The sequence below is a fragment of the Paralichthys olivaceus genome, chromosome 12, assembly GCF_024713975.1.
Source record: "Paralichthys olivaceus isolate ysfri-2021 chromosome 12, ASM2471397v2, whole genome shotgun sequence".
NCBI classification, from domain to species: Eukaryota; Metazoa; Chordata; class Actinopteri; order Pleuronectiformes; family Paralichthyidae; genus Paralichthys; species Paralichthys olivaceus.
In genome coordinates, this window is record NC_091104.1 from 4,353,965 (window position 1) to 4,426,053 (window position 72,089).

The 72,089-nt window shown below is 45.6% G+C and overlaps 1 protein-coding gene across 2 annotated transcripts; it reads right to left on the bottom strand.

Annotated features, from left to right (window-relative positions):
* Positions 1–1,639: 1,639 nt before the first annotated feature.
* Positions 1,640–39,567, bottom strand: LOC109646653 (protein jagged-2-like). 2 transcript variants are annotated; one of them, XM_069535802.1, is made up of 26 exons: positions 39,159–39,567; positions 38,052–38,375; positions 25,867–25,924; positions 20,378–20,632; positions 20,108–20,168; positions 15,712–15,842; positions 14,999–15,118; positions 14,780–14,893; positions 14,435–14,548; positions 12,737–12,853; positions 11,873–11,919; positions 11,202–11,375; positions 10,968–11,118; positions 10,711–10,875; positions 10,282–10,395; positions 9,665–9,778; positions 9,056–9,169; positions 8,841–8,957; positions 8,712–8,739; positions 7,611–7,696; positions 6,976–7,089; positions 6,740–6,855; positions 6,196–6,459; positions 4,886–5,017; positions 2,490–2,649; positions 1,640–2,346 (listed from the first exon to the last, which is right to left on the bottom strand). In XM_069535802.1, exons 1-26 carry the CDS (start codon positions 39,225–39,227, stop codon positions 1,838–1,840), a joined length of 3,768 nt encoding a protein of 1,255 aa, XP_069391903.1. In that variant the 5' UTR covers positions 39,228–39,567; the 3' UTR covers positions 1,640–1,837. The 2 variants fall into 2 exon arrangements, with proteins under 2 accessions (XP_069391903.1, XP_069391904.1); XM_069535803.1 differs by lacking the exon at positions 12,737–12,853.
* Positions 39,568–72,089: the final 32,522 nt, after the last annotated feature.

The following is a 72,089-nucleotide window of genomic DNA, read 5'->3' on the forward strand; positions in this document are numbered from 1 at the left end:
AAGATGGGAGCGAATAAAAGGAGCTGACATGTAATTGACCATATTTATATTTTTATATATATATATATATATATATATATACGATGACTGTGTGTCCTTGGGTGTTCTTTGAAAAACACCATTAAAAGAAAATCCTGCGCTCAAAAGAAAAACGCCAAAGCATCGACGGTAAAACCAGTTTTCTCCTCAACATCCCACAATGCTTCACGTTTGCCTCCATCATTCCAGACGTCTGATTCGCCACTTGACCGAGGGAATGTAAAATGTTGACACTGTTTGAAACCAGGAAGTTAAAAGCTTTAATCGCTTTCGGGGGAAATTAAAGACGAAACAAAGGATCTGGAACCAGAAATGTGCCGCGTGGACTGATGAGTTCAGGGACACGCTGCTGCTGCTGTTGAACGCTGACAGAGAGTTTTTAAAATATTTAAATCCAAACAAACATGAAGAGTTAAGGTGTTTTTCATGAACCGTCCCCGTGTGATGACGTTCAGATGCTCTTTGGAGAGTCGCTCCTCGTGGTTTGAATCTGTGGGAGGGACCTTGATTTATATTTAGCTTCAGAAGAGTGATCTGGTTTCTCGGCCTTTAAGACTTGGATTTGTACGTGAGGTGTCAAAGGGCTTTTTAAATAAAGTGGATCAGCGGATGTCGGGGGGTGAATGTTGCCGGTGCGGTGGCACGAGGGTAAAAATCTTCAATCTGAAATGCAGAGGACTGTTGGGAGACACCGTTTGTCTCATTAACATCTGTAACAAACGATGACGACACATAAACATTGTGTTTTGAACTCTCACGTCTCAGTCTGGACACAGTCCGAACATCTGTATAAAACCTGTCTCAGTGTTGACGGACACAAACGGAATGACATCATTAAAAAAAAAAAAACAACCACAAAAAAAAAAAAATCTTATTCTTTAGAATAACTATGATACAAAGCATCAGTTAAGTTACTAAACTCAAATATACACAGCCATTTGTTCATATTTACATTTGTACATCACAAAGAAAATAAACTGTAGCATGAAGAGTTGTTACGAGGACGTCTTTCCCTTTATACGCTTTTTAAAATCTGCAGAAAGTCCACAGGAGGAGGAGGAGGAGGGAAATCAGGACCGAAGGCACTTTTCTACCAAATACTGAAAAATCATCTCGTCGACGCGCAGGAAGCAGTGACAATTACTTTGAAAGGGTAAGAACCTTTTAACACAAAATGGAAAAGATGTTTATGGATGTAAACAAAAAACTTAACAAATATCTATTTGCCAAATATCATACAGCTGATTCTCCAAAAAAACGTAAACGTATATAAAACCTTTTTTTTTTTTTTCTTTTTAAGTATTATTTGTTTTTATAAAAGACGTGAAGACAGTGTAGAAAAGGCCCGCAGGGCGGGGCTAAGGCAGACGGGAACTAAATGCACCAAACAGTAGAAACAACGTGAACAGCTGCCGGCCGATGTCGTTCAGTTAAATCTCCGCGAGAGTCGTCAAAAAAAAGAAATCATCAGGATCAGTGAAGAGAAAGTCTCGATTCCAACAGACGATTAAAGTGAAATCCAGAAAATCCAAAAGCTGTGATGTTTATTTTCCGTTTCTTTTCTTATTTTTTTTTTGGTTTTGGTTGTTTTTCTGTTGTCGTTGTCGGTTTTTGGTAAAAAAATTCGCCTCCGAGCTGCAGACGACAAAGTTAAATAATGTTTGACGAACAAAAATTCAAAATTAAAGCATCTGCAATCTTCACTTTTGGTGTTTTTAAGAGTTGAAACGTCAGAGACATCGAAGACGTCTCAGTTTGTTTCCTTGGTTTCAGGAAGGTCCCTCCTTCGCTCAAGCGCTCACACATAATGGTCACTGATGTCCTCGCTGAGCTTGGCGGCGTTAAGGTTTTTACACCGGTTGTCTTTGGGGCTGTACGCCGTCCGGTGTGGCGCCTTCACTGGTCCGCTGAGCGTCGTGCAGATGACTCCGCCCTTTCCCTTCATCCCCCTGTCCTGCGCTACGGAGCATTTCTGAGACAAACACTTGTCCCCGAGGCCCAGCGCCCTCTCCTCGTCCTCCTCCTGCTGCTCCCCCTCCTCCTCCACCTCCTCATCGCCCTCGGCCCCGTCGCACGTCCTGTCCGAGGGGCCCATCAGTTTCTTGCATTCGTACTGAATGTCTTTATCGCGGTTGTCTCTGAGGGCGTTGCTCGGCACCGGCTCCAGCTTGTTGTTGACCGTCCTGTCCTCGGTGCGGGCCGCTCTCTCGCGCTCTTTCTTCCTCTTGCGGGTCCACCAGACGCAAACCACGATGCAGAAGATCCACAGGACGCTGAAGACGACGCACAGCACCGGGACCAGGTAACCTGCAGGAGAACGTCACAGGAGGGGATGTTAAAGACTTTGAGGAGCTACGCTAACAGTTTCCACCGGCTTTCATTCTTTGTGCTAAGCTAAGACAGGTGACATTTGCAGAACGTTCCGTCCTCGTCACAAACTTGGGACTCACCAGCAGGAGGGGATTTCACCAGCGTCTCCACTTTGACCTCCACCACGGCCAACATGACGGTGCTGTTGTGGCGTTTGGACAGAGCACTGATGATGGAGCTGGCGGCCTTTTGGATCTGTCCGCGGTCGCTGTCCTTGGATCGCCCGTCCTGCTCAAAGGACTGCAGGGACAAAGAGAGAGAGAGAAGGACATGAACTGTTTGTTCATAAACCTTTAACCCAGATCACGTCTTTTGGTTCCGGACCGTGATTCCGAGGAACCTTTCACACGTGATGTTCTGGTTTTGGAACCAACAAGGTGTGAAGCTCCTTAACGACACCTGAGGTTTAACATCGGGACGATTGTCCCAGAAACAAACAGCGACACAACCATCGTAACAAGAATAAAAAACGTCCGACCCTGAACGATCACGTCACCTGGAACTTAACAGGAAACTGAAACACTCGTTAAATCCTTGAAGGGAACTTTGAATAATAATGTGAATAAAAGACGACTTGTAGGAAATGAGTGAAACACACACACACACACACACACACACACACACACACACACACACACACACACACGTGCTCGGGGCTATGAAAGAACTCAAAGAGAAGAAAAAACACATTCATGGTTGTGAATAAAGGAGATTCTCATCCTAACATCTGGCAGGCTGCGGAGCCCCCCCCCCCCCCTCGGAGACAACAGAAGGTGGAGTTAATTGCCTAATAAGGCTCTGAGGGTGAGAGCAGCGAGGTGGTGGGGGGGTCGGGGGGTGGGGGTGGGGGGGGTCGGATTAGCTGTGTGCTGTGCGGTTCAATTAGGACAAACAATGGAGAAGAGCCCAGCTGTGCTCCCGCTCGGCTGGAGACAAACACTCCTCTTTTCTCCTCCTGAGGAAATCAGCCGCTCGTTCAGCCGCCTCCCAGGATGACTGACAGATCGCACCACAGACGCGGGGCTGCGTGACGTCAGCGCTGCACTGACAGAGAGACACACACACACACACACACACACACGGGCCGCAGCCACGTTAACGTGTTTCAAGCTTTAAGACGCAGCCGTGTTTTCTTCGCCCTGTTTTACGCTTGTTCTCCGTGTGTCTGAACCTCGAACACGTGACCCATCATCTTTTCTCCTCTGATTCAGAACAACACGTTAACGTTAACTTTATCAACTTCCTGCCATTTGACGTGTTCTACACATATTCAAGTCTCTCAGGACGTCTGCGTTGAGGCGACATCGATGTCAGGGTCACACAGAGTGAGCCAGAAGATTTCCTCAGGTTTCAGAAATGATCAGTGACTACCGATCACTTACAACCTACACAACACGTCAGAAGGATTCTCTGGGAGTTAAGGATTCAGTTTATTGTTGGCTCGTGTGTTTTGGGGATTTCGGGACAGTAGGAAAAAAAATATAGACCCCCACTGGGATTTTATATTTCCAGTGTGTAACTGACTCTGCATCGAGCCTCGTCTGTTTACACGACGTTGTCCTGAACAGCTCGTCTGAACGTCGATTCCAAACTGCTCCGGCATCGTTTTCCTTCCAACCCACGAGACGCAGCCTCAACACGTCAAGCTAAAGACGGGACGACTCTCCCTCCTCCCTCATCCTCAAACACACTGAACCACTTGTTTGAGATCAGCTCCATGGTTTACAAACACACCTCAGGATTCTTTGGATGAGAATAAATCGACACTCCGCAGAGCTCGCCGAGATTATAAAGATTTCACCCACACTTGGAAACGAACACTGACGTTTCTGAGTGGGAGTGAGGTTTCTTGTGAAAGCCTTGTTGTGGGGATTGGGTGGATGTCAGGCTCGCCGCTCCTCTTCCTGTATCTGCCGCTCACGACAAGCCTGCAAACATCACAGGGACGAGATCTAATCCCCTCCATTAAGAGCTTAGAGCCCAGAAGTGACTGATTTCCCCCGAGTCTGGGTGGCCGAGAGCGAGAGAAGGAGGGAAGAGGGCGAGAGGTGAGGGAGAGTCGTAGGAGAGACGGCAACAAAGAAAAGAGTGAGGGAGAAAGAAAAACAGAAGAGAGAGGAATGAAAGCAGGGAAGAGACAGTGAGAAGGAAGAAGAAGAAACAGGAGGAGGAGGAAAAGAAGGAGAGAGAAGAGGAGGGAGAGAGGAGGCAGATCAGCAAGGTGAAACACTAAATCTCATCCAGATGTTGTTAAAAGCTTCACACGCCTCTCGCTCTTCTTTCTCTTCTACTTTTTGTTTCTTCTTTTTTTGAATAAAAGAGGAAAGAAAGAGAAATTAGGAGGTGAGATTAAAAAGTTCAAACTGAACTTTGACAAAGTGGATCCGTCCCCAAACGTGAGACCACCCGAAAGACAGCACTGTGTGTGTGTGTGTGTGTGTGTGTGTTTGTGTGTGTGTGTGTGTGGTGTAATTACCATGGCAACCTCCACGGCGTCGCTGTTGGAGTAGGACAGGTCACAGAGGATGAGCAGCGCTCGCTCCTCAGCCAACGTCTGAGTGACGGGGAGGTACCTGAGCTCGGAGCAGATGTTCTCTACAGTGGTGCCCTGCAGACACACACACACACACACACACACACACACACACACACACACACACACACACACACACACACACATTAGTATCTACACATTCTAATTCTAATCAGCCAATCAGAATGCCTCGCCCCTTTTCCGAGCTGCTCCTATGACGACAGTTTCGGTATCGGCCCCAGAGACCCGGCCACAGTTTGCCATCAGGGCCCCGAGGCTCCGGAACGATCCGCTCGATAACGTCAGGTCGACTCAGTAATTTATTTACCATAACGTTTCCTGAATTTATCTAAATTTTAACTTTTAAATCTGAGGTTTTAATCGCTGCCTTCTGTAATCTGGATACTTTATATCATATAAACCAAACGGAGAAGCTTCAGGTGCAACTTCTTTTTATTCTCATCGTTCTGCGACAAAGAGACTTGAAGTTACTACTTTTGTTTTTTACGGTCACAGAGGAAGAAGAAAACCTGAAAACCTCTCTGTCGTACTGGAGAAGCTACGAGTGACATCACAAACTGTGAGCGGAGGAAAAAGAAGCAGTGACTCTGGTTTGTGTACAGGACCTCGTGATGTTGTGTGTTTTCAGGCAGCGGGACATCTGAAATCACTTTCCTCCCACCCTGCGTTGTTAACATTCGATAATTCGAGCAATTATCAAGAGTTAACAATGCAGGGTGGGAGGAAAATGACTGCAAATGTTCTGTTATGACATGAAACATCAACAAGGACGGAGAAGACTGGCTGACGGGTCAAACAGGGTTTGCTGGTGGTTTTCAAACTTCTCTCACACCGAGAACACGCGGAGCTGATCGCTGCAGGAAAATCAGGCTGATAAAATGTCTGCAATAACACTCAACCCTCCGAATGAAGTCGGCCTTTGATATCAAATACTAAAACCACACAACTAACTATTCTGAGAATGAGCTCATTAAATTTGACGTTTAAAGCATCATTTTTTATTGCTGGAGCCGTTTCACTCTGCTTTGAAATGTTCGCTTTATTGCCCGAGGAGAAGAAAAAAAAAAAAAACCACAGAGCAACTTAACCGGAGCAGTTCAGGGCAAGTGGCAGCGGCGAGGACGATCCTGTTCTCAATGCTCGCTTAATTTTTATGGTTTATTTCGTTGCGTATAAAATTGAAAAAAAAGGCCATTTGAACATATCGAAACAGAGAAGTTCTGCTCTCTCACCTGCGGCACTTTGTCCTTCTTGAAGATGAGCGTGATGCGAGCACAGCTGTTGTCAAGGTAACCGCTGTTGGGCTCACACTGGGTGTGCAGGGGCGTGGGGGGGTCCGGCGTCGAACACACGCCCCACTGGTGGCACGGCGGCGAGAAGCACGTGAGGAACTGGTGCTCCACGCACTCGTGACCTCCGGGGCAGGAGGACGGAGGGTGCGTGTCCGCGGGGGGGAGAGCCTTCGGGAGGACGCAGGGCCGGCGGCCGCACCTCACCTGGAGGATTCAAAGATTTACTGCTTTGACTTTCTTTACATCGGATCATCGTGTTGCTGAGCACAGACCAGACGACAGGTCCCAGGTCATCACATGACGTGAGGCCACGTCCACCTTCGTAAATTGAAGTCTTAAAACGCATCGCTTGTCATGAGTCACGTGACTTGACTGCAAGGCGGTGAATACAAAGAGCAGACAATCTACTTCCTGAATTATTTCTGAATCGCAGCTAAAACACTTTTCTGGACGGGGCTCGTTTTAGTTCTGGAGCTTCACTGACCTTAGAACAGCGAACGTATCCGTTGACACACTGGCAGGCGTTGCACTCCTCCTCCCACCGGCTGCCGTGAGGAAACTGCAGCCCGGCGTGACGACACGACTTCCCGAGTCCGATGACTGGAAGGAATGAAGGAGAGGGTGAGAACACGTGCACAGCTGGAGATCCTGAAAACCATCCCCTGAGGTGAAGCCTGATGTCTGAGGAGCTTTAATATTGAACTGAGTGAAGCGGCTCACACTCTTGACAGCGAGGTCCAGCGTGTCCTGGAGGACAGACGCAGCGGAAACCGTTGATTTCATCCATGCAGGTTGAACCTTCGGCACAGGGAGATGACTGACACTCATCTATGTCTGAGAAAGACAAAGCGGAGGGACGTTCATTGAAACACCTGCAGCAGAGAACTGTTTTAACTCTGAAGGACAGTTTAGATGATTTGGACGATGGACACCTTCCTGTGCGTCGAGTCTAAAATCTTGAGCATGTCTGAATAGGAAGCATCTGGAAAAGCTTCAGTGCAGGAGAAGAAACTGATCTTTGAGCGATTTGAGTGTTATTTAAAAATCTCCAGTGAGTGACGCAATCCAGAGAATCCCTTCAGATGGACGCTCTGGTTGTGAAAGGGTTTTTTCTGGAGAGCTTTCTCTCACGAAGGCCGCGGGAGAGCGCACCGACCCGTCTGACGGAGCTCCGCTCTGACCCCGGCTCAGTGCAGAGGCGAGAGGTTAAGACCGTCTTCCTTAAAGGCTTCCTAATCTGTCGCCCTGAAACAATCGGCTCACGCTCCCCCATCGCGGCCTTTCACCTCTGACCCCTCCGGCCCATCTGACCCCACCCTCCCTCCCCCCACCCAGTTCCCAGGGGGGGGACTCACTTATGCGGCAGTCCGGTCCGGCGAATCCTGGGGCGCATTCGCAGCGAAACCAGTTCACGCCGTCGACGCAGATGCCGCCGTTGTAGCTGCGGAGAAAACACAGGGAGAAAAGCATGGAGGACGTGTTTGTGCAGAAAATCAACGATGAGCGTTATTTCATTTCTCCAGGACGTTGAACATGTACGTGTTTGTAACGTGACACGGAACTTGAATCTAACTTGTTTTGTGGTTTTCATTACAGAGACTTTACATCTACAGGACATCTGCGTTATATACGTGCGGACCTTACGTGTCTGCAATGCATTATGGATCTTTAGCAGATCTGGGTTGAGTGACAGACAAACTCTCTGTGGGACTTTTCTCCTGCAGAGACTCTGTGTGAGTGGCGGCCGACTGAAGCTGATCCCAGATCAATGTCCAGACTTTATATGTAAATCCCTCCTGACCACATACTGAGCGACCCCCTCCCCTCCCCCCCCCCCCCACACCTCCACTCTTTACAGCTCCCCCCAGGTCGAGGGCGGTGAATGGGCGAGTGGGGCGTCTCTTCTCACCCCCCCCTCCTCCCGCCTCCACCACCTCCCCCTCCTCCTCCCAAAACCAAAACCACCACTAATCCACCTGTCAGTCATTGTAGAGGAGGGTGAGGAGGACAGAATGGGGGAGGCGGGGGGAGGCTTTTGTCCAGGGCTGCCTCTCTATCTCTATCACCCAAACTCATTTCTAACCATTTGTACTTTTTAAAATTTCTTTTATTAATAAAATAATTAACAATAAGTTTTCTAAAAGTTGAGTTGTTAAATGTGTCGTTTCGTCCGATGGATAATTCATAAACACACAATTAAAAAAAAAACACTCAAAAACACAAACAGACTCAGAGTTCGACAACAAACAGACAAATTCAAGTACAAACACACAAACGTCCACAATCCAGAGCAGAAATGTGCAGATCTGCAAAATGAAAAGTCTCAAGAGTCGCTGAGAAAACCTGTAGCTGCTCTACCGCTCTATTGTCAGAAAAACTAGAGCAACAGTCGTCTGCACAACCGTCAACATCATTCACCCTCGTGGTTTCAGTGGAATCATAGCAATGACTCTTACCAGGGATGTGGATTGCAGTCGTCGACATCTGCAAGAGAGAGAAGTTTGACTGGTCAGTGTCAGACACAACAACAGATCACAGGTCGATCACTCAGCTGTGATGTGCACACGGAACAGGCTCTGACGTACTCTGAGCACAGGTGGGTCCTTTCCAGCCGTCCTTGCAAATGCACGTGAAGACGTCTCCTCCGCCGACACACGTCCCTCCATTCTCGCAGGGGCCCGAGTCACACGTGCTGTTCTTGGCTACGAAAACAAAAATAAGTCTGTTTCATGGGGATGTTCAGGGTCACATCACATCATCATCGTTATCTTGAACCATGGTGTCGTTAAGGGTGTCCGACCTGTGTTGCAGGTGCTGCCCCCCCAGCCCGAGGGGCAGCTGCACAGGAAGGAGTCCCCGTGGTCGTAGCACGTCCCTCCGTTGCTGCAGGTGGTGGAGTCGCACTGGCTCTCACCTGGACCGAGGCAGCATGGGAGACACATTTCAAACATTTGACCGGGTGCCAGCGCAAAGCAGCGATCACTTCAGCAGAGTTCAGAGAACAAGCCCGCACAGCCTCAGAGGGCATTGTGCTCCAGACGGAAGATTAAGAGGCTGACGGAGCTAGAAAAAATATAAGACCTGACATGTTGAGGACGACGGAACGTGAAGACAAAGACGCCACTCATGAGAGCTTCATCGGCTTTGTCTCATTTTAAGTTTCCTTTGATGCATTTGCTCATTGATGCCAGTGAAAATAATCTTTTACAGCATTCGTCTATTCAAACACTTGATGCCCCGAGGGTCTGTTTCTCTTCCTGTTCACTTTTAAAGACGTGGGACCGACCGGAGGGTCGTGCAGACATACGTGCATTCTGATTTAAGCATTTAACGTGTCAACATACATCAGGGCAAACATACAGAACACACAGACGTCTTTGCTTGGCCGGAAACACACGTGTTGACTTACGCGAGTGGCAAGTCTTTCCTTTCCAGTTGTCTACGCAGTTGCAGTAGAAGTCGTTGAGCAGGTCGACGCAGTGGCCTCCGTTCTGACAGGGGTTCCTGTTGCACTCATTCACATCTGGAACGATCAGACAACGAGTCGGTCCGGTGATCAGGTTATTGATTATATATTGATTGTATATTGATTATATATTGATTGTACCACCTGATAACAGAGAAATATGTTCCTCCGTGTTCTGGAAGCAGGAACGTATCTCACATTGTTCTAAATTTTTAAAATCAGTTTTTCCAGTTGTTTACTGTTATTTCTGCTTTAAATATATGAATATAATTATTCTACTACAACATAAGTGACAGTGTCTTCTTATGATCAATGTAGAAAAGTTTCAGTTCCAAAACAGTTTTATTATCCATCAGCTGGTGAAGTCACATTATTTCTTCTTTCATTTGTTTGTCTTCCAAACTCAAATTGGTAAATTCTCTGTTTTTATATTCAAGTGAGAGAAAGTCCCGCTGGTGAGAGGACGACCGCTCTACCCCCTCAGCCACAGAAACTTCCCTGAATCTTGCTGTTGTTCACACTGACCCCCTCCTCCAACACACACTCACACACACACTCACCAACATCACACAGTCTGCCCTCCCAGCCGTTGGGGCAGAAACACTGGAAGGAGTTGATCCCGTCGATGCAGGTTCCTCCATTTTTACAGGGGGACGACGCACAGTCATTAATATCTGCAGACACAAGTTGAGATTTAAATGCATTTTACTTTCCTTTTCATTTCAGAGGCAACACGTCCAACACTATTTTAAAAGTGAGTTCGTTTGTTCGAGTTGAAAACAGAAAACAACAAAGTGAACAAATGTTCTCTCTCATTTTCTCCTCTTGTGTTTTTTTTCCCCACCCGCTGTGAACTAAACTGAGACAGTGATGCTGAGTGTGTCTGGATTACTGTAAGAGTGATTCCCAGTGATGGTAACTGATGATAAATATAGTCTGTGTGTGTGACTTTGTGGCTGCGAGTGCGTGTCGAGCTAATAATGACTCACTCTCGTGGCAGTAGGTGCCAGTGAATCCGGGCTCACAGGAGCAGCTGAAGTTCCCGGCCGGCAGACTGATGCAGCGACCGTGGGGTCCGCACACATTGGACGAGATGTGCCACACCCGCTTTTGAGTGTCGTTGGTTGCCACAGCGACTGTGCAGCTGTCAATCACTTTAAGGGAGATTCAGAAAGAGAAGGGATCAGCAGGGACGTCTCCAGGTATCTTGATTCTACATCACAGGACCGTCCAGGAGCTCTGGTACCTTGACACTGGTTCGTCTTGCAGTGGTCCTTGAGCTCGGAGCAGGTTTTGCCCTCGTAGTCGTCGGGGCAGCTGCAGTAGAAGTCTCCCGTCAGACTGTGGCACTGGGCCTTGTTGTGACATGGGTTCGGGCTGCACGGCTCGTTCTGCACCTTCAGATGGAAAAATAGAAAAATTCAACAAAAGTGAAACACGCTCCTCACAGCGCACTCCGCTCGCTGGATCCGACCCCCACCTCACAGGTCGTGCCAGCGAAGCCTTGAAGGCATTCGCACATGAATCCGTCCAGCAGGGCGTGGCAGCGGCCCCCGTTTCTACACGGGCCGCTGGCGCAGCGGTTCCTCTGAACCTCACAGTGTCGGCCAATGAATCCTGGCTGGCAAAGACACTGGTAGCCTCTGGCAACGTCCTGGAACAGAGACAAGCATTTAGCAACAAGTCTGATTCAAAGTGTCAGAGCTTCTCTGAAGTGAGACAAAGTGATTTCAATCAGTCGAGAAAGTTCAGTTATCGACCGCAAATGATTCTCGTTACTATCTGCCGACAGCTGTAGGCTTCTAATGCATCATGCAGAGTTCTGATAACAGGTTGATCATCCATCAGTACTTGGACTCTGGACTGACTGGACAGAACCTTCTGTTTGACTGAACAGTTTGTTTAGTGTTAAAAACCTCTCTATGAAGCTGGAGAGAAATTCGAGCAGCAACAGCAACGACTTTGACAAAATGGAATTCTGGGAATTCACTCTTCAATGGCTGAATTTATCCAATAGAATTTGAAACGTGGGTTCATAAATCTGATTGGTTGATGTAGGTGAATATTTTTGAACTCAGACAAATCAGAAAATTCACGAATAAGAACAGGAAATAAAAACTGTTTTCAGATTTGATCATCTCAGACTCTCACCTTGCACGTCCCTCCGTTCTGACACTGTCCGTGGCAGCTGTACACATCTGAGGAGGAACCAGTCACTGATTACAATCACAAACTGGGAGGTGTAAAATAAACTGGTGCTGATAAACATGCAGCCGCTACGAGAACGTGGTTGAATAAACCAAAGCAAAGAGATTCATGCCCAGAGGAAGAAACTCGAGAAGCAGATTCAGATGCACACGAGCTGCGAAAAACGTGCGATGAAACCGAACAGGGAAATACTAACGAAGCACAAGCTAACGAGCAAAGAAGGTTTGAATCCTGGAGACCAGAGGAGTCAGTGAAGGGGAGAAATGTACAAACAGCCATTGAAGAGGTAAAACACAGGAGGAGGAAGAGATCTGAAGCTTAGCGTCTTGACTAGCTTAGCTTTTCTTCCACTAGCATCACTATTTAAGAAGTTTATGATTACGATTAAAATTAGCACCAGGCGCGACCATCAGCCTCATGGGGGCGCTGGTCAAACATGCGTCCGTGGTTGGATCAATAAATTGAAGATAGGTGAGAAGTAATATTTGATAAATGAAAAGGTCTACTATACTATACTACTAAAATGGTTTGTATTTATATAGTTATACTACTACGTCATGGTATCATCGTGTACAAGTGTAGGTAGGCAACAAATACAAGCAAGTCCAGTTGTGCACTTGTACAACTTCAGAAGATACTTCTACTACAACCACTACTACCACTACTACTACTAAAAGGAAATACAGTGAGCTACAGAAGCTAGTGGAACTGAAGCTGGCCAACAGAGAGGAAGGGGCGTCGGCTCTGACGTTGCTACAGACAGGAAAGAGGTTCAGAAGTCCAATGATTGAGTTGATTGATACTAACTGATGTCACAGTTCTTGCCCACCCATCCAGGAAAGCAGGCACAGTGATATCCACCAATCAAGTTTTTGCAAGAGTAAGCATTGAGACAAGGCTTGATCCCCGCACACTCATAAACGTCTGCAAAATGGAGACGAGAGACACAGAGAGAATGAATGAGAGCGTTTCAGAGGCCCCGTCACCAAGCGTCACGTCGCATCGCAGGAGGAGGAGCTACCGTTGGCGACTAAAGCTACTTTCACACACCGAATCCAAAACGTTGCTTCATCCACCTCTCACAGAAACGGCTTCAGGGCTTACACGAGCAATTTCGGTGCGTTGGTTCTGCCAGTGTGAGTCAGATACCGAGAGTCGGGATGAACCAGCTCTTCTTAAAAAACCTCTTACAATCTGTACGTAGGTGTGATTGTTTTTTTTCCGTGGGAGAAGACCGACTTCATTTGCTGCAAACTTTGGTTTCTAACTTTATCTTCTCCTCATTCTAACTTAAAGTTTTCACGAGTTGTTAAACTCGTTTAATTTCTTTGTGCAACAGGAATCAAAAGTGAATGAAAGTTGTGTTACAGAACATAATGTCACTAATGTGCACGTTCATCATCGTGTGTCTGCGAATGTGACTGGATTCAACGCCGGGCGACTTTAACGACTTTTATGGGCAAACGACTTGTGAAATTACAGTTCAGGATCATGTCTGAGGGTTTTATTTCTTCCACAGCTTCAATCTCCACCCTTGCTCTATCCCCTCCCACCCCCCACCCCCCCTCTCCTCCCTCCTCCCTCAGGGTTAATGTCTCTCTATTGCATTCCCCGAAGGCCGACCTGCGGCATTCCAAGTGGTCAGTTTCAGAGGCAGCGCCCGCCTCGCTGCCTTGCTCACTATAAACCGACACAGTGCATTGATACTACTCCCAGGAGGTAAGCGGCACCTGTTGGCCGGCTGAAATTAAACACCCTGAGCCCTTTCCCAAAAACCAAACCTCCCTGCCAATCGCCACCCCCCCCTCCTCCTCCTCCTCCTCCTCCTCTTCCTCGTCCCGCTCGCTCCCAGGTACCACCCCTCTCCCTGGAGGGGGAGGCTCTCTGAGAATAACAGAATCAGTAACACAAGCCGCTGCGTTTCGGTCGCTGCACGCACATGTTTACAGGTTATAAAATGTTTCCTGGCTGAAGTCAAAGAGGGTGAGGGCTCGGCTATGCCGGGGTGCCGCCTCACCGTAGTGTACATACCCCCCCCCCCCCCCAACCTCTGTCACGCCCAGTCTGGAGCCAAAGATAACCCCCCGGCAGAGTATATTTGGTCCCAAGGCTAGCAGTTGCCAGGCGGGGGGTTATTTTTAGCCTTACTCAAGTCACCTGGCTCGAGTTGTAGATGAAACACAGTGAGAATGTCCGTCGTGCATGCGTACACATAAACACCACACACACAAAAACACACTGATTTAGAATTAGTGACCGGATAAACCCACAAGTCAGAAAACACTCTGCAACTCTGCCATGACTTTGGACTCACGGCAAAAAGAGAAGGTGCAAAAACACTCCATCACAGCAACGCTTCATCCAACATGCAACTGTTTTATCATTTACAGTTATAAAATGTGTCCCTGCACAATTGACTTCATGATGTCTATCTGACGAGCCGTCGTCTCTCTTCACATAACGTTACATTAATTAACGGTTCAGTGATTCGATTTGGAGACGTACCGATCTGGCAGGTCTTTCCCGTCCACTGGGGCGGACAGAGACACTTAAAGCCGTTCTCCATGTCGATGCAGGTCCCGCCCTGAGCGCAGGGGCTGGACACGCATTCATCCGTGTCTGAAACGTAAACAAAGACCAACGTCCAACATCACAACCACATGAAACACAACTGCGAACGTCTCTGTGTCCAGTGTCTGCCTTATTGTCGGAGAGTGAGAGAGTGCGTTGGTTCAACTCTAAACCGTGCGACAGATGTTAATGAGTAATGACGTTTAATGTTGAACTCAGTGAATGTTCCTGTACAAATGGACCGACAGCACCTTTGATTTGAACTTTGGATCATCTCACCTTTGGCGCAGGTCGGCCCGGACCAGCCGGCGGGGCAGTGGCACTCAAAGCCTGATGGGACTTCATGACACGTCCCTCCGTTGGCGCAGGGGTTGGACACACAGGCGTGTTCCGCTGCAGAGAAAAGTCAAGAGAGATCTTTAAAACTCATCCGCTCGTCTTCAGGATTCAAAACGCGCCGCGGCACCGAAACCTGGGACTTTGAACGCTCACGCTCACCGATCTCGCAGTTCTTGCCAGAGTATCCGTCTGGACAGGCGCAGTTGTACTCGTCTGGCTCTGTGTTCATGCACGTGCCTCCGTTCTTGCAGGGCCGGTTGGTGCCGCAGTAGTTCAGATCTGCACAGAAACACACGTTGTGCAACACATGATGCATAAATGAATGAAAACATCGGATAGAAGCTTTCCTCCCTCGTGATTCTGCAGCTCTGTGCTGTTTGACGTCTGTAACAGCTCCTCACAATGACTTGTTGTTACAGGAATTTTTTTTTTCCCTCCAAAACATCTGATTGTGGGTTAGATGGAAACACAATGTAAAAATATATTTACAGCAAATGTAATTTTCCTGCTTCTTGACCAATCACTCTGTGTCCTCGCGTGACTGATGTGGACCGAACTGTCCCACTGGCAAATGTTTCCTGGTTTATGTCGAGTGCTTTTAAAATCGTACTGTAAACGAGCAGAGTTTTGAATGTGGTTTGGTTCCAGGCACCGACTGGATTCAGATTCTTTCGTACAGCAAGAAAAGCAAATGAGTTATAAAAAAAAAGATAGTGACGATTAAGTCTCCATCGCTTTCTGAGGCTTCCAGTGTGACTCTGAACCGAACCAGTATCAAGGCAGAACAACTACGTCGTGATTTATGTTACATCCTCAAACAAATACAAATTCACGACAACACGAGATGAGATTATTCACATAGAGTGTCCGACCTTTGTCACAGAGCAGACCTCCCCAGTTCTTCTCACAGGTGCACTGCCAGGGCTCGGTGCAGGTCCCGTGGACACAGCCGGGGTACGGCAGACACTCGTCACAGAACGGACCCTGCCAGCCGTAGTTACACCTGCGACACAGAGAGGAGAGGGGGGGGGGGGGGGGTTATTTGAGAGGAGAGAGTCAACACCTCAGGGTTCGGAGGCTTGTACCAGCACCGATGATCAAACCCAGAGTTCAGAGGGTGGCGTCAGTGGATGAGCAGATTGTTCTGTAAAATAATAAACCTCATATTTCCCAAGCACACAGACAATGTGTTCTCATTTACAGCTGCAGCCTGAGGGAACGTCATGGAACACAGATCCACTCGATAACTTCACAACGTGTGAAAACACAGAGGAGAGCGTTTGACGTGCCCCTGGTAAACATGACGGACGGTGCAGGCGCCGGAAAAAACAGGAAACACTTTTAAACCACGTCGGTTCAACGGAAAAGAATTTCAGACACGATGAGCAGAAAACACAGGAGAGCTGACTGAGTTTCACTAAATGTCACAACAGTCATTTGTTGGACTAAATGTCTTCATCAAGGTGAACGATCGCTGAAGCTGCTAATTTTAGTGCGCACGGTGCCAGCACACATTCCTGCGTGTGTGTGTGTGTGTGTGTGTGTGTGTGTGTGTGTCCTGTTGTGTTCCTTTCAGTACGTTTATGAATCCATCATCTATTCCTGTCCTCAATGGATTCCTTAGAATTTAAGAACAACAAGTTGAAATCAGTTTCTAAATAATTAGGTCACGAGAAACAAGCAAATCATTCTCATGGAAACTGAAATGATCTTATTGGTGGTGAATTATTTTATCGTTTAATTTCTCAATCTTGTTTATTTCCTGATCAATGTTCCAGAGAATAGATTTTGGATTTAAAAGAGTCACGGAGCGAAGTTTCAGATTTTACATTTGATGATCAAACGCTGACTCGTTCGACCCGTTTTAGAAAAGAGGACGTTCATTCAGGACTCGAGGGTAAAAGAAAAGCTGTTTTTGTGGCCGTTCCATTTCTTCTGGTGTCGTGTGTTGTGCGTCTTCTCCCTGCCCTCTTCCTGTGTCGTGAGCTCGAGGTCAGACTTGGAATGAGCGGCGGGTTTGTGGAACGAGGGTTAGTCGTCTCGAAGGGGAGGCCAGCGCAGGGTTAGCTAATCTGTTGGTTTATGGCAGCACTCTGTTATTCCAAGGCCAGCGGTAACCTTGCCCCACCTGTCCTGTCATTTCTCTGTCGGGGGTTATTTTAGGATGCAACCCCCCCCCCCCCAACCCCCACCCCCTCACCCCGGCTCACAAACACTTCAAAATGGATGCCGACCAAACACCGTAGCAGCAGTGATACAGCGCTCTGCAGCGAGCGCTAATGTGCTGTAATGTGCTGCAGTGCACTGGGACCGGAGGCTCCGGGACTCTGGGGCCGGGCCCTGAACCTCAGTCCTTATTTGGAACTGAACGATGTGTCTGAGGCGCAGAGGACAGCAAACTGTCAAATACCAGCTTGTTGGCAGAAAGCGATCAGACCCAGGATCTGGTTGAACCGTTGTCTGATCGCGTCCAGATTTCAATCAGCGTTCCACCGGTTTTTAGATGTTTGAGTTTAAACGACGTCTAACGGAGTCAGAGCTGCTGTTGACGGAAACATCTGCCCACATGCAGATGTTTCACATTCTATCTTCACCACCTTATATTAGCGGAGCAGCCGAGGATGAATGGACCGTCCGCCTTACTTCAGGTCAAGTTGAACTTCTGACCTGACGATGGTCGTAAATATCTAAAGTCAAGGATTATGAAAAGTCCTGAACGTTTCTTCTTCAGGTTCTTTAAATATCTGCAGCAGCAGCAAAGCAATGAAACGGTTTTTATATTTTAGATGATTTTAATAAACGAGAACCTCTCACTGATTTCTGATGTTTTGGTTTTCATCATTTCTCAGTTTTAACTGTTCACACGACTGTGACAACTTCAATCCGCTCTCACTTAGAAAGTGGAGCTACAGTTACAGTGTGTGTGTGTGTGTGTGTGTGTGTGTGTTGCGTACTACACAGCTGTATATATGTGGTGTTGTCCGGCGCTGCGGTCGGCGGCGGTGCCCTGCACACTGTCAGCTTTGCAGCAGCGGTGGCGGCGTGGACAGTCTGTCTGGCTGCAGTGTGGGAGAGCAGGGGAATGGTTTCGGGCAGCCACAGGCCAAGGGTGGCATTACCCACAAACCCCGTCGCCGGGCTACTGCCGTTCCATCAATGGAAGGGGGCCGCGGGGGCCGGCCAGAGCTTAAAAATATCCCGCCTCACCCACAACACCCCCCCCTGTCCCACTGTGGCCCCTCAGACAAACCACACCCAGAAGACGGGACGGTGAGCAGGGGCTGAGGTAGAGGGGGCTGTTACTGTGAGTGTGTGTGTGTGTGTGTGTGTGTGTGACTGGTCAGGCTGAATTATTTACAGGCGAGCCTTGCGCCCAAATCCAGCGGACAGACTTAGCCCGCTGTTGCCTAGCTACATGTTTAGTAGTGTCACATGAGGAAGCGTAGGTTGTGAATGCGCTGTGTGTAAGAAACAAGATACCAAACACACATTTCTTCTGCCCGGCTCAGACGCTTTTCTTTTCCTTTTCTCCTCCGTTTCTGTCTCTCAGAGTTTTAACCCCTCGGTTTCTCTCTCTCTCTCTCTCTCTCTCTTTGCTTTTCCCCAGTGGATTTCTCTCCGTCACTCGTTCTAACATCAGGCTGCTTCGTTTTTTAAAATCTGATTCCAACAGAAACACCTCGAAGCTGAACGTAACTTCCACTCTCGAGCTTCTTCTGGAGGTTTCACACGCTACACCACAGACAATCTGTTGTCACATGCTCCGGCCCCATATTTACAGCTAAGCCGTCTCCATGACAACAGAGCAAACTCCATCCACTCACGAAAAATAAAACTATAAAAAATAATAATTTCAAATTACAAAAAAAATAATTCAGAGGGCATCCGCGCTTCATTTAACGATCGAACCTTTAAAGAAAAATGGATTACAACCTAGTTTGTAGTTTAGCTTCGGTTGTTTGTTTGGAGGTAAAAACCAAAGTGAGCGCGGCACCTGAGCCCCGAGCTTCACGTCACAACTCGACCAGAACATCGAGCTCTCGTTTCTTTTCCCGCTGGATCATTTTGTTCTCTTGTTCCTGATGTTGTTTCATTGTGTGAAGTGTTTTAACAATGTTCTCTGTCCGTGTCTCCTTTTTTATCCTCTGCATCTTTTGCTGATAATTTTAATGTGACAGATTTGATTAATGTGGACTGTAAATAAAACCGAGTTTTTCTTTTCTTCACCACTATGTGTGTGTGTGTGTGTGTGTGTGTGTGTGTTCCTGATTGCAATGAAGCTCAGAATCACATGTTGAGGCACATTCCAGGGTGTTCCTCTCTCTTTCAATCCTCCGGCCATTTCCAATGTGAAGTGTCAGCTTAAAGTCGGTTCTTAACTAAATCAAACCTGCCTCGGTATAAAACCCTCATCACCTCCATCTCCGTCCCCCCCCCCCCCCGACACATTTTACATCACGCGTGTTCCACTGTGTCTGAACATACATGTTCACTTCCACATGGAGTCACATCGAAACTTCCCTGTTGAGGTTCAGATCGAATCTGGATTCTTCAAATGTGTTTTTTTTTTTAAATCTGCAGTTCTCACAGAAATCTCAGCGAGGATGGTTTTGTGTTTCTGTCACTTCTTGAAAATAGAAAACATCCTGAGAGGCCGACAGGAAGGAGGAGAATTTCATCTTCTGATCAAGGAGCTGCGAGATGATCCCACTTGATCCTGTTGGATTCTATTGTTATGTCACATTCACTCACTGAAAAAGCTTTTTGTGTTTCCTCGTGTGTTTAACAGACAAAATAAATCAACTTCTCTTGTTGTGCTAAATAAAACCATGAAGTTGAGTGGCAGCCATAACAAGGCCCAGGATAGGAAGAGGTGATGTGGGCTGCAGACATGAGAGGGTGAGGGTGAGGGTGAGGGTGGGGGGGCACAGGACGAGGGAGGAAACATAACAAAAAAAAAAAAACAGGCCTGTCTCCCTCTGAGTGTCTGTGTGCGGGCAGACGCAGGACGGCTTTAGTACAGGAAGCAGAACAATGGGATCAGAGCAGAGGGATGGAGATAGAGGGATGGGGGGGGGGGGGGGGGGGGGGGGGGGTTGGACTGCTTGGTATGTTATCAACAACCCCCCCTCCCCCCTCAGCCTCTCATCAGTGCTGTGTCACCACCGTTTTCCTCATTAGGCTCGGTCCAAACAAGATCACGCTCTGCATCAGTCGGCAGCTGCACGGTGACGCGGAGGAAAACCAAAGGACAAAAACACGACTTACTTGCATTCCCCCGGGACGCTGCACGTCCCGTGCAGGACGCTGCATCCTTGTTTGCAGATGGCTATGGGGGAAGAGAGGGAAAGTGACACATTAGGATCAGTCCTCGTCCAAAATAGAATATTTCAAACTGAGGCCTCTGGATTGGTTTATGAAACTCAGAGGCTCTTCTCAGTCTGTTGGAATCTGTAAAAACTAAAATATCTGCTGATTAATCCTCTCTCGTGTCGGACATGTGGATCACGTTGTTTCCAGTACGATCGACATCCTCACCTGTCTTGCAGTCGGGCCCGGTCCAACCCTCCATGCAGCCTCGGTTTCCCTGCTGATCGCACACGTAGTGGCCAAAGTAGTCATCGCGGGGACGACACACTTTGTTGCACTTGCTGCCGTAGTAGTGCTCGTCGCAGCGCACTCGGATGGTGTACTCCAGTCTGGCGATCAGGCTCTTGTACTCCACCGTCTGCTTCTCCTCTCCAGGGTTGATGGTTCCTTTGTGGATGCTGCGCTCGATCAGCAGCTCCTCATCTGGACAAGTGGAAAAAAAACATGTCGGACAATTAAAAAACACACGGAAGGAAAACTGTTACGTTCTGCACTGATTGATTTGTGCTAAAAACTGAGGAGGATATTGTCGGGTAAGAATTTAAAATGATGTGCAATACTTTTCCAGCGCTACAGAAAAAAACTTTCAACATTCAACAGGTCAAGTATTTTGGGTCGGTTTGCAACCGGCGTCAAAATCACAAAACTTCTGAATGACATTCCAGGGACGGTTCCTGTTGTGGGACTTGACCCAACAACCCGGTGTTCAGTGGGATTCTAGAATCCAAGAGGCTTCGAGGAACGTCTGTTGTTAACACAGATCAGAGAGAAGGCGAAACCTCAGGTCAAACATTCCTCCGTTCAAGAATGAGGAAGACCAAAGAGGGAAAGAACGGGAAAATGAAGGAAGCACAAACGGAGAGGGCGTCGGAGCGAGGTCTGCGAGGGCTTGATAACCAAAATGCTTTTTCAGTTTTCCTGCTTGGTGAAATGCTTTTCTGTTCCCCCGCTCCCCCGCTCAGGATATCCAGCCCCGACTTCATCGGAGCCAGGCCGGAAATAATAAGAGATGGGGAACAGACGAGGAAGGGCGACATAGGAAAGGCCCTTTAGCTCGTTCTCAAGGAATAGAGGCTCAGCGGCCTGGCGGGGGGGTCACTGCTGCAACCCGAGCTGAAGCTGAGCTGGACGACACAGCTGGAAGCAACGATGCTGTCATCGTCATCTTCAGTGGACTGAGGGAAGAGTTACTGGTTCAGGCGGAATAATAAATAAAGTGATTAACTGGATTCAATGTGTTTTCGGGTTTGATTTAACATTTATATTTTGCTGTGTTTATTTGAATACAGTTTGCCAAAGTGTTTATTGTCTTCGGTTCATTAACTGTGGATGTTAACATTCTATTGTGCTGGAGTTCGAAAACCCTCCATCTCCGAGCGTCTCACAGCGAGTCAACACACTGCCACAGATTTCAGTCCCACACCCACCACCTGAAACACCCAGGCTCTCACTCACTGCTGTTCATCTCCAGCAATTAGATATAAAAATAAAGACCAATCGTGAGCTCCCTCAGAGCTGGAGGAGCTAAGAGAGGCCGCTGTTACCAGGGAGAGCAGCAGGGAGAGGGCCGCGGAGAGAGCGCATTCAAAAACAAGGGCCTTCAGATCTGAGCAGAGAATCAGGACGACAGCAACGAGCTACGAGTGACCGGTTTGTTTTCCAAGCTGCCCGTCACCGGAGTGTCAGACGGTGGCGCTTTGACCTTCGACCTCTTTGCAGCTCCTCACTTGTAACAGCGGTGATCTCTGAACTGAAGTCGAGACTCTGTTCACACCGGCAGCTCAAATTTATCTAGTCATCTTCCGTCGTCTAGAAACATGTGAGATAACACGACAGACATCACGTGCACTCATCCACAGACATGCTGCAAAAAATACAACATGGGAACATTAGCTTGAATATGTATTGTGTCGCCTAATGAGTATAAATACACGTGTTCTAGAAAAGAGATAAAAGAAATTAAAATATCAAATATTTAAGACCTTCAAACTAAAACAGCTTCCAAGGCCCAACATTCCCTTTAACTTCAATACAGCTGCTCCACATTTCACACAATCCCAGATCCTTGAACACGCCTCATACTGGGATCCATGCCAGAGTTTAATGAGTTCTTTTTTGGCTCCTGTCCCATCATTCCACTAATGTTTCGAGGAAATCTGTTCTGTAGTTTTTACGTTATCTTGCTAAAAAAACCAACTAACACACGGACAGGGCCGCGAATATACCGTCTTTGGTGGAAGGTAATAAAAGAAGCGAACACTCGGCTCGAAGCTCTGCACCGTTTTCTTGAGAAAGTAAAAGTTTCTTTGCTTCTTATCTCTTCGATGTTTTTAAGATTCCTCAGATTTATCCTGTGTTTACATCGTGGATGCTGAAACACCTGGAAGGAGACGCGGTGCGGAAGCATCAGCCTCAACACAACAGCTGGTTGTCAAGGTGTTCCTTTGTTTTGGAGAGCATCTTCCTCCAGGTGATGCAACAAGACACCTAAGACGGCGTCATAAAGAAAAATGGACGGCAACAGAAACTGCACTTAATCACTTTCAGACGCCGTCATTACAACTCTTCACTTTCCAATTCTGCAGAGGTTGTTATCGCTGGTCTGGGACATGAATCAGTAACAGACACAAGTTCTGGGCTCTTTGTAAAAACTATGATAACATTTCAGGAGTGATACCAAAAAAAATACTTTGATAAAAGATTTTACAGATTTGTTAAAAAACACCATCCAAGACCAACAAATGTGTCGTCCGTCTCTCAACGTGTCCTGACATCACCACCCTCTCCTTGGCTCTCAGCTCCGAACCCATCGGCTCCTGCTGAAGATGTAAAACCTCGAGAAAACCTCCAGAATGATTCTAGATACAAGTTATCATCAGAAGAACAGCTGGACGCTGTCGTTCTTGTCAAACGTTCCTCGAACAGCAGAAGAGAGGATTCGTTTCAGAGGCGGATTCTTCCACATGTGTTGCTCCGGTGCGTTTCGTGGACGGCAGGATGTCACGTGTGTTGTTGAGACGCAGTAAACGACAGCGCGGTGCGTTCAAGGAACACGTCGCCCAGTGTGACGGTGTGGCTCAGAGGAAGAAAAGATGCATCAGGCTTCGATAATTACTTGATAACAGGAAACATGGATTGTTGTTTGTTGACTACAGTAAAAACGACCTTTCTTTAGGTCCGGCGTCGGTATTCCTCTTCCCTCCACTCGAGCCAACAATCCACCAGCGCACGGCGTCAACAACAGCTCTGCCCTCTGTTCTCCTGCCATTTGTGTTTTGCTTTGAGAGAGGCGAGGGCTTCCTGAGGTGTAAACAGCCTCCACAGAGCCTCGTCTTTCCTGAGGCCTCTCCAACCTGCCACCCAGACCCGAGTCCACGCAGCTGCAGCAGCAGCACACGCTGCAACACACGGCAGGAAACTCCACGTTTCATCCATTTCACCGACAAATGGACAAAACGCACAAACCGAGAAAATAATTCTTTGTCGCAGAAATAAAACCTTTCACCCCGTAAACGACTTTCAACAATGAATCACCCAGTATGTTCTGTGGGTGTTGTAGAAAATATTAAAGGAGACGATAAGAGATACCAGAGGAACCTTTTAAGGAGCGTGTGATACTCGCTGCTTTTGTAATCCAGATGTCCAACATGACTGAATTTACTGTAGGCCTACTTTAGATCGAATGTGCACTGTGCAGCTGTATTATGTAGGAAAACAAAGAGCAGTGTAATCGGGATTTATGTTGGCAGACAATCACACGACTCAGATTTGGCTCTCAGGCAATAAAACACTTGATTGGGACGAGCACAGATTCTGATTCCTGTGAAAATCTGGTCCGACGCACACTCGCTCCTTCTCTCTCTCTCTCTCTCTTGTCATGCTGCAGCATCACTAATGCTCGCCTCACCTGCTCGAACGCCCACAGATGGATACAACAGGTCCGTGCCTGCTCTCTGACAAGTATCGAAGGTAATTGCCCAAAAATGCAGGAAATCCCAAACGGAGGCAGAAACCGACGAGTGAAAGTAGAAGCATCGAGAAGTAGATTAAAAAAAACTCGCCACACACGGAGCACACGTGTCCAGGGCGACCCATGACGCAGCCTTCTGTCTCAACTCTGCGTTCATTTTTATTTGCGCCTGTCTTCTGAATCCAGAAAATGAAATGAAACTTTCAATGCAACCATTAAACAACCAAATGTACAGGTGGACAAGCGGGACTGAGGTGCTGCAGCACCAGAACGAGCTGTCGCTGTGTTCCAGCATAATGAGGCAGCGTCCAGTAGCCAGGCAGCTGCTGGGATGCTAATGAGGAGAGGACAGGGGGGAGAAAAAAGAGGGAGAACCAAAAAAAAAAGAGAGAGAGAGAGAGAGCTGTGGCCCCCAATTAATGGATTAACAAGGTAATGTGCTCACAGGTTTGATACAGAGAGCGAGGGAGTGACCCCGAGAGGCAGCAGAGAACCAACTTCCTGTCAGTCACAAGTCCGATCTGAGGGGGGGGGGGGGGGTCTCACAGCTGATTCTTTTTGGTGGCTCTATTTTTTTTTTTTGCACGAGGCAATAATCACAATTAGATGGACGGTGCCAGACACTTTCTTTTACGACTGAAAGCAAAAGTGTAGAAGTAGATTAGTTTTGTTCTTTAGCTGCCCGAGGGTTTGAAGTCATACGTTTTCAAACTTAACGTGACCGTACAGTAACGAGAGAACATTTACAGTAAATATAATGAATAAGTCAAAGACGTTTGATGAAGAGATTCCCAAACAGGATAAAGCTGCAGATAAGAACCTCTAAACCTCAAGTCAAGCAGCTCGTTACAGATCAGACGAGCACACGCCAACACCGACATGTTGCCACACAGTTCCACGGTGCAGCGATCGGATGTGTCTGAACACATCGATCCTGAGCAGCTACTCACAGAATGTGAAGAGAAAGATCCACAGAAGAGGGATTACTTCCTTCATAGGCTTAGTTTATCGTTTATCAGCAGAAACTCGATCCACAAAAGGTCGTCTGCTCCGTTCAGATTACAAGTACAAATACACACAAACCAAAGTACTCGGCAGTGACTGGTTCTGTTCACGGTGGGAGATCATAACGGACAATACTCGTGGACATACTCACAATGACAAACCTGCTCATCATCACTGAACGATCAGATAAAGACTGAACTGGACTCATGAGACACAGAAAAGATTTCACTCATTAAGTAAAGTCTGGACATTTCAAATGTTTGTTGCTCCGGACATTTTCCAGAAATATTCCCACCAGCCCCTCAGTAAAACGTCCCGACACATGGAAGAACACAAATATCTCAGGACGTGGAAGACGAAGACGTCAACTTTGAACGACAATTGCTTTGGACAGCTGCTCTACAGGCTCCACCCCTCGCCTGAATGTTCCTGTTGTTGTGAACGAGTCGCACCCGGACAATCTCCCGCTCCAGAAAATGTCCCAGACCCAATCGTTCGCACGTTTTCTGGAGTTTGTCTCCGAAAACAACTTGACATTGAAGAGATTAGTTTAGTTCTTGTGTTACGGGGGAGGGGGGGGGGGCAAAAGAAATGGAGAGAGGAGGTAGAAGATAAGAGAACTGAAAGGTTTTATTTCCCATGATGCCGTGTGTGTGAAGCAGCACGGAGGGTTGAGTCTTACCATTGCTGTGTGTGCCGTTGTCCCTGTCCCACGCCTCCACTAGCACAGTGTACGCTCGCTGTAAAGGAGAGAGGAGGAGGGCAGAGGTTATCAGAGGGCACACTAATACAGAAACACACACACACACACACACACACACACTTGCTGAAACTCTGATACGCTCACTTCAAGACGTGCACGTGATGTGGAGTTTACACAGAAACTCAGATATGAATCACCGTCACTCATAAACAGACCAAGAGAACTTTGACACACACACACACACACACAAACACACACACACAGACACACACACACACATTTGGCATAAAAGGAGAATAACGGTGGGAAAATCAGCCGCGTTCCCACACTGCTGTCACTGATTAGCTGCAGGCGAGTTAATAGGTGCAGTTTTGTCAGAACAAAACACCAACGTGCATTTTCCACACAACTTCACTGTGATAATCTGCTTTACGAAGATTAACACGGAACCTCGGCTTCTCTTTGCCCCTCGTCTCCATTCCAGAGGACGAGACGTTTCCTCGGCTCCAGTTTGCTCGAGGTGCTACGGATGTGTAGACATCTTCATTTTATACGGTCTCCTCTCTAACGACGGCTCTTTTTAAATCACTTAGCTAATCAAAGATGAAATTACACTTTAATGAGATCTTGTGTTAAACTCTCGGAGCAGTTACACTTGTTTGTTTCTGAATGACTGTTTCCTCCAGTGTGTCGTGAAGGATTTTGTTGTGAATTTGAAAGTTGTGCAAAGTTAAAGACGTCTTTGATAAAAGGAGAAAATCAAAGCCCCACACTGGCCACTAGTCTGACACGCCCCTTAACAAAGCAGGTAAAGCGAGAGCGGAGGCCGACATCTCCTACATGAGCTGGGAGCTTACTTAAAATAAGTGTTTGGGACAGAGGCTGAAAAGAGGAGCTGCAGCGGTTTGAGGGAAGTGATGTGTTTTCTGAGGATCAGAGCATGAAAACATTTCTGCAGTAACAACACAAATTAAAATGATCAACCTGACCATGAACACAACATGTCTCCTTTAAGATGAACGGCCCTTCCCTCTCTTCTTAAGGCCCTCACACACCGGGGGCGAGATGAATAAACAAAAGCCACTGATATGAAACACAGCAGCTCATTCTTCAGGCAGAATTCATGACTTCAGGATCACGCAGTGAAGAAGATCTCGACCTTTCCCTCACATGATGAAAGAAGAAGAGATTTTACAGTTTCACTGCCTCACGATGGCGACGATGACCACGCCGGCGTCTGTCAGTGTCTTGGAGAAGTCGACCTCCTCTGCGGAGCATTTGCCTGCTATGATTCAGCATCGTGTGAATGTGTGAAAGCGCAGCATGCCTGCACACTATGTCCTACTTTCCCCGGCCGACCGACTCCGCCATCCCACAACAACAGACTCAAACTCTGGATTGTTTCAGGTGCAGGGCTGTTTCCCCCCCCCCCCTCTTTTTTTAAAAAACTTTTCACGCGCATCAGCAAACAAACCACGATGGCGCTCGCTGTCTGTCAACTGCATGGGGCCGGACGAGCAGCTGCGAGTTCCCATGACCTGGGTCTGACTCAGAGCGACCGAGGGCCGCAGGGAAGATTACAGGGGACGTGACACAGGGAGAGATTAGAGACAGAGACACGACAGAAACATGAAACAAAAAGGTAGAGAGCTGAAGTGCTTTATGGGACTTTAAAGTTAATTTTATGGTGCTTTAAATTTGAGGGGGGGGGGTAGTTCCCAGTGTGCAGGACAGAGAAAAAAGGCTGTGTTGCTACAAGTAGGAGGTTGATTCATGTGCATTCACAACAAGCAGCTCTGGAGGTGTTCACATCAGCACTGACTTCTTTAAAATGTGGTTCTCACAAAAAACCGGGTTCTGCTCCGAGGTGGACGACAAGCTCAATCTTTCAGAGACCATCACGAATGAAGGTCAAGACCTGTGGCACGTTTGACGGATATTAAGGAACATCAGAGTCCCAGAATGATTTATACTTCATCATAACTGAAGATAAGGTGAAGTAGAAAAATCCTGGAAACAAAAACGTTATCGAACAACCAGACAGAGACAGTTGGTTTCCGCAGGGAACTCATGTGTGAGAGTTTTACTACAGCGTGTTAATGTTTGTATCGTTGAAATTACAAAAGCATTTTATTACGTGTCGTGAGAGTTAGTATTAATGAACGAGTTGAGAATCTACTTCCTGTTTAAAACGACGCGCACGTGACCAGTGCACGTGAACGGTCGTGTGATATTCTTTCAGAATATGGAGCTAAAATCATTTTAGTTCTGTGGATGTAGCCTGAGAGAGTTGCTCTGTGAGTTTCAAACATTTGTCATTTTCATATTTAATATTTTTCACATACAGACACTCGTCTGTGATAAGAGACTGATAATCCATAAGCCTCCCGTTCAGACCGACGCCCCTCGACATCGGCGACAGACGACACGAGTGTGATTTATGAGCCCAGCGAGGAGCCAGAACTCCGATGAGTGAAGAGAACCGGACATCATCATCATAATCAATCTTCCTCTTTGTAATCAATTTCAAATGTCACAGCCACTGGCTCCAAGAGAGCCGGGCCCCGGGGGGGGGGGGGTGCTGTGTGTAATGAACATTTACATGTGTTTGAATGTGTGTGTGTCCTTGAAGGATGGGAGCAAAGTGTCACATCCCCGCTGTCTGCAGTGAGGCCGCCATGCGAGTCGATGTGCATTTGTGTGTGTGTTGGGAGACACTTGACACCTCCTAACCAATTTACAGGAGTCAGAGGGATTTGAGTTTTCATTAGTCGAGGAGAACCCAGCTCCTCGCCGCCTTCACCTGTTCAATGAATAAATTACTGCTTCCCGGCGACAGGAACAGCCGCCAGCTACACGCAGCTCTGCAGAGAACACGCTGCTCTGTGAATTCACTTGTTCATCCGCGATTATCAGAATTCGCTGCTACATTTGGAGGATAATCGAAAGTCACTTCAACTTTCGAGTCAAGACTTCAGACTTTAGGCGTCTGGTTCTATGGAGAAGCTCCACGACTGAGGTCGAGAGAATACGACGAATCAAACTGTTCCAATGGCACGACTATAAAAACAATGGGTTTCAGAGCGGAGCTGTGTCGCTGCTATTCTGAAAGTCTTTGTTCAGAGGCATCTTTGATTTTTAATTACAGATCAATCAATTAACAGTTCGTCACAAGTTCTCCGCTCTTAACGAGGATTCTACTCAACAGAGTCAGAAAACACCGACTGAAAAAGCCGGAACCGTTTTTGTCATCCAGCTAAAAAACAAACTTGATTTTCAAACTTTTTTATGATCAGTTTTAAAGACGTTTAATATAATTGGATTTATCGGTGCAGCATTATAAACATGCATTTACATGCATGTCTGTTATTTTTGGGACAACAAAATAAAAAAACACAGATAAATTAAACTCATCAGGTCACAAGTTTTCATTCAGCTTGAAATTGAAGAAACGAGAATCAGTAAGAAGAAGTTTCAGTGTTGGAACCAAAGACAAATAAATAAAATACCTGACACACCAACACTTTCATCTCACGACTTTTAAATGGGAAGAGAGAGTAAAATCAAGATGAGTGTTCTCGTCCTAATTGACAATTCACAGCAGCGGGGAATTGTTAATGAGGGAGAGAGAGAGAGAGAGAGAGAGAAAAAAAAAGACCCAATTAACAACTTTTCCGGAGTCGTGATGAAGACGGAAAAAAAAAAGCAGCGACAACACCTGTCACGTCACACCTGTTAGTGTATTAACATGAATAAAACATGTGGCTCGCGGCAGCGGGGAGCTGGGATGGTTAATTTAGCACGTTATTAACGGAACCAGCCCTCCTCCTCCTCCTCCTCCACCACCTCCTCTTCTCTCTAAGGAGGCCTCGTGCAGACAGCAAATCGAATCAAAGCTAATCTAATCAGGTCTTTATCCTGAGCTGCAGAATGGTGATATGACCCAGTTCACTTTTCCCACACCAAGCGCGTGAAAATCTATTTCTGCCGCCCTGGGTTACGCCGACTCCTCCAGCGTTGCAGAGGTTTTCTGTGAATTAGTCTTTCAGAGAAGATCGGTGGCGTGTGTGCTCGGTGCAGACGGGACAAGATGGAGATTCCACCTTAAATGGTCAGGCCTCCGAATTCCACGAAATACAAACTGGCAGGTTTGCTTCAAATACAACGTTGAGTTTTCTGTTGCACGCTGGACTCGTGCTCACGATTCCTTCTGGCTCTTCATCAGATAAACGTGTCCGAGACGTCAAACGAGTCCTGATGAGCTCGGAGAGTCACAGCGGTGCTCAGTGGTAAAAATCTGAGTCTATGCTGTAACAACATGTACGAATGTGTCGCAACTGCAGGTCCGGAGCCAAGATGTTGTGGAATCCACGTTTTCAATCATGCTCATCTGTGAACTTTAATCTTATGATGACGGAGAGAAGCAGAAGAGGATTATCTGTCTTTATCATGATAGATAACCGAACGGTATAATTCAGTCAGGACATCTTTCGTCAAAGAAATCTTTATTTGCATCTGCATGAATTAGATTTAGATCCTGGGACCTCTCTGCGTCACTGTGGACAGTCTAAGACAGAGACAGCAGCAGAAAGACCCCCGAGGGAAACGGAACAGAACCGACAGTGGACAATGTGGACAAGAAGCAGTGGGGGGGGCGCCTTGTCAGGGCTTCGCCAATGAATGTGTGGAAGAGAGTCAGCCGAGCCGTCAGCTGATGTGGGCTGGCTCTGAGATCAGCTGCTGAGCTGAACTCCACTTTGTGGCTGAACTAACGATGTTATCAACTACTACTAATAATATATAGTTCATGTACATGGACAGAGACAGGTCAAAGTAACGATGAGCATCGGAAACCCAGAAGCTACTGATTTGAAAAGAGGCTGTGAATGGTTTGAAGTGGCAGAAAAGACCAGAGAGAGAGAGACAGAGAGAGAGAGACAGAGAGAGAGAGACAGAGAGAGAGAGACAGAGAGTTTCAGTTTCATCATGACCGTAAAAGTCCACTGTGAGAGAATCTACTCCACAACCAGTCGGAGGCTGATTTCAAACTGAGGATCAGCTCTTCAGCAGGATTCTAACCCTCTCTCAGGGAGGGCGGTGGCTCGGGAGTCACAAGCAGCAGCAGGATGAAACATTTGAAAATGTGAAAGATAAAAATCAGATGCGGCAAAGAGTAAATAAAAAAAAGTTTGACTGGATGCAAACGTCCTGTGCAAAACCGTCCAAACAGAGATGATCTGGTTTGTTAAATGAAACTGCAGAGTGTTGTTGTGCTCCAAGAAGATTTGCAGCTTCTTGTAACTTAATCTGATTAAAAACGAATTTTTCCAACAAGTTTGTTCCACAAAGTTTAGTGGAAATCTGTTTAGTAGTTTTTGCTGATTCCTGCTGACGAATAAACTAACGAACTAACGAACTAACTCACAATCAGAGGTGAAAACTCTAATCTCTTAACAGAGCTAATGACTGTCGAGTGGTTTGCCATCCAGTACAGTTAGATCATTTGAGGGTTCCGACCACCAGACTGGGGACTGGAACCAGAGACATCGCAAACCTCCAAACACCTTGTTGACTCGCAGCAGATTCAAGACGACGAGGACGACAAACTCTTCTGGAGTCGTTACGTTCTCTTTCTCTTCTCCTCCTCTGGCAAAGACTGGACGCAGCCACGAAATCACAGCTGTGTCGACACCTGAAAACCAAATCCAGCATGTTGCACTCCAGAGTGCAGCACAAGAGCGGCCTTATGTAAACACTCCCAAATCCATTCCTGACACTTTGCCCAAAGCTGCTGCCCCCCCCCCCTCCTCCCCCTCTCCCTCCCTCTCTGTTTTTCCTCTGTTTCCATCTCTCACCCTCTTCAGGATTTCTCCTCCCTCCACTTGTCTTCAAAACTCAATATCTTGCCACAAAAGCCGACGCACAAACTCATTGTTCCTGTTGAAAGGTGCAGTGACAAAGAGATTAAGGCAGAACTCCTGTCCACAGGGCTGCTGGGAAAGTGATACTCACGCCATTGGGCAAAAAAAAAAAAAAAAGAGCAGCGACATCACTGACCCACCTGAGAATCGACGCAACAACTGAACAAGCGGCCTGCGTCCTCGAAAACAAACTATTGGCTGTGTGCAACATTAGATCCAGTTATTGTTTCATCGTCACTTTGAGAAGAAGTTTAATCCAGAACAGAAAAGACGAAGTCAAGAACACAAGAGACTGAGGGTTGGACAAAAAGACGTACGATGATTTTTCTTTTATTTCCACCGACTCAACGTTCCCTTGTGGGAGAACTTCTACATCCCAAGACAACCTCATCTGAAGAAAAGTGTTGAAAGCTCCAGAACCAGCATGTGAGCGGGACTTGAGCTGAGAGACGTTGAGCTTCAACAAGATTCTTCCAGTCAAAGCGTTTCAAACCCTCACGACACAAGTAATAGTAATAACCCTAACCCCAAAGATATATCGAGTGGACCGGACATGGCGGAGTGGTTCATGGGTCTCTACTTGAACTGTATTATTTGCTGTCAGACATTCAGGCCCCAGATGTGTTGAGAAACGCTGCTGAACCTTCACCCGATCCCTCCGGAGAGGACGGTTACATCAGGCCGCTCTGCCTCTGCGGCTGCAGCGACGTGCAGACAAAGGAGAACTTTGTAGAGATGCTCGCTGGAGAGGATTTCCACCAGATTCGAGCTGAATGATGAGTCAGGGTGTGTTCATTCATGCCGAGCCTGTTTGCAGCAGTTTGCTTGAACTCTGGGGCTTTGACTCCTTCAGTTCGGTTTATTCCTCCTCGATAAGAACGACAGTCGTTTCGGGAAAGTGAAGAAGAAAAAAAAAATCCCCTTTAAGCAGATTAAAAACAAACTGACAACATGTCGAGCGTTAAGATTTCATTTTTTAAAAGTAGAATAAAATGAGGCCGTGCTGAACATGTACGATGGGGGGAGAAAAACTTTGGATCATAAGCTGCGTCACAGTGGGAGCCCGAATGAGCCAAACTCAAAATCCAACACAACGATGGTTCCTCACAGTTTCAGACCAAAGAAAGCAAACAGTAGGTGTGATCACACCCTCAAAGCTAGCAAAACAAGCTAGCACGACCGGAGCACAGGAGCCAGAAGATTCCTAACGCACCAAATATGTAGCTACAGGCTCTTTTCTCCTGGTCGGTTCTCAGAGACGGACAGAGGAAGATGGAGAAGATAAACACGAGACAGATGAGATATTAGGAGATGAACAAACACAGAGGAACAATGAAGGGTTTGGTCATCGACAACATCCAACTCTTTTTTTCATTCCCAGCCTCTTTCATTCTTCATCTGCCTCTCGAGGTCCAGCTGAGCTCCATCAGAGCTGTGAGCAGCTATCTGAGTGTAATAACAGGCTTTAATCACCGCTGCTCGCCTCACTGCTCCTAACGCATGCATTTCACTGCCTCGCCTCGCGGCCGTCGGGACATACACGATGAACACAGTGGACTCATTACAGAACATTTTTCACTGCAGGACAGAAGCTGTATCTGGATTTAGGGGCTGTCACATTTCGAAGGCTCCCTCAAATATGTCCTTCCATTCCTGAGCAACAACCCAGGATTCATTGCCTGCCAGTGACGAGGCTAACGATGCAACGTAAGAGCGGGACAAGCTGCTGACGCAAATTAGAAGTTCTCCCTTGACCAGTGGGTCTAAATTTGGTTTGGTGGAATACACCCCTGAAGAATGCACCCACTGCATCGGCTGGCATCACGTTCATTCTCTCTCTCCTTCCAACAGCAAGTTAGGGTTCAGTGTTTTGCTCGTGGACGCTTCGGAATCGAACCACCACCATCTCCTGACCCACGGCTGTGAGCGGGTGTTTAAAGCAGAGCAACAGACGACGGGGCTCCGACTCACCATGGTTTTCACAGTCAATTGATTTTCCTCATTGTTAAAATGCAATTTTTCAAACAATAAAGCAAACGTCCACAGCGTCAGAGCTTCGTGTTGAATCTCACATGAGAATGAAAAAGCTCATTAATAACAACTGATCAAAATAACTCAACACAACAGAACCGATTACACAAACAGCCGCACACACACAGTTGATGTAAATACTGTGAACAAACAAGGTCAAAACTTTTTTAAAGGGCAGTTTTTTCTTCATCGTCGTGGTTTCGACGCAGCGTGACTGATTCAAGTGGAGCTGTTTACATAAAACCAGCAGCATCAACAATCGATCAGCCTGTCAGACGCAGCGGCTAATCACACATTTACACGCATCCGACCGGAACCAGGTCAGCTGACATGGAAGCTGTGGCAGCGTGGGAAAGACGAGGGGACCCATCCTGACCACAGTTAACCGAGCGGAGAGCTCTCGACTGCCTCGGCACAACATCACGTAACAGAGCCCTGCTGTGGTGGAGCTGCAGGCTTTCAGGTTTATTGCAGACACACGGAGCAGAGGAGCTGAAGGGGAGCGAGCTGCATATTTCACGTCCGAATGTGTTATTTTCAAAAGGAAGAACATGTTTCCGATTATTCCATCTGATTCCTCTAACAAGGTTTGATGTTCCAGGGTTGAGAAATGTTCGACGAAGAGGAAAGAAGTGGAATGAAGTCGGGTCTTGTTGCTCTGGTATCAACTCTCTGTTCTAAACAGTTTCTTCTTTCAGAGCAATTTATGTAACACTGATAAATAACCAATTATATCCAACTGACATTTCCATTCAGCTATTTAGCAACAACAGCAACGAGACGTGATATAACGAAGCACATTTATATGAACCTGTACTTTAATCAAGCACTTTGACTTCACTTCAGATATCAGCATTCAAATGCCCACATTGTTTTCTATATTTACCTCCGCCCAGGAGGGTCAATTTTGATCCCTGTCTACTCGTTTCTTCATCCACGTGGACGTCCTTCTCTTTCTCCTGTTCCCCAAAACTAATCAACTGTAAAAGCATCAACGAACTGAGAGGAGCTCCTGACGGAGGAGCAGGTGAATGACTGCGCCAAAGACGCACTCGGCAAATGAGCCAAACGGCCGGCAGCGGAGAAAACAACCCAACACGAAGACGACGTTGCACTTTGTGATTGCTCTCCGATACTCCTCCGAGTGAACTGATCTTACGCTCGGAGCGCTGTAATCATACCCACTGTTCCTAATGCTATTTGACTAAAACATTTATTCTCGGAGCAGGAGGCCGCGGAGGTCTCTGAACAACAGCTGTTCCACCTCTGTGCTCTCAGCTCTGCCAGGCCGACGAGGGAAATCTGGCAAGAGCGGGGGCCGACCCGAAAAAAAAAAAAAAAAAAACACAAGCTATGAAACTGAAGGAGTATGAACCCCTGATCCTTGATTTACTCACAGAGGGGTGAGAGGAGGACAGCAGCTCTAAAAATACCCCATAAGGAGAGGAGGAGAAGGAGAGAGGGATGAAGACACAGGAGAACGTTTGGCGGAGGAGGAGGAGAAGAAGTAAATGCTTGTTTTGTGTAAAAAAAAAAAAAAAAAAGCATCTTAAGTGTCTGCGTCCTAAAAATAAATTTTCCTCGTGACTGAAAACTCACAAGGAAGCTGAGTTTTGTTTAAAGTGGGGGCGGCTTCCTCCCTTCCTCCCTTCCTGTCTTCTCCATCCCTCCTTCGCTCGGTCCATCGGTCAATCCCTCCCCCCCCCCCCCCTCATTCCCTTTCATGAAAAAGATGTCAGTGAAGACCCAAACAGCCGGAGGGGGGGGGGTTGGCATGAAGGGGAAATGATCAGTAAAAGAGGAGGCAGAACAATGACCTTCTTCTTTTATTTTTTTCCAGCCGTTAATTCATGTCAGGACCAGTGGCCCAGATACTGAGGCCGTCCACTATAGCAGCACCAGAGGCTACAGGCCACGTACAAAACACATTCTGTCACATTCAGACCGCAATGTGTGGCGGGAGGAGGGCGACGGTTTGGAGGCGTCTGATCCGGGAAGCGAGTGAGACATCTGTCGTCATCTCAAACCGGGACTGATCAATTTATCGATCAATAGTCAAACTGAACTGGGTTAAAACAGACCAATTAGTTTGTGATGACGATGGAGCGTTAAACTTAATTCTTGATCCTGTGAACGTGTCTCTGTGACAATGAATGAGCTGCAGGTAAAGAGTAAGTCGACCTCGACCTGAGACGTTTATTCTGTTGTCAGCTGACTCAGTTATGTGTTTAGTGCCCCCTACTGGGAGCAGAAGATACGCCAGAGACACGCCGATCTTTCAAAAATGTGTCACTATCCCTTTAATGTTACCACAATGCACATGACCTGTATCGTCATGGTTACGGCGTATAAGAAAACGTAGCCAGGGTAATAAAAGATGGTGGTCATGATTGAAAGGAACAACACTTGATAGGAAACCAGAAATGAACAGCAGCCCGACATCCAATGTGTTGTCGTCACATCCGTCCTACACACGCTCCGTGGCTCCACAATATCACCTCTGTTCATCACGATGACCACTAGAGGGCGCTGACACTTGAACATAAAGTGCATCGTGACAAATTCCAAAAACCCTCAACAGCTTCCACTTAAACAGCCTCCTCAGAAGAAGCTGAACGCTGATACTCTCCTTCATTGATGTCCCTCACACACACACACCTCCTCCACCCCGCCCCCCCGGGCAGATAGTGGAAAATACTGACCCCACACACGCCGAGTTAGACAATGACCCAATAACGGACAGAGCGTGAACCTGAGAGGCGGCGAGGTAAAGGCATCCCCCGGCCCAGATTGCCCGGGGTTCTTCATTTGTTTGAGTAGTTGGTGACACCGATACCCGCCGCCTGTGTCACACACACAACTTAGTGGTAATCGTATCCGCCCGCAGGGCCCCAACTTACTACTTCCATCTTCCCCTCTGCTGACAGCTGACCATGGGGAGTGATGAATGGGGAGGTCACGTAGCCAGGCGCGCTCACAAAGCACCCGATATGTCCGATATGTATGTTCTGACATGAACACACCCACAGCGTTTCTGTTCGTTCAAGGCAAATATGACCGGAATGAGTTTTAACAGTCGAATGACTGAATGATTTTCTATCAGACTGAAGCAGAAATCGAGGGGCCAGCTACTGTTTAGCTTCATGACTATGAAAAATCTTATTGAAAATATTCGAGGAATGTGACATGAAGCAGAGAAAAACATGTCCTGAGTCTTATTTTGTTGAAAGAAGTGAAATAAGCTGCAAGTTCAACACGTCTCCAACAAAGATCAACTTATTTCAAGATTTTTCAAGAAAAATAAACCTTCAGCGTCTGAAAATATCAAACTGAGCGAAGTTGCTGCAATGGACATGAAACAATTGGTTTTAGTCTGAAAGTATTAAATAGAGTTTTTCAAGGTGAATAACTTGGTGCAGTGTAAAACCCACTGAAGTAAATGATTGTTTATCTAGAGAATCATACATTTTCTCTAGACAATGTGGCTAAAGGACTTTTCAGTCCAGCACAAACTAATGCTAACTTTATTGGCTGTAAATATACAATATGTCCCTATACTGTTTTCCAATCGCAAGGACTCTTATTTTGACAGGTCACTCAGCTGATGTGGGAATCAAACCTGTGACGTTTCCTCCACAGGACGTCACTTTGCCCATTTAACCTCGCTGATACGGATCTCTGGGTGTTACAGGCCTGTTCATAACGCGCTGCTCCTGTTTCCCACGCTGACTGGAGCAGGTTGTGATTGGTTCAGATCAGGTAATAAGTTGCCTGCCTCCTCTTCATCTTCACTCCCCCACCCTCACCCCCTCACCCCTTCAGACACTGGGCCCCTCGCCCCCTCCTCTCTCCTCTGCACAGTCTGCAAAAACAGCAGCTCGCTTAATAACTCATCACACCCAGACACAACCGCTCCAGCGCCGTGCGCAATAACCGTGCTTCACGCGCGCTCGGGGCTGTGGCGAAGAGAGGAATGTGGGAGATGTTTGAGGTCGTGGAGACGGTCGGTGAGAAAGGGGCATGAAACACGACATCACGTCATGTGACGGAATGATAAACTCCCAGCATCCTCACTGTTGCATTAATGACCCAGGATCATGAGTTCTGGTGCATCCACGTCAATGTTTGGCTAATTTTACGCAAATGTTGCGTAAAACTCGTCTTTTGAATTACAACACACAGATTTTTCTCACATTGCAAAATGACACTTACCGGCCACGCGAACTGGAAGGGGATGACGATCTTCCCGGCGTCGTTGCTCCGGCTCTGCGCGCTTTTCTGGCCGCCCTTGAACTGAAAAGTATTCCCACCGATAACTTTAGTAGTTTCCGAGCCGTAGGTGCACAGCCCGTTGGTCGTGACCTCACTTTGATATTCCTTTAAGCACACTTTGAAGTAGGTGTCGCACTCGTCCGCGCCGCAGTGGCCCTCCGCCGCGCTCTTCTCCGCGTCGCAGCAGTCGCCGTTCAGGAGCTGACCACTGGGGTTATCCACCGAAATCAGCTGCAGCTCGAAGTACCCGGTGGACTGAGACACCTGAGGAGGGACATGACAAGAGCGTGAACGGGCTGAAGAGACTCACACTCTGAACGCTGAAGGGTCAAGTGACATATGGCCATCGGGACAACAGATCTCCATTCATGGAACTGCTGCAGAATGAGGCATTTCTTCCCGAAACAAGCGGAGCACGAGCAGAGTTAAGGGCAGAGACAGTGAAGAGTCTCTGCAGCCTCACGCCGCTGTGGTGCACTTTGGCACAGCTGAGCTCCAGAGCTGGATAGCACAGACAGTTACTCCAATTCAGCTCAGTCTGCATATCAAGCTGCAGAAAAACACCTCGACTGAGAGAAACCTTCAGAGTTTGAGTTAAAATCTGATTCATATAATTATCATGTTTCAATTCTGTGACTTTTCCTAAGCAGGTGAAGCAACGTGAAGCTATTTCACCCAGTTCTTTTGCGTAATCATGGCAAAAACTGTAATTTACGCACGAACCTTGGCACGGATTCTTCGGTGATGAAACAACTTTATACCAAATCATACCCGTTGTTTCTAAATCACCCAAAAAATGGATAAGTGGATCTTCACTCAAATGTGCAGCTCACTTCACAGAAGAGCTTTTTTATTGGCCTGCAAATTAGTTTTATTTCCCAAAGGAAGCGCGTAAATCTAGTAAAGCCATGATCACATGATTCAAACCACAGAGCAGACGATTCAATTAAGGCTGGAATTTAACCCTCAGTCAAAAAAAAAAAAAAAAAAAAGACGACTTCCAGTGAGAGCAGCATCGAACCCACAGAACTCAAATCAACTTCTCACCTCAGCCCACAGCGTCAGGAGGAGACACACTAGAGAGACGCGCTGCACTTTCCCCAGATTATTCCACATGTCTCCAGCTGCTCGGTGTTGGTTACCATGAGGGAAATGCAGAAATGATCTGTCTCAATCAGTCAAAAATACTCATGAAGACGGAGAAGAAGAAGAAGAAGAAGAAGAAGGAGAAGGAGAAGAAGCGGTATCCTCCTCGCCCCGGTGTCCGAGGCGTGCACAGCGCGGCTGCTCCCCGGGATGCCAGCGGCTCTGGAGGAGGAAAAGCGCACCGCTGCTACTGTTCGGTCCGCGGACGCAGCAACGACAAGACGCGTCAACTCCACTTGGCTCCGCCGCTCGACGCACTAAAGAGAAGTGGAGCCGCGGTGCGTCTCTGCTGCCCACAGCCGGAGCTGGGTGCTCCCCGCTGATGGACGGCTCCGCGGACCAATCGGAGGCCTGCCGGGTGGAGCGTTTCACAGCCACGAGCCAATCAAAGAGAGGGGCGGGCAGAGGGCTGCTGATGGGTTTATTATTAAAGTTCTCTCAAACAGGAGCTGGTACTAATATTTCTGATCAAACAGCGTCATGATATCTCACTGGACACGTGTCTGAATTATAAATTAACTCGTGTTTTGTCGTTAGAAATGAAATGATTCGTTAGAATAAAACTAAATGTTCATGTTGAATATGAGACAATGAATAAACAGGGAGAAGATGCAGAGTAACAGGCTGCATGCGTTGAGTGTTGGTCTGTGCACAGCTCCTCACCGACCTGCAGGCGCAGGAAACATGGCTGTTAGCGCCCTCTACTGACCACAAACAGCACAGTGACGTGGATATGATCAGAGCCAGTGCCCCCCCCCCCATCTGTAATCCTGAGGTTTTACTTCATAATATAATGAATCTACAGAATCTATAGCCTATATCTGACAGAAAGGGAAAAGCCGTGTGAAGTAAAATCTGAGCATTTAAACATTAAAACACTAAAAAATAATAAAAAAGTTATTGATTTGAATGATTTCAAAGTGTTTATGGGGACAAGCAGCTGATGATGCAGTGCTGCAGCCGTAAGAATTATAAAATATGTTCTCACGTTAAATTAAAAAACAACTCAAAGTTCTATATTTTTAAGCTCCTCCCAACCTGAACTGTTTAAAACCACCTCCGTGTTCATGTGATGTCTGTTAGTTACTATATATATAAGACCAGTCCTCTCGTTTTCATATTTACTAACTTAAATTCAATTAAAAAAACTGCCGCGGAGTAATTTATCAAAAAAAAAGAAAAGGGCTGACATCTTAACTTGTTCAGCCGTCAGTTTACTTGATGGAAAGTAAAGATCATAAAACACTGCAGGTGAATCTGTGCCAACTTCACTCACCAACACCATGACTCACATTTTATAAATCAAGTGTGAACATAGCTAAGGCAGGACTAGCATGATAGCCCGCTCACATTGGCCAATTAGCGCTTCACTCAAAGCCAGATGAAAAGTGACGGGATCTTCTACGTTACTGTGCGTTATCCTGAGGGGAACGTGGAAATATCAAGTGGAATCTGTGGTAATTCATCCGAGAGTTGATGAAACGTTTCACTTTAAACCACAAACCTGAACCTCAACGTGGCAAAGTCACATAGATGGATCCTCTGGGGAACATGAATATACAGGTAATTGAGTCTGGACCAAAGCGGAGGAACGTTCTCTTGACCGAAACTGTCGACCCAATGTTACCCACGGCAACATCCATCCATCGTGAGAGGTGGGAGACACCCTGAACAAGTCGCCCCAGAAACATAAAGCTGCTTATTCAGAATAAACCTTTTCATAGTCATCCTGTACCAGTCTTATTCTTGTCAAGTGAGTAGTGGGGTTTTATTCCCGGGATGTTTGTCTCAGCTTGGACGTCACAGATGTTTCTCCGATTTCAAAGATGCATTTAAGAACAACAAGCTTTCTGTCAATCTGTTACTTCCAACACGCAGAGAAGATTTCCTGTTGCTTTCATTTGGGCAAATGTGGCGAATCCACAACGTCTCAGATGACGCACCATAATGGCGGGGAGGTGTTCTAATAAGACAGCTGTGTCTCTCCATTCAGATCGTCCTGAGGCAGCTCCCGCAGACAGTGGATCAGTTCTGCGCGCTGGGCCGTCAGCGGCTGCAGGACGGAGTCCGACAGGTGGCCTCTGACACCCAGCAGCAGATGTTTCCTCCCAGGGAAGCAGGTGCAGGCACACGCAGACACACATTTTGTCATTTGCAAATACTTGTGTACATATGATTCATTCACACGCCTGCAAACAGACACACAAACGTCTTATGTTCATCTCTTTACGACGGCTCTTATCAGCAGCGATAAGGAGGTATGTGAAGCGCAGCTCAGGGAGATAAACTCTGGAAGTAATGAGGTTAATTATCTGCATAGAATTACTGCAGGATCAACGGACACTTCACAGAGTGCAGTTAGCTCAACATGTTGAATGGCTATTCTAGAGTGTAAGCACTGAAGTATTTGAAGGTACTTTTACTTAACATGAGTACATCTGCAACATTTCAGAGGGAGGCATTTTTCTGAACTTAAATAAACAGAATAAATACTGACTGCAAACCAAGATCTGCTAATACACAGAGGATGAGATCATAAACTACAACACACTCGCTCCTTTGTTTTCCTTGTCTCCTTATTGTTTCCCTTCAAGAAAGTCTGCCGATTGAAACATGTGCTCTGTGTTGACATCCAAAAATTAATTTCATTTGAAGAGCAAGTTGGAGATGACAGGAAGCTGGCTGCGCTCTGCCACAAGGGAACCGCCACTTAAGAGGGTTTGTTAAAATCTCAGTTTCTCAAGACGTTTTGACTTTCTCTTGGAGCGTTTCCATGAAAAAGAGCAAGAAAATGACCAACTGAGTCCAATCTGACTGACCGACCGATCAACTGACCGACCGACCAACCAACTGACCAACCAACTGACCGACCAACCAACCGACTGACCAACCAACTGACCGACCGACCAACCAACTGACCAACCAACTGACCGACCAACAATCATCCCTACAACCAGAACATTTGTGTATTTGGCCAAAAACCAAAGTACCAGACAGAAGTTCTATGATTTTTGGGACTCATAGTTATGAGATAACCGGTAACTTGAATGTCATATCAGTCGACCAAATGTGCGTTGCAAAAGTTAAGCCAAATTGTTTTGATTGCCCCCTAGTGGATGCCTGCAGTACATGTCATAAATCCAGCATTCTACAAGTTAGCAGGTGGGACATGAACCAAACTAAAACAAGAAATCTGATCGAATAAAAACCGGGTGGGACGTCATGATTGACAGCTGAGTCCTGATTGGTCAGGTCGATCACTGATGCACAGACTCTGGCTCCTAAAGCATCACCAGGGAAAGATAGCATTCGTTTCATTCATCTTCATAAAAGTTCATATTCATTCGTCTTTACGAATTAAAGCAGTTGATTCTACACAGAAAAGGGGCCGGCTTCATTTTAAGAGCCTCACATGAATTCAACATCCTGAAGTTAGTTCAAGTGACTGAATATTACGCAGTTCTCTCGAGAAGGATTATCACAGCGTGCTCAGCGCATTGTGTGCAGACCTGTGCGTGTTGACTCTTGGTTTGGAAATGGAAGATTACAGCTAAAACAAAAATGTGCTTTCACATTCAAGAGATGAATGTTGGAAGGATTAAGAAATTCAGCAGGAGATAAAGTCCCATCTCACATTGCTGGGGCCTCTAATGCAGAACAAAGACTAAACAAGAGCCCTTCTGAAGTCTACACATGCTGATCCTGCAGCGCAGATATAATGCTGCTGTTTACGACCGCTGCACCACCTCATGTTGCACTGCAGCCGCCGAGCTCCACAGTTTCCTCCAAGGAAATTAAATCTTGTGTTTTTAAACTATTAACAAGGTTTATTCAGCATTAGGAAAACATCCAGACTGTTAACACACCATTTCTCCTCTTCTTTGAAACTGCTTATTTGCACAGCGAAGTGCAACATGTTCTGTTTCTATGTTCCACTGAACTACACCATGTCTGTTATTGCACGTATGTACAGCTCCACTTTACAAGCTCAGCTCAGTCTCTGCTCTGATCCCACCGATGTAGATTCCTGCACATTAATCACACCTGGTGATTAAAGTAATTGTTCCCCTGATGACTGTGTTTTCTGAAGTGAGGACATGAAATATTCAGACTTTGTCTCTGTCACTGTTAGAAGTCCTGAGTCAGCCCTGCAGGCGAGAGCAGGCAGCGTGTGTCTACCTGCACCAGAGGAATCAGTCACTTTCCTCTTTCTTTTGTTAATCCGATGACTTCACTTGGCAGCAATGTCTACTACATTTTTTATATCGCTTATTTGCAGCAGACACATGTGTTTTGAGATAGACTGAATGGCTCTTGGGACATTTTTCTCTCACATAATCAAAGAAAATGTTTTAAAAAAGTGTTTCCTTAATGACTTGAAGCACAGTCAGCATTTTGAACACGTCATGGTTTCTGAAGGTGACTTGAAGGTTCGGTTAAAGGTTCAGTGTGTAGAATTTAGTGATAAATTTAGTGAAAACTGTTTTCATTAGCGAATACTAAATGATTTGTTGTTCTGAGACACCATAATTACAACACTTTCATCTTTTAATCACAAAACTTTCTCATTATAACATAATCAATGTTGTTACCTGCACCAAGCAGGTTATGCTTTGCCCCTGCACGGTTTGTTAGTCAGCAGGATTATGCAAAAAGTGCACAATGGATTTCCATGGAACTCGGTGAAAAGACATCATGGACAAAGAAGCCAGTATATTTCATCATGGATCTGGGAAAATGGAGAATCCAGGGGTACAATGATATTTGTTTTTCTAGCTAAGAAATAATTCAATACTAATTATCGCAGGACAAAATGAAACATGAAAAATACCTCATTAAAAAAAGTCCTCTTATTAACCACCAGTGAATTTCTATGGAGACTGAACGAGCCTACAATACAAACTGTATCTGGATTTTCAATCTTCACATTTCTGCTTTTCTGTCGCCCCACTCATTTTTCTGACCTCTACCTTTTCCCTCCTCTTTCTCTGTGACTCACGAGCTACTGTTTCTCAAGGCTCATGTTGGAAATCAAAGACTAATGTGTTTTCAGAAAGGAATATGCCCACAAACACAATCGCTTTCACCTTCACCCACAGCTTCTGCACACAACGTTAAGTGCAACGGCACACAAACAGGCTGAGGGCGGAGAGAGCTGCCATAGAAACGTTTACAAGTCCCATCCTGAGGAATGCAAACAGAACTGAGTAGAGCTCTTATCTGACAAAAGAGTAAACTTTAGACAGTCTTGTTGCGGCTTGCCTGTGTGGTCCTTCCACGACAATACGGCACGCTGGAGGATCATTCTCTCCGAATGGACAATTGTCTTATTTTTCAATCCTTGTATAACCCAGCAACGTGCCAGGCGGGGGTGGTTTCTGAAAGATCACACTCACTGCCTTGCTCAGGGGCATGTGACGTTGATGATGCTCTTCAAGGAGTGGAGAGAGTTGCTCATTCATGCTCAAGTTCCCAGCAGGGATTCAAATTTGTGATGCTCAATTCCCATAGCGGCGACTCATCACAGGGTGGGGTGAGAGTCTGGGTGAGAGCAGCTCTGAGCTGTTTGGAGAAGCAGACAGGTGAGACTCAGTCTGTGCCAAGTCAGTTATCAGCCAGCGTGAGTCCAGCACATCACACTCAGATGTGGATCAGCACCTGAGCGCAAAGCTCCAGTGATCATGAATGTTGTCAAGAGTTGGAGGAAAATAAAAACAAGAAAACTCTGTCTCCTCTGCGCCAACGTGTCTTTGTCTGCAACTCATCTCATCTCTCATCGCAAGGCATGGTTGCACTTTCTTCATTCTGTGCCCACCTCAAGAAACTGGGTGCATCACAAAAATAAATGAAAATGAATCCTGGCAGGAAAAGTTCAAGAAAATGTGCAGATCAACTGACTCAGACAATCACGTTCTCACATACAGCCCCTCCAGAAAATTTCAGGAAAATTCCCAGACTCCATGCGCGAGTCATCGGGATGTGAAGATCAGGAAATTTAATGTCACACAGCTTTTTTTCTTCTTCAGGGTTTCACATGTAATGCACCCTGAGAAATGAGACGAGCAAGAAGGTCGTTGGTTCCAATCCTGATTTGAGTTTGCATGTTTTCCCTGTGTCTGTTTGGGTTTTCTCCAGGTGCTGAGGTTACGTCAACTGGACAGTTGAAATCATCCCGAGTTGTGAATGTTTGTCTCTTTATGTCAGTCCTGTAATGGCGACCTGTCCCTACCCTGACTTTCCCCCAGTGCCTGCTGGGATTGTCTCCACCACTGGAGACTCTCTCGGTGGGTAAAAGATGTGGAAACAAACTGGATTAAAGTTTGAATCATTTCAACGTCGAGCAGAAATCACATTGTGTGTTTGGAGCTCAAGGTGGTGCATCTGTGATGTTCACGGCCATTATTGTCTTTGTAATAAATAATACTTTCCGCATTCTCTATTGTCATGAGAGAATATTTCACGCCATCTTGAGTTACAAACTAATTTTGTCATAAGCAGCAAGAATGAGGATGAGGCTGTCAGATGAATCATCTTTGAGCATCTGACCTGCATGAGGATGAGATGAAGATGCCTCTCACCTCTGAAGACTCTCCCAACTTCAGAGGAAAATACTCACCTGACAGCTCGCTGACATTCTGGAACCCACTCTCCACCTCCGCACATACCGACCACAAAATATGCTTACCTCCAATTTATGAGAAGTGTTGCAACAGGCTTTGAAAATGAAGAATTATTCACCAGCACATACCTGCCCTCCCCCACAAAATGTCACTGTTTCATTCTTACGCAGTCGGTGGAGAAAAATACTTATTGTGCAATAAACACAATGATCTCTGACCTTTCAATTACTTGTGGGCTCCAGGTTCATATCAAGCATTTGATAAGATCGCAGGTTAAAGTTGATTTAAATATTATTTTATTTAAGTTTTTTGTTTGGTCCAATGACATTCCATGCAGCTAGTGTGGGTTTCTGATTCATCCACTGCAAGTGCAAATATTTTACCTTAAATTGACCTCAAGAGCAATCGCACACAGACACACACACACACACACACATTTATGCACCCTCAACATACCTTCACACAAAGATAAGCGCACACACACAAATCTGACGCCACCACTCCCACTAGCACCACACACACACGCCTATGCACGGACGCCAATGCAGGGCAGGTGGCAGGTGAGCAGGTGTCCGCGGGTGGGAAGACTCAGGTCTTCTGAGCTGAGGCCAGTGTGTGAGCGGCAGCAGCAGCAGGTGCAGTCGCTATAATCCGAAGGCATGTGTCTGATAACACTGGAGCCATGATGGTTTACTGCCTTGATCACCTGCAGCAAGCAGGAGGACGGACACTGAGACCTCTACACCCACCTGTCTGTATGACAATGCAGTCTTGACATGGAGGTTGATGGAACTCTGATCGTGAGCAGTGGGGGAGAAAAACTAATAGGAAACTCTTCACTCACTGCCAGGTCTGAGACGGAGGATATTATGGGCTCTTTATGGGAGTTTTGGAACTTTTAGATAAAAGCCCTAGATCAGAGCCAAATTGGCATCTAATCTGCAACCATGTGATTCAAGAGTCTTGTCCCCACGGCAACTATCCTGCCCATAGATCATGTTGATAGTTTGCGTGCAAGATATATATCTTTGATAACTCCAATAAAGGATGAGGTGAGGTTTGGAGACCACAGATAGAAGTTGGGAGTTTCTTCTGGTGAAAGATGGTGTAGTGTGTGACCCCCTGTCACCAGTTAGTCATATATGAACTCACAGCACAGCATGTAGTGTGAACTAAACAGCAATCCGACAACTTTAAAAGCCACGTTTTCTGAACTTAGCATTAGCTGGGGTTTGATTTTGGTAGGTGCAGTTCCCAAGTTATTGTGCTCTGAGTAATGACCAACAGAATGACACCATAGATACCAGCAGGGAAATACAGTTCCCTTCACTCGTCCTTCATGCGATGACGATCTCAGACATCAGAAGTAGAACTCATAGAAGAAGCAGCAGCACCAGCAGCTATGAAAAAATAACAGGTAATTTCAATTCAATTAAAACTAAATTTAGTAAGAAAGATATAATACCAGGCCTTCTGAAACCGTGAGAAGTGGATCTACAACTCTAAAATGAATGAAACCCCAAAATAAAGAGAAGAGAGTCTGTAACTGCCACACTGAGAAAACTTACTGGGTAAGTCTACATGATGAAAGCCTGAAATCCTTCACATGGGGTTTAGGTGGATTTTCATAAAGAGAGATCTTTTCCTCTATTGTCTTTTAACACTGACTGATAGCAGACCTGCCGCAGAGTGTCTCTCACCGTGCTGCAGGTCGGTGGAGGCACGAGGCTCTGATTTCAGAGCTAAAGCTTCTTAACAAGGCCAAAAACACAAAGCAGGTCCCTGTCATCTAACACGGCAGCATATGGGCCCCGGTTCCCACACCCAGCTCCATGTAAACATCTTATTAAGCTCTGCAGGGCGTGGAGCACTCGGCCATAAAAGGAAGGAACAAAACAGCAGAACCCCCCCACCCACACACACACACACAGACAGTGTCAATTAGGCCCTTGTCTGAGATTGCTGGCTGCCTGGCTGGAGGTGCTGCAGGTCCTGTGAAGCTACAGGTAATCACTGCAAATTAATACCTGCACAAGCTCAAGGGGCTTTCTGTGAAGTCTGAAGGGAAAAGGCTTTTAAAAGACGCATGGATGAGGCTCCTTCCTGCGTCCTGCGTACCTGAGGAGTCCGATCACTGAGCACAAGGATGTGCATCGAATGTTTACATCTTGAAAATCTGTCAAAGTTTGCAATGAGTGTGTAAATCCACACGTGACAGTAAAGACGAGACAAACCAACGAGGAATCACTTGACCGAGAGGAAAAAAAACCTCTCTGGTTCCATTTTCAAAGCAGGTGTGGGTGTCACGATGGGTGAAAAGGTCAGTGGGGGGGAGGCCAGATCAGGACATGCTGAGTGTCTAAGCTGGTCACCTTTGAGGAGACACTGAACACAAAGGTCTGGAGTTTAAAAGGTGTTAAGTCTTGACCTTTACCTACATCCTCCTGAAAGTTTTCACAGGACCTTAATGTTTCCCAGGAGAATACTAATATGTTTAGCTCAGACCATATTTAATGTAAAAATGTATAATTAAAGCAAATGAATACAGCCTCATGCAATACTTCAACGCTGTTGAACATGAATTCCTTTACTCTCCATTTCTGAATTGACTGGTGTCATGCAACAGCAGATGCACCAACATGTCCGTGCCTAATAAAGACTGACTTCCTGACCTGAAGAATGCCATTCAGTCTAAACATGTTATTTTTGCTTTGATTTCTATTTTTTCTCTTTCACTTTGCACAACATCCTCGGTGGGAGGTGAGCTGGGATGCGGGAGAGGCTTCACACTCACCACCATCACCACAAGCACAACCAGGAGCAACAAGTGTGTGCTTGACTGCATATTTGTGGAGGTGGTCATGTTTGCCTTGGCTCACACGAATATTTCTGGTTAAGTACAGTAAAGGTGATGCCCCACATCAGCTACATTTACAGGTGGGGGGTATAAATCACATATTTGCCTGGATTATCTTCCTTTTTCCTTTTTACTGTCTTTTGCCAACAGAAGTGGGCGGGGTATAGAAACTTGGCGCCCTGTTACTTGATGGTGAACACATGAATGCTAGTTGTAGTTCAATCCAAAAAAAAAAAGAAAATCAGGGCACGCTCAAATCTAAATTATGATTCATTACGTCGATTGTTGCCTCATTCAAGTGACAGCACAAGGGGGAAAATACATATTGTCTCAGAGCAGCAGCGCTGTATACGTCTGCATTTACAGGCTCGTGGTAAATGATTGAGGTGTCCTTTCAAGGCAAAACACACCATTGTTTCCCTAACAATCCACAATCTGACACAGGAAGTGATACACAGGACACAAATACAATGACCAGCATGGCTGCGAGTCCGTGACAACAGAATGGCGGCTCCATGGAGCAGTGGGAAAATGTTCCTGTGTGCGCTCCGGAGCAGCCGAGCACACACGAATGTACAAAAACACACGAAATGCAGATGCAGAAGTCAGTACACAGATACTGTACGGTAATCGTTCAATCTTTAAAATAAAAACAAAACAGATGTTCACTCAAAGTTATCGCTGTGAGTCATAGCTTATCGTGCTTCTCCTGACGAGAAACCCTGACAATTAATCAGAGAGGTTTTCTCACAACAAGTCGATGCCAAGATTATCTAAGACAATAGTGATAAACATCTCAGGTACAGTAGGAAAACTCAAAACCAAGAGGGTTTGGAGCCGATCCAAACAGGGGCCACTTCTCCTCAAAACACTTGACGTTACCCTCTGTGCAACCTTCCTCCTGAACTTGGACCTGATCCGCTTCTTGTCGTTTGAAAAGAGAAACACTTTTCCTGCCTTTTCTTCTTTATATAGCTTTTCTCTATTTTAAATTAAGGACATGAGAACAACCAGGTGGCAGTCTGGGAGCTGCTTTGCTTTCTAGAAGTTATCTGGAATAATCTTGTCAAACATAATTATTGATGCAGTTGAGTTACTGTGGGGTTGAAGCGCAGAAACGCCAGAACGCTGTTGTAATATTCTTTACGAGTTACAACAAGACTTAAATACAATACTGCAGTAGTATGATAGCATTAAACAGTACATGGATAACATCCTGCTTCAGAGAGGATTCAGCCAGCTAAGACAACTAGGAGCTACTAAATGAGATTACTAGCGTTGTAATAATGTCTCTCATGTTTATGTTTTTCCTAATAAGTTGTGTTAAACCATAGATTTACTAATAAAGGAAGAAGGTTCACTCTCAATTTGCAGGTGGTGCAAGTGGTGCACTTGAGGTCCAGAATAAATGGAGGTCTATGGAACAACAGATATATCTCAATTAGAGCTGGTTTTTGAATGAGCGTGGATTTAGAAACTAACAGCATCATGACCAGTCAGCAGCTGCTACGTTAGCCTGATTAACAGTTGCCTGTCGAACACGACAACCTCCTCTTCGTCTAAATGCTCATTCCACTTCATTTATTTGTATTTACTACAATTTATTGGACTATCTCACTACTGCCCTCTAGTCAATTTCTGCATTAATTGCATGCATTAATAGGAAGTGGACAGGCTCGCTGGTTAAACCTTCTCAGCCAGTCAATTCTACATATTAGGTATTTTTACGTATGGTACTTAAACATACTTTCAGTTGATACACAGTCACTTGTGCAAAGACGTTTTTCCTCCTGCCTGAGACTGATGAATGTGTCGATGGTTGAATGATCAGAGATCAGTGACACAGGTCAATTTGACTTTGAGGCTTTGGAGTCAAACCAAGCATCACCGGGTTAAACACATCGACCCGACCAGCAGCACTAACGCTGACCTTCCATCGCCACCTCTCACTTACTCACACCCTCTGTTCTCTGTTTACTGTCAGCACAGATAAGGAGTCTATTCACTTTGTTTATTTATCTTTTCTTCTGTCCTCTTTTCTTCTTCGGTTAATAGGATCTCCAGGGATGAAGAAGCACTCTTGCTCTAATCACTCTGACACTCAGTCACAGCTGAAAGCTTTTCTGGAAATGCTAAGAACAAATATTCTTGTTCTTCTAAGGAGCCCTTTGGGAAATGTCCTTACTTTAATGTATTAAAGAAAACCTTCCTGAAGGATGAGATCAATTATTTGATTTAACATGAAACTGGCTTAAAAAAGACATCATCTTCACAGTTTCTGTCTGAAAATATTGTTAAAGTTTATTTATCTACTGAAAAAGTGTGGAGTTAATATCACACCTGAGCTCTGACACGGCCTTGACACTACAGCGCTGCACCGATTATACTGAAAGAAGAAAGAAATGAGAGGGGAACGCCATCTGATAGGAATGCCACTGGAATTCCCCGGAATCTCCCCCTTCCTTCTTCCACTTTCCCCCCATCACTGTTCGCGAATCCATAAGGAGTTTTAACATGCAGCACAATGGACAAGGGGAGCTATTCTGCGACCATAATGCAAGGAAACGTTACCTCAGCGCAAAAAATGTCAGGACTATAGAGGCCCCCGGTCCTGGAAACAATCAGTGAGGAAACTGAGGCAGGTGCCCACCTCCTGTGAAAATATCCTACTGCGACGTGCAGAGGGAAGGGCTGGGCTTGTCTCTGTCGACAGCAGCAGCAGGGCAGGGGAGCAATTAAACCATAAAGTCATAACTGCACAACCACAAATCACTGCACTGACTACCATGCTGTGTGCCGCAAAACACAGGCACTCGCATGCAAATAGGTTCATCACCGTATTATTACATTGTGAGTCTGGGAGAGATACTGTCGTGTGCTAAACTTTATACAGAAATACAGACACATGCAGGAGGCATCACCTGCCATCGGTGGTGGGAACGCTGCAGGGCAAAAAAGTCAATTACAAGATACTGCATGTGGATTTTTAATTGAGATTAACCAGTATTATATATATACCAGTAACAGTTTATATTATAATAGTTTATATCAACTGTACTGGAATTCTTTGCTTGCTAACATCCTCCATTTTTGTGGCATAAAAATGCTAAATGAAGGCTGCTGCACTCCGGTTCTGAAGGTGGCTCACGCACGCTATTGCAAGTTTTTTGCCAACCGCCATGAACACAAACTGAAGAAGAAGAAGTCTCTGGCATCTCCTCTGTGAAATTGTTTCCTACAAACAGCAAGTGTGTGGTCTTATGTTCTGGCCCAATGCTCCCGTGTGTGACTTCTGATATATATAACAAATTGCATAAATCTGTCATTATGTCTATGGGCTACCACGTTTTTAAAATCGGTCAAGAGTTGAAAATCCCCTAGTGTGCGGCTGCCCTTATCCAATTACTTTCCTGAACTAAACCTTCAAAATATTTGAAACTGTTACTTAGATGAAACAAGCAGAAGTCCTTATGATCACAAGCAGCTAACAATAATTAGAGCAGTGTGAGCTAATTGTTAAGCTGCCTGTGTTGCGGACGTGTTTGTTAAGTGTAAATTACTGTGTGTGCTGTACTTGGGATAAAAACAAGATCAAAATGGCGGCTTTATTTTCTTAAGTGATTTCTCTTAAGCTCTCTTCTCTTTGAGGCTCATAATCTACACAACCGCACATCAAAAACAAAATACAACACAGACACACACCCACTACGCTTCCTGTCTGAGACATGATACTTGATGACGATCTAGACTCCACATATTGTGTACAGTTCAATAAATTACAGGGACATTAGAAGCACTGAATACAGTATTTTGTCCTGGTTTTTATCCGACATAATGAACAGCTTGGTGTCCCATGAGGGACGACAGGGATCAAAACTCTGCTGCCTCCCCAAGGACCCTTTAATGTCTTTGTGTGCACGTGGATTTGATACCCTCCCTCCTTTAAATTAGATCCCATTACATCCATTAGCCACAGAAGCCTGTTAATATGTCTCTTCAGAGGGAGGAGACCCCAACATAAAGGTCTATACCAACCTATTGTGACTCTGAATCCTCCATTAGGTTGTGATACAGACAGCAGGCATGCTCCCAGTATGTGCATGGCTCTGCAAAATAAAAAACTAAGAGGACATTGAATTTGATTGCTCTTGGATACAGAATTATATATTTTTTTCTTCCGTTTACTGGGTCTGGTGCAAAATAATGTTTTAACATGTGAAGTAAGTGCTGACAAAATGTGACGGTCCTGAAAAGAGTCAAATTTAGTGCATCTGTTGTAGTAGGGAAAGGGGCATGACTTATTATATAATAAGTCACATTTCTGACGACTGATGTTTGTTGCGGTAATGTGCAAAGAAAAAGCATCATGCACCATTTTTATGGTAAATTCAGCTGGCCTACAGAGGTTGGTAATGATTAACGGATGGTTTGACAGACCAAAGACTTGGTGAGCATTCTGTCCTGCCCTAAATCCATACAATAATGACCTCGACATATCCAGTAGCCACATGGGATGCACATTTGTCCAAGATACAACAGAGTGAGTCACCATTGGCTGAACTTAACTGAGAACCTGGAGAATTTACTGCATTCTAGTTTTTTGTTTCACCATTTCCCTCTGACCTTTCCCTCTAACACTCAGTCTCCCTCCAACAAGACGACGCAAGAAAAGTGAAAAGAAAAACTACCGACGTAACACGGGTACAACAATCAAGACTGAAGAAACGTTTATGGGAGCTGGAGGTCAAAAGGCCAAAGCTGTGTGACTCCATGTGTTCGTGGGTGTGTGCATGTGTGTTTATCGTGGCCACGATCTCATGGGGAGCGGCAGTATTGTTAATACATGGTCATTTCGTGGTGCACTGAGTGACAGCCCGGCTTTCTTAAGAAGGTGGCAGCAGGCAGCAGTTGGGTGGAATTAGTTTAAGGAAATGACACTTTCTCCCAAAAGATCTTAATCTGGTGGAGCACACTGCCAGGCACAACAATGCCGTGTTGAAAATGGGAGTGGGCCACGTTATCCTCCCCGGGCCGGCCCGGTTCCGAGCTGAAGGAGCAGTGCAGCTGGTGGGTCTGATAAGCAGCAGCCACAAGGAGAAGGGAGAACCATGGAATGACCTGTTCTGATCAACACCCTGAAAAACCCTGCATGAGGTCCTTTACGACCTAGTACTCCAGAGATGTAACGACATGAAGTTTTAAAAAGAGGTGGCTCATTTAATGTGTGGTGCATGAACAGCTACTCCAAACAGACTGAGGATCAGTAATGACAAAGAGATAAGACATGGAGGAGGACACAAATTATCACCTCTTGCGTATGTTTAAATAGATGAACATATATGATTGATCAAATACCTACGACAGTGGACACACATCAAAATAAAAGTGAGCGTTAAAGCCGCGAGTGAAGCCGAGAACCAAGCCCGGACTCTATGGAGGGAACTGATGATATGGATACTGGCATCCGTAATGCTGGTGGGGATTCAGCTGTTCTACCGAACAGATGCAGTAGAACAATTAGATGCTTAAAGAAAACAATCAGTTTTCTATAAATACAACCTCATTTAAAAGGGACCATTATTACATTCTGCAGCAGCTATCATAAGTGGTTCAAAGCTTCCCCCTCAACTATCTTCCATTTATGTCACATCATGTCAGCAAAACAAAACACGAATCCTCGAGACAACTCCTTGTTCATCCTGATGTTACTACCACTTGCGCTGAAGATAAACTTGCTTTAAGACCATGTACACATCAATACTTTTTTGTGTATGCTGGGTTTGTTTTAGTGTCGTTTGTGCTACGCTTCTATGAGATGCAGTACACAAGGGCAGTGTAAGTACACTACTTGACCTCCAGCATTGCAGTGTTTTTTATTTACAGAATCTGGATGTTCGATGCATACAGTCTGGAATCTGTGGTGTACCCTCCTGTTAAATACTTTAGTCACATGTGTAGTACACAGCAAGTATGCTCAGAATGCAACTGATCATATGCCAAATGTGTGGCTAAACAACAAGAATATCTCCGGCATTATTACTGTGCAACTAGACTCCGTCAGGGTGTGGAGGCAATTTTATCCTTCTAATGTCAGAGTGAAGGTTGGAGTGTTGGACAGTGGAGCAGCAGGACCATTACCCACTCCTAATTACAGAGGCCTAGTGTGGGACACAGAGTGACGGAGACATGCCTGGACATGTGGAGCTAGTCCAAAACTTAGGACCCCTCCGGACACACACACACACCTGTAACTAGTCCACAGTCACTACAGTTAGTCAGCCACTCTGTCTTTGAGGATGAAGGGTTTTATGGTTTATTTGAGCCTTTTGAATTATAAGGGAGTGGTTTAGCACATTAGAGAAAACAATGAGCAGTTAAATTTTCAATCACAGGAAAATACTGTTCAGTTCGCTCAGCTTAGCTTCCTGTGAGTGACAACTTGCCTTGAATACGGTTACATTTCCACCCATCTGGTCCTAAACTACATGCTGTGACTGACAGTGAGAATTACCCACAGCTGCTCTGAGTCTCGCTTGCAGGGAAATTTTAATGGGCCACACGAAGGTTCAATTTTGGTGTGAAAACTATCATTGGAGATCTTGTCCACGTCCGTGCAGTAGTGACCGAGGTGTGGAGCCGTGGTATCGACATCTTGTCGATACTCGAGTCTTGACTGTCAATGTCGTCTCAGTTCTTATACCATCAAATCACAATGTAAACAGAAACATCAGTATGAAACTAACTAAAAATGACAAACACCATCTTTGAGAAAATGCAATTGCCGTTTTCTCAAAAATAACACAACTGAAACTTTTGTAAAACACATAACAGCTGATCTAAAACAAGAATATGTGGAAACTGAATAAAATAAAAGATCCGGTTCAAATCAGATTGGGGGATGAATAATTTCAATTTAAGTATGTTAGTATAAAGTTTTACTAGACACTCCGAGTTTGTGTTTGTCCATGTGTATGTGTGTGTCCGTATGTGTGTGCGACTGCTGTACCGTTGCCTGCACGCCTGACATGAGCCATGGAGGCCGGACACAGACGAGTGGCTTCTGACAGGCATTTCAAACCCCTCCTGCCCTCTCCACCGTGTGGCCTCGCCGATAATGGGAACCTGATCGGAGAGAGCGCATAGCGGGCGGCGGGAGGTGCGGGGGGGTGTTGTGTGGTCCGTCTTTTGTGAGAAACTCTTCAAAGCGCCGGCCCTCCTATTTGTCCACTGGAGCTCTTTGTAACGGTATCCTCCACTGTCATTTTGCCCCTTTTATTTTTAGGCAGGGCTATTATTGCTTCAATACCCCTCACATACCCCAAGGCTTTGTTTGCAGGGACAGGGTCAGGTTTTAACTTTTTTTTTTTTTTCACCATGTGCAAAACTGTCTTTTCTCCCTCTCCTTCAAATGGCGTTTGTTCAGAGTAATGCATCATTTCAAGTCTCACTGGAACAGAAGGGGGTGTCCGGTCGGTGAAACGTGTGGCCAGATATTGATTAGACTGCAAGATTATTTTTAAATTCTAAATTATCAACATTATTTGCAGCCTCAAAAATCATTTGAGCAATGGTGCATAGATGGAGATTAGCCTGACTAATGCAAAACTGACATGTGGGCCTCGACTATTAAGAAAGTGAATTTTACCCAGTCCCAGGAATCAAGCAGTCCTTCTACGCTAGAACAGAAACGTCCTGAATTGTACCGAACTTGGTACTAAACCAGCCCTGGGCCACAAGTTTTCATAAATTTTTGGTGTGAAACTGCTCTTGACCAGTGAGGGGACACATTTTATTTGCAAGGTCCAAAATGTCGCCACAAGAGTGAAACACCAGATGACATTTCAGTGCAACCTGGCTGTAGGTATATGTTGGTTGGTTGGTGTACCGCTCTGGTCTGAACTGAAATTAACTGTTGGATGAAATTAAGTAGATCCACAGAAGAGACCTTATATCTGTTGGGATTCTATACAACTCCATTACATTGACTGTAACTTTGACCTGGTCCCTGGAAGCCTGGGACGATTGGACGCATCAGACGTCCATTACTAAGAGATTGTCTTTGTTTTTCCCATGTTAAAGTTTTTTTCTCTCAACTTGCAGTGAGGTTTACGGTGACTCTTGCAGATAGCCTGAGAACAGGAGGGAACAGGTGGAACGTTTGTCGATGAGGGACGACTGTGTTTTCGGGGACACTGTGACAGATGCATGGTAAGGGACAGAGCTTTTCAGTCGCTGCCTGTCTGTCCGTCTGTGGGGATGCCAGCCTGCTCGTGTACACTTCCTGACCCGTGGTGCAGCCGTGCATTCCGCCCCTCTCCCCACATCAACCTGTTCCCCTGTAATTTCTGACATGAGTGGATGAATAATAGATCAGAGGCTTTAGCTGCCCTGTAACTCTACCCATGTCCCAGGACAGGAGGCAGGCCAGCAGCTTAAGCCAACAGAGGACAAGTGACCACAGCAGAATAGCCATTCAGTGTGACCGTTGATGAGTAAACGCGGCATTAACATGGACATATGGTTGATAGGAACTCTTTAACTGGTCGGTGCCTACAACTGTGGCCTCAGTGTGCATCCAGCTGCTCCAGTGCACACAGCTGTTGACAGAGCGATGTGTGTGATCCACAAACTGCTCGGAATAATCTTCAAGTGCGACTCTATGATAAACTCCGTGGTGACTTTACTGAGAAGGTTTTGTGTTTGTTTATGTGTTATTTACGAAAAGAGATTAGGTCATTTCAAATGATTCAAACATCACTGCCCACATGTGTCTTTTACACTTGCATGGTTGTAAAACAATAAATCCACTAGAGGGCAGCACGAGAGTCGAGAGTTTACTGCTCTGTTTCCTTGGTTTCCGTCGGTTTTCAGAGGATTTGCGCAAATACGGACTGAACGCAGAGCACACACAGGATGCTCCGTTAGCTTTCATGAGTCTAACGTTGAGCACAGATAAGCTTTAAAATAAAGCTTTTATGAGAGTCTGACATAGATTGAGTGTTTTAATTTTGTGCCCAGATTCATTTTATTCCTTTTTTTATGAAAAACATTATCTTTGCTTGGTTTTATTGTTCTTTCAATCTCCATTTTTTTCCCTCTCTGTTAAGCAGAAGTAATCATCTCCATACATTTGGCTGAGAACCAATGACAATGTGAGCCAAGCTAGCTGAGTTGCACCATGATACCACTCGACATTCTCACCTTACGTTAACATACTCTTTGAATCCAAACAGCAGAGACTGTCTCTCAAACCAGTGTGAATGTGAAGTCAAACAACAAAACTTTCACCACATGCAGTCCTGTGATTAAATACTGAGAAAGATATTGATTAGCTTTAAAAGACAAAAAGAAAAATTCCAACGGGACAAACGAACTAAGCTCTGAGCGGAAATATAAACCGGCCTTCTGTTGAATAAAGAGTCAATTACAACAGAGCATGTGATTCACACACTGACCAGAGAATAATGCAGCACGCTTGGATACTCGCACAACAAATGCATGAAGAGGGCACACGCACAAACACACAAACACACACACATGCCACCCTCTCCGGAGAGGATCGGGTTTCCTTCTGTGTCCAGTGGCTTATTAAACATTAAGCTCAACAGCTTCCCTACAGGAGGGAAGAAAGGCCTCCCCCACCTGCCCCCTCCCTGCCTCCCCTCTCTCATTACAGCTGTTGAGGTATGAGACAACAGAAGCGCGGCCACAACAATGGAGCCGGAGGTCGTCAGCCAATCAGTGTGTTCGCTGCAGCGTTCCCCCGGTGACAGCAGGTAGGCCTGAGTGGATGAGATTAACTCTGATGTCCTTTTTCAAACAGTTACAGGAAAATTAAGCTTTTCGTGAGTAATGACAATAATATACAGTAAATACTCAGAGTATCGTAGCAACAAGAACTCACACACACACACACACCTGTGTGTTGACGCAAGCACAGACACACACCTGCACTGATTAATGACGGATAGACTTTCAAAATAAAGTAAAGTTAGTTTTTTTTTCCATGACAAGAAAAACATCTGGCCCATCCCACCTGAGATTACAAAATAAAATATGTCTTCCAGAAAGAAAGATATCATACTCTATATCAAATAATTAATTATTGTATTATTATATGTAATTATATATAAATGCTTTTGAGTGTGAATGTTTTCAGATAAATGGTGGGGGGGGGTTCTGAGCCTCTCAGGTGTTTGTGGCGACACTCCCTCAAATGTGTGTGTAGTAGCTGGTGGTTGAAACCTGACACCTGACAACAAGGAGCAGTGTGTGTTCTCCGCTCATCAGCTGCATGGGACCGAAACACGTCTGCATGGACAACAGCGCCACCTGCTGGCAGAACCACAAACACCCACCATTACTATTACTCACTCACTACAATTACAATACTACTACTAGTAATAATAGTAATGATAATTTCCCTTGCCTTTTATCAATATTATTTGATTATTTTGTATTTAACATTTTAGTTTTATTTACAAACATATATATAAATTCATAATTAGTTATTAAAATTGTTTTATTTTTAATAAAAACCTAATGTTTTTCTGTTTTTCTATGCGACCCTGTTACATACTCTTTATTAAATGTTTCACAAGTCCTGCAAACCTGAATCTTAACGGTGTCTTTATCTCATCGGGAATCAGATTTAATTAACTCTGGTTCCACAATTTTAAAATCTGTTTTATAGAATAACAAATATATGTTCTTTTAAATGCATTTCTTTCCCTTTTGTTTGCAGCAAATCAATCAATCAAAAGTACCAATCAAGGGCCTTCCTCATTCCTAATAATACCTGTGGTTTCAGGTTTACAGAAATATAGTAATGACAACTAACAATAAAATTAAATTAAAAATTCAAGCAAAAAAAAATCATAATGTCACTATGATATACATATAATACACATATACACTACGTATAATACTATGAGGTGAAACAAGCAGATGAAAAATATACCGTATATCAGACACTGGCACCACCAGAAGATTATTTAACCCATTTTAATTGGGAAACAAATTAACCTAATTATGTTCAGAAGCTTAAACGACCTGTCAATCAAACCTTAAACAGACGTCCCCCCCTTCAGTTGTTCAAACACTAACAAGTCTTCGTAAGAGAACGGGAGATCACTGCATCGACTGTCGTCCTGACATCAAACCTGAAATCTTCTCTCAGCTTCTGATTCCCGCGAGGCCTCGATGACGCGAACGCTTCAGAGCTCACTACAGACGCCATCTTCAAAACTCTGTCATCATGTGACTCTGATCTTCGTCCTTCCAACATGTCATTCCAGGAACCACTGTTTTTCTCCTCTCTCCCCCCCCCCCCTCCCTCCTCCTACAGCAGCTCCTGACTCCCCTCACCTCCTCCATTTCCCGTCTGCCTTCAGAAGCTCTCCTTCATCCTGACAGTCAGGGCAGGTATTGGTCGTGGATTATCGGAACAGACTTGGCAGCAGACACTTGAATTATTGAATTATCAGTCATATTGGATTAGTCGGGCTCAGAGGGGGAGAAGCTCCTTCAACTTCCTTTTCAATCGCAGTCTGAGGACTGGCTGTGTTTTCTCAGAGAAACTAACGTGAAACCTGAGCAAAGTATAATTCAGGGAAACAGTCACCATTGTTATTATGTGTGTGTTAGTTGTCTGTGCACTTTTGTTCGCTCTCCCGTTATATAAAGTACTGTGAATTGATTTAAACTGTGTATTTGGCACTGAACATACACATTAGACAGCTTTGCACGAATCAGTGAAGAGTTCATATTTTAAAGCAATGCGACGTGTTTATTCGGATTGTGATTCCAAAACTAAAAAATAAACAGTATTAGTAAAAGATAAATTATGGAACCATCTACGTTTCTGTGTCTTTAGCTTCATTTCCGAACAGAGACAGAAAGTGTTTGTGTTCTCACCTGTTTCTTACCGACTCGGTTAGCTAGCGTGCTACTGTTAGCATCGCTGGGAAACAAGCTAACCGCATCGTGAGTTCGTCTTTCTCTCGTTAGCTGTTAGCTCACAGTTAGCTTCACGCTGTTAGCTTCACGCGCCTCCTCTCACGTTCACGTGTTTATTCGCGTACTTTTTTTTTTTTTTATCCCCTGACGTCATTTACACCTGCGCTGCCCCTCAGATGACGTCGCTTAGGGTGCAATACCAGGTTTGACCGCATAGGCAGGGTGACACTGAGCAGCCCTTGTAATTCAGAGGGGCGCTGTTTCACTCTTCTTTTTATTTTTGTTGTTGTTTTTTAATTTAATTACAGTCTCTTAATAAATGAATCTACTTTTTACTTGTTATTGTTGTTGATCTTTAATGTTTTCATAAATATTACTACGTGTTTTGTTCTGATAAATATTTATATATTTATATATTTATAGCTAACGGAGACAAATGCAGGTTTGAATCAATGACGTGAGGTCGGTTTTATGTTGTTGAGCTCTGGAAACACAACACGTTGCCGAGCGTAGATTTACTGTTCGACAACTGAACACACTGTGCTCAGTCTCACAAGTGGGCTTTTTTTTTCAAACGGCATATTAAAACAAAAGGAAGCTGTAGGGGACAGACTGGGTTTGAAAATCTCTTCATTAACTACTTAACTGGATTTCCTCCTCAGTGGATCTAAGTGGCCCCACTCAGCCGCCACTTAACGAGACACACACACACACACACACACACACACACACACACACACACACACACACCTCACTCCCTCTCAGTTGGTCAGCTGGTAATGAGCAACCCTGAGTGAACATCACACAAAGTAGGACTTGTTAAACAGGGAATCACACACACACAGACACACACACACACACACACTCTGAAAATGATGGTGCCACCCCATGAATCATGAATGAGGAGGGAGACGTCCTCTCTCCCAGCAGAGAAAGAGTCATTAGTGTTTTTAATTAACTGGTGTTTCTGCTGCCGGAGAAGGTGCTGAGGTTTTTACTGATAAATATATATATATATACAGAGAGAAAGAAGAGGTGGAGGAAGGAGAGGAAGAGGAGGAGGAGGGGTAGATAAAGACAATGATTTTGGAGGACGAAGAGGAGGAGAAGAAGTGGAAGATGAAGAGAGGGAAGAGGAGGTAGAAGAGGAGGAGGAAGAGAAGAAAGAAGCGGAGTAAAACTACCAAAAAACTTTGTTAACAAACATCACGTCACACAGTTCATTTTAATAAAGTTCAATACAAAATAAAACTTTCTGATGAACCTTTACAAACAGTCTCTGAGGCAGAGAGGAGGATGATCCAGAAAACTCAAATAGAATGATTTAACGTTGACAAGAGGGTGCAGTGTGGTCCTTCCACCACTGGACAGCGCTGACACACCATCTATGTTCTTTAAGTGCGAGGTCGTCCAGGTCATCTGTTCCCCTGCTTGTCCTCTCAGAGGACTCAGGGTTCATTAATAATGAAGTGACTTGTTCTGATATCATACAGTGAAACTTGCTGATCAGTTATTTAAGGACACAAAGTGATTGAACAAGTGTTATAGCCACATACACACTCTGTTAAACATCAAGCTACAGAAACCAGAAGAGGCAAATATTCATTGAAGATTAGAAACAAGACAAATCTTCAGTCTTAGACATTAATAATTGAATCTGGCCTTTTATGCTTCATATGTAATCGTTTAAACCGCATCACGTATCCTGTGGTTAGTATTTGTGAATCTGAATATATTGTTTTTTTCCCTCTGCAATATTTAAATATAATATCACCTGACAAATGAGCTGTTTATCTCTGCTTGCTGGCAGAGAGACCACAGTGCTGCCGTTAAAACATAAATATACAGAATACGTTCTGTGATACTGTGCCTCCTGGAACCTCCATCTCCATAGTAACAAAACGTAATGTGTGTTAATATTTTGACTGGGCTGAAAATGTAATTACAGCTCGACATTATCGTAAAAGAACATCAGTGTAGAATTGACTCTTTGCCCATCGGAGGGCACTCAGTCAGAAACACCACGGCCTCTTAATGATGAAGTAAGTGAGTCTTTCCTCCATTGTCGTCGTCTCAAAGAGGAGAGATTGATTCTGGCTGAAAAAACGCTTTATGTCGCCGTTCAGACTCCCTCCTCCTCCTCCTCCTCCTCCTCCTCCTCCTCCCTCCTCCTCGCCTCTCCATCTTCAGCACCTCACCCTCATGTTCCAGGTGGACTGGATTAAACATCTGCTCCTCCACGACTCAGAACATGTGAATGTCTCTCATAGAACCAACGCTCAGTGTTAGCCTGTGTTTACTTTCAAGGCAGGTCCTTTAGCCAGATGTTTTTTTTTAGCCACATCTGGTTTATATAAAATCCTCCTGTGTTGATTGGCTGTAGTGCTGTGTATTTTTACAGTGTTGGTCCTAAACCCTGCCTCCTCCATGTAAGCAGATGGGACATAGGAAGTATAAAAGGATATTATGTCGTGTAAACCTCAATACGTTTATTAGATATTTGATCTGTTTTTATTTCTTCTTATCTCAAAGGTGTCTTTAGTTTGTACGGGATGTTTTTCTCTTTTATTCTATTCTACAGGTGCAGTGAAGTAAGTTTCATATTGGTTGAAATGTCACCTTGAATATTTGTTTGACCAGATTGAAACAGGAAAATGAGAATCAGTCCGTCTCTATGTTAAAAACATTTCTTAAATCATGTTCCTATGTCTCTTATGTTGTCAGCACAATAAAACACGTGACGACGTCTGCACACGACACCACGCTCCTGGAGGAACCCCCTCCTCCTCCTCCTCCTCCTCCTCCTCCACCTCCTCCTGCCAGAGAGCGCTGTGAGGTGGCAGATGAAATATTAATCTTCCTGAATTTATGATGGGTGACAGCAGGTGAGAGGGGGCGGGGGGGGGGGCAGACTTTTTTTTTTTAACCAAGACATCACGAAAGAGGCAGAGGAGTAAAGACGGTTCACTCCTCTGCCTCCAAACAGCAGCTCACTGGAAAAATTATCCATCTTATTCAATTAATTTTATTTTTGTCCAAAAGGCCTGATCGTCTTAAAACCTGTGACAAAAACTATCCTCATGAATATATATTGAATATTACTGCACATATATATTCAAGCAGGTAACATTTCTATAGAATTCACATTTTTTTAACAATATCTTCAAACCCTCTTCATTCCGTCGGTCAGTTTGCTTCAAGGTGTCAGAGAACCAGAACACGAAGCCGATAAAGAACCAGAAGTAATACGAGGACTTAACAGTTAAAAACTGACAAACACGTCTTGTAATCAACTTCCCCGCCCAAACCACAAACTGTGATAAAAGAAGTTTCATCTGCACAGCAGCGATGATGATGTGTAACCGTGGTATCGAGGTTCTGACACTGAAACTTATTAGAATCATCAGCGTGACAGAAACTACCTTAAAAAAAAAAAAGATGAATGTGTCCCCTCTGCTAACATGGAGGAGGAGGGGTTTATGACCTGTACTGCAGGTATCCACTAGGAGGCGATCGAGGTGAATTGGCTTCACTTTTAGGAGCTTTCATCTTTGCACAGTGAGAGGAAGTGGAGACTCTTTGTCGATCTTTATTTGCAGTCGCCATCGAAATCGTCTCATACGACACCAAGAGTCAAAACACACTTCGCTCAATCTGCTACTTACACATCGAGCGGCTGATTTAAATCTGAACTTCTTGGTCTGAGCTGAACTCAAAGATTCCTGCTGCAGTTTTAGTTCCAGCAGGAAATATTCCGAGATGAATCGTTTTACATTTCCGTGACCTTGAACAATGAGCGGCCCGTGTCTCTTATCGGACCCTGAGGAGAAACAGGCCGGGTGGAGTTCTGGTCATGAGGCAAAACGGGAGACAAAGGGCGACGGAGAGCAGCACCTGAACCCCACCAGTCGTCTCCCACAGAGACGATTGCTCACGGTTCGTGTCGGCGAGAGCAGCAGAGTGGAAAGAGAGGACGCAGTGAGGAGGTGTTTGAATCCAGCTGCCGACGGGACGAGGAGAATTTCACAGTGACCGACTCTGTCGCCGTGACGATGATTCATGTTCAGCTGAACTGTCTACAAATCAGTTAACAGCAGATTTTTTTTAATGGATTTAACATGATGTGAACTAAACTGGGACATAAATACTATTCTCAAGCATTTTTATGGAAACATATCAAAGGTTATTACCGAATTATGGAAATATACATTTACGAGAGGGTCTGGAACGAAGCATGTGATGTTTATGTTCATTCTGGATCGGAAAATATATCAGGGGGATTTTATAATGTCTTTAACAAAACTCGTGTGAGTTCTGCTCTCAGTCCAGAGTCTGTTATCAGCTGGTTATTGTCTTAAAATTAAACTGAGAGTGAATCAACTGTGTTCAGAGACTTTATTGTTTTCATCTCTGTTAGCTGCTGGTTTCACACACAAACACCTACATGTTCCGTGCAGCCGTGTTGACCACTGAGCAGATGCACCGCAGCAGTGGGGGGTTAAGCACCTTGCTCAAGGGCACCTTGACTGTAAACATCTCTCTTACCCTGCCACGGTGAATCAGTCTCAGGGGCATAATCAGAACTGTTAAAATCTAATTTCTCCAAAAAACATTAATAACAAGAATAAAGGAAACTAGTGATGAGAAGAAACTGAACGTACAGACGTTTGATGAATACCCATGAGGCCGTGCTCATTACTCAGCCTCCTCGTCTGGGAGCTGTGGTGCAGGAGGGACCCTGACACAAAGAGGTCAGACTAAACAAACGAGTAAACTCAGAGATAAACAAGTTCCTCTCTTCTTCTGCCACAGTCGAGAGGCAGCGACGACGACAAGAATATAAATAAATAAAAATGAAACAACAGAGAAAAGAATTAAAGACAATGAGCGAATGAATTCAGAGTAGAAAACTCAGCACTTTAAATAACGAGCGATCGGAATCCTCCATCAACAAGATGACTTCAGTTTTTTATGTGACCTCTGAACTAATGGATTGTGGGAGCGACAAAAATATCTGGTCAAAGTTAGAGAAAGATCTAATCCCTCAGCTGTGACCTCGTCCTCAAGAGGTCTGGCAGCGATGTCGCGGCATCGTGCTGCCTCAGCCTCGACGACCCTGCAGCAGGTGGTTCGTCCCCACGAACACATGACCCACACCGTCGTCTCTGTGGCAGAGAGTCAAAGGGTCGCGTTCACTCAGTGGTTCAGGTGCAGAACAACGGCTGAAGGCTTCAGGATTGGTCCAGAGTGCGGGAGGCAGAAAATGAAAAAGGTTTACTCAGCGTATTCACGTTGTGTCTCTGTGACGACAACACAGAAAACTCAGCTTGTCGAGTTGACGTCTTCATCGTGAGTCAGAAAAGTTTTTGGGTTTTCTCACATTCAGACGTTATTCAAAGTTTTAAACATTCAGCCCCTCGGGATAATTTCAGATTATCCAGTTTTCATCAGAACCCGTCTGAAAGCAGTTTATAAATAATATGTTGAGTGTCACTCTGGGTGAAGTCTGTTGTCGAGCCGTCCTTGGACAATGAGCTCAGTTGCACGTCAACCATCGGGCTGTCGGAGACGATCATGAGGGACGGCAGCGGATGAGGGCTGGCGTGGTCGTGTGGTCGGAGGGCGGCTGGTGTTTGGACAGATTTCACAATGACAACATTCATCTGAACAACGATGAAGATCAGCTGAAGAAAACTTTGTTTAACATTAAACTCACACTCGATTGATTATAAATAAAGTTCTGTTATTATAAAACCCTCGTAACTTAATGAACCACACAGCCAATGACAACATGGCTTCTCATCATGGACACGACCAGGTCCTCACACCAGTCGATGGTCGAGACCCCTTAAAGTTTTTGACTCGGGGGGGGGGGGGGTTCAGCACCCAGAGACTAAAAACAACCTCAACACAAATATTCCCACACTATTACCTCATCAGCTGTCCATTCAGATTCAGGACAAACAATGAACTTCTTATCGTGGCTGATTAAATTAGCAGGGTGGGGGGGGGGGTGAGGCCGGTGGCTGCCAGCGTGGGGGGCAGGGGGGGGAGGTTACACAAAAGAATTCCTGGTGCCATTCCTCTGAGGCCGATGTGGTCATTCCGATGAAGTGGAGGGGGGGGGGGGGGGGGGGGGGGGGGGGGGGGTGAACAGAGGCATCTGGGCTCTGGGGGGGACACAAAGGGGCAGACTGTCGGCGGGCCGCCCCACCAGGGGCTCATCTGAACCACGGACACGCTCGTTACCCCTAAAGCTTTTTCTAAAAGGACACGGGAGAAGGAAAAGAGAGGAGGAAAGATGGGATGAAAGGGAAGGAAGGAATAATGTAGTTCACTGGGAGGGGAGTGGAGGGGGGGGGGACAAAGCCAATGAATACTCTGTTATCACCAAACACTGCAGCTCTAAAAAGCTTCTCAGCCTCTTTTAGTTTCATTCTTTTGGTTTTCTCCGTTAGAGTGCGTGTGTGGTTCTGTCTCTTCTCAACACATGAACGAGCTGCTGAGGAGCCAGATGTTTGTCTCAGGAGACGATGGAGACCAAATCAAGACAATAAGAAGATTTACATTTTGCAATTTAACATCATGTGGACAAAAACTAACGTTGCTCGAATGAAGTCTGACGTCGACCTCATAACGTGACGGACGTGTGCACGTTTCAGGTCTTAGCTATAAGGAAGAAGCATGAGGCGAGTTGGGGCTTAGTTTTGTTTGAAAGAAGAAACGTGGAGGTTAAGGGATGAAAGCTGATTTATTCATTCTGTTATTCTGATCCTTGCTGCCTTGCTCATCTACAGCTTTAACAGTACAAGGGGGGGATATTGTCGGTCAGATTGTGGTTTGGTCACGTACAGAACGTTGGACGAGAGTTGGAATACGTGAATAGTTATATGATGTCCTGTTACCTGACACATAAATAAAATAAATATCTAAATTAAACTGAATTGAAAATGAGAACCATCTTTAGATAAACGGGGCTGGACTGGCTGTGCATTCAGATGATCTCTCCCTCGTTGACGGCTTTTCACCGTGCAGCCGAACAAGAGCAGAATCCGGGGAGGTCACGAAAAGCAATGAGTGAAAAACAGACGAAAGTTGTGCAGCGAAGTAAAACAGAGGAGCAACGAGAGAAGTGAGAGAATGAGCAATTAGAGAACCAGAGGAGAACCAAACAGCTGAAGGCGAAAACAACGGCGCCTCAGTTATTTAACAGCCTGTTGAATATAAACATGAACTTTATGAAAACACACACTGATAAACATCCAGACACACACACACACACACACACACACACACACACACAGGAGGGGGTGTGAGACACAACAGCTGTCCTTTTTTTTTTTTTGAGAGGAACCACAATGGAGGAGCTCTGCAGGGGGAGGGAGGGACAAGCACCTGCCTCTGCTGCCTCACCCACAGGACTGAGCGACGAAGGCGAGGAGGATGAAGGCGTGCGTGCCTCCAGTCGGGAGCCGTCCATTCACCCATTCATCTGCCTCATCTGCCTCATGTGCCTCATCTGCATACTGTTTGACTTGCTGCTTCTAATTCCGGCGCCTTCCCCTTTGAAGGCAGATGTAAGTAAACAATGTGTCTCTTCATCTCGACGACGATCAGAAGATGACGGATTCTAGGTCGTTGACGCTCAGAGGACCGGCGACCGACAAAGGCACGTTCAAAACATCGACCAACGGCCGTCCAGGCGGTTTGTCCGACGTGTGGAGGAACACGGGAGGCGGCACGTGTGTGGGTTCAAGGTTTGACCGGTGACCCCCATCGCAGGTCTCACAGCGAGCATGATGGTCCTGTTCTTCGATTCTGCAGCGCTCGTTATGAACCAGTTGGTTTGGACTGTGCTGATGCTGGTTTTCAATGTTTCTCTCTGAAACCAGAATAATGATCGTATATTGTAATGAGTCGCCGCTGCTGCAGAGCGCCGGTCGTCCGTTCATGTACGCTGCCATCTTGTGCCGATGACAGGAGTCATTCAGCTGTCAATCATAGCGTTTCACCCCGAATTCACCTCATCGAATGACAGAAACAATCTTTAGAAAAATGTTTTTGACATTTACTTTTTCTTCTTACTGTTACTCTCTCTCTCACACACACACACACACACACACACACACACTATCTCTCACACCATCCTTTGCACTCTGACCTGGAGTATTCTCTGCAGTGCTGCTGTGCATATTCATAGAAACACGTGTACGTGGGTTTTCTGATGTACTATTTATGAGGACTGTTCTCTGTGGGATGAGTACCTCTTCTAATGTGTGTGTGTGTGAGAGCGAGCGAGAGAGAGAGAAGATGAAACCTATGGCTGCATATGTACATTACTTATTCATTCATGTAGGTGTAAAGAAAGAACAGAAAGAAAGAAAGATCCTCTCTGAGATAGCAATTTTACTTTTCCGACACGAAGCCGATGATGTCGTTAGAGACTAATCCAGAAAACTGACCGTTCTGGAAAAACTGAGCAAATCACAAGGAAAAGGATGAACTGTTGAAACTTTATCAAACTGTGAATGAATTTGATTTGACTCGAAGTTCATCAGTTTATCATCCTGACGAGTAAATAACATTTTTCATCAAAAGTGAAGATGCAAAAATAAAGACAACGCGTGTTCGGTCGAAAATAAATAACAAAAGAGCTGAACCTTCGACCGGAGTCCTGCCGAGACTCAGCGACCTGAACAGGAAGCAAACAAAAAGAAAAACAAACCAAAGCTTCTGCTGCTTCTCAGGGTGGTCGACCTTTGTGTGTGTGTGTGTGTGTGTGTGTGAGGTTAGTTGGGGTTACAGGAGGCAAAACTGTGTGTGTTTGTAGGTTGTGTGATGGGGTCAGGGGGTAACCCACACATACACACACACACACAAACACACATTTTCACCAGACAATGTGCAGCCTGAACTCTTTTTCTTTCTAAGGTCATTTGTGTCTGTGTGTGTCTGTGTTTGTGTGTACACGTGTGTGCAGCGGAGTGTGTGTGGACAGATCACAACACAATGTGAGGGCGCGCATAAGTGTGTGTGTGTTTGTGTGTACGTGTGTGTGTGTGTGTGTGTGGGTGTGTATAACAAGTGTGCCGTCATGAATTGGGCCTGAGGGGGTGATTTATGACCCACTGTGAGGAGCAAAGCCCTGCACCTACACACACACACACACACACACACACACACACACACATGCAGGAGTATCCCAGATCCATCCAACATGCTAAGATCCGTCTGTTGCCATGGAGGCAGATCACATGTCTGACGCCTCCACTAAGAACGTGCTGACAGGTCAGATCCAGGGCTAAGTATCGACCGGCTGAACCTGACGGCGCTGTCACAACTTCCAGTCTAACTTTATTTGTGCTGCTGGTTTTGTCGGCACTCCAAATACACACACACACACACACACACACACACACACACACACACACACACAAGCCCCTGAGAAACAACAAGACAGAAATGATCCAGTGTGATCAGGCGTTAAAGCTGCAGACGCCTTTAAAGACGGAGAACAAAACACATAAAGAACACCTGCTCCCTGAAAACACGCTGACCGGGGGAATCCCACCGATGGCCGTCATCCCTGATTGATTTCAGAGGTTAAATCCGTGAGCACAGGTTAGCAAAGCTCCGAGCTTCACGACACGAGAACACGGAGCTTAGAGCGGCGCTGAAAAGAAAACAAGAGCTGCGCAGGTTTGAGAAATCCTTTTATTCCCGACTTCATGCGGTCACCAAGAAAATCCAGGGATCAGACTACACAAGGTTTACGTCTTTCAAGATGCTCGTTATCTCAGATCAGGTCCTGACGGGAAATACAAAAGAAGCTGAATGAGGAGGTCGAGGCTTTGTTTCAATCAGACATCAATTCTGACAAACACAAGATTCACAAGATAAAGTTTTGACCGTCTTTGTTTTTTGAAACCAGAAGTAGCCATATTTGGAGGAGCAGGGGGTGGAGTCTAACTGAGAGCTGCACGCCCACCTACAGCTGCCACCTGTGCCCATTGCACAGAACTAGCTGTCAATCACACTGTGGTATCCACCCCCCCCCCCCCCCATCATCATAATTGACTAAATGAACGTCAGCTGTGTTGAAGAAGACTTGAAACTAGAGACGGAGACAAAAACTTAAATGTTTCCTGACGTGTTTAATGAAGATCGGAGGATGGAGCAGAGAGTCCATGTCCCGTCCATTAAACATGGAGGAGGTAGAATTTATGACCTGCTCTGCAGCTGAGACGCTTCGGCTTCACTTTTGCGAGCCGCCACGTTCTTTAAAAACAGTCGATGCCGTCACCATGAATCAACACAATCAAATATTCTGACAATAAGAAAAAGGATGAAATTAAGATTTTGAAAAAGTTCCTCTGAATAACTTTCCCTGCTCCTGCTGAGAACTGTCGCAGCGTTTTTAACCAGCCTCAGTTTACATGACGTCTGAAGTGCAGCTGTGTGCACAGTCAGCATGACTTCCACATTAACAAATAAATATTGCACGTATTCCGCAGCGAGCGCATCTCCTGTTCCCAGAGGCCTCAGCACTGTGAGGTGGTTGGCGTCCCGGCTGCCTGGAGGAGACAGCGGGGAGGTGATGAATACAAATACTCACTGGTGGGAGTAGAAAACACTTGAGAGGCATATTTACATGTGAGGCGTTTGGCTGACACTGTTATCCAACCTAAGCAGGGGGGGGGGGGGGGATGGGGAGCTCCTGGTAAACAGAGCTGCTGACGGACACAGATGAGCAGCTTCCAACCAGGATATCGTTTCTGTTCCTGTTTCAGCAAAGCGACGGGGAAAACGACAGAACGAACGTTTTGTGGTTCGTCCGATATCAAGAAATACAGAATCGCTCGATGGACACAGCTCTGACGTCGTTTTTTGAATTTCAGACACTTCACAATGACGCTAACACGCTAATGTTTACCAACTATGTTTAGCATATTAGCATGCTAATTAATATCAAACACAAAGTACAGCCGAGGCTGATGGGAAAGTAATTAACATGTTAATCAGAGTACTGGAGGAGCGGAGGCTAGATGATTTAAGGGATCAACAAAGTGATTATATTTGATCGAACACTTAAACAAATATTAACCTGCAGGTGGCGCTAAAAGCATCCGGTGAAACTCTGAAAACTTTATTTATATTTATTTAAATATTTATCCTTCCCCTCCTCCTCCTCCTCCTCATCATTAGTCTGCTTGAGCAACTGTGAAAGCATCAAGTTAAAGAATAAAAACATTAAAAAAAGATGAATGTATACGTCATGATAATATAGGTCAAACGCTGCAGCCGGTAAATGACCTACGCCTCCTCCAGGTGAGTGGATGGGACACGGGCTCAACTAAACGACTGTACTGTTAAACGCACGTCGTGCTGTTCCGTTAG

What these genes read in the sequence shown, in the direction of transcription:
- LOC109646653 (XM_069535802.1), bottom strand. Translation starts at nt 39,227, where the DNA reads ATGTGGAATAATCTGGGGAAAGTGCAGCGCGTCTCTCTAGTGTGTCTC. An exon ending in CCTTCCAGTTCGCGTGGCCG is followed by an intron (nt 25,925 to 38,051) that starts GTAAGTGTCATT and finishes TCTCCTTTACAG; the next exon opens with CGAGCGTACACTGTGCTAGT. An exon ending in GATACGTTCGCTGTTCTAAG is followed by an intron (nt 6,460 to 6,739) that starts GTCAGTGAAGCT and finishes TGAATCCTCCAG; the next exon opens with GTGAGGTGCGGCCGCCGGCC.